Below are 72,089 nucleotides of genomic sequence, written 5' to 3' on the forward strand. Positions count from 1 at the left end.
AGCAGACCTCTGAGCTCTTCAGACTCAACCATCTGTGTTACCCCAAGCCATAGTGTATCTAGTTTCTTACAGTTAAAAAGGGGGGGGAGCGACCCAACCCACCTGGAATTGACGATGCCAACGTCACGTAAGACACAGCAAGGGGACTCCAAAAAGAGTCTCCATTTTTTCCCAAAATTGTGGCACAGACACCACTTAACCCTAGAACACATACCTGGGGCCTCGCAGGCCCGCCCTGTTAATTGTTTTCTATTTTCTGCAAGATTACTTTAGTTAGAATTTTGAAACTCTAGGTATTCTTCATGTATATAGTTGTTTGTCATTTGAGTTTGAGTTATTCCATGTTATTTGCACACGAGCCTAAAAGGCCCCAGGTATATGAAAGTGTAGATTTTTATGGTCATGCGTTCTAGGGTTAAGTGGCATCAATTGCCCCACAGTTGTTTAAAACGGTTGGTGAGGTGATTTTACCAAATCCTCAAGGTTTTAGTCTCCCAAGGATAACACAGGGGTAGAAAAGTCCTTGCGAATCCATGATTTGTTCATCTTTATGAACGTGAGTCTGTCTACATTCTCAGTGGACAGACGCGTGCGCTTATCTGTCAGCACACCACCAGCAGCGCTGAACACACGTTCAGAGAGAACACTGGCTGCAGGGCATGACAAGATCTCCAAGGCGTGAGTGGCGAGCTCCGGCCATTTTTCCAGATTGGAATACCAAAATGAGCAAGGGTCCAGTGACACAGTCATGGCTTCGATGTTCACTTGGAGATACTCCTGCACCATCCTCTCTAGGCGTTGACTATGTGTCAGACTACTTGTCTCCTGTGGCCTTGCAAAGGATGGTCTAAAAAAGTGGTGAAACGATTCCACAAAATTGCTGTTACCAGCAGATACTGTGTTACTGTTACGGTTTGAGTGATGAAGACTCGACAGTCCCACGGTTGGCAAGTTAGAACTGTGAGATTCACTACGTGCACCACTGGTGTTTTGTGAAAAAGCACATGTAAGATTCTGCAACAGCGTCTGCAGATACTCCTGCATGCGTCAATCCCTTTTTATGGCAGGAATTATTTCGGCAAATTTACTTTTGTACCGGGGATCTAAGAGTGTGGCAACCCAGTAGTCGGGATTACTTCGAATTCTGACAATCTGAGGGTCATGTTGCAGGTAGTGCAGCAAGAAGGCACTCATGAGTCTTGCGCATCCAGGAGGACCAAGTCCTTGTTGTGTTGGTAGCGAGGTAAGAATCATGCTTCCTTCCTCTGCCCTCTCCCCTCAACCTCGCACAACAGAAATGTGATCAAGGTCTCCCTCATCTGATGAGTCTTCCATGCCCATCGCCAGTTCGTCCTCCACTTCTTCCTCGGCTCCTGCACCTTCCTCAACAGTTTGGCTGCTACCATGCGCCCTGGTTAATCCCTCTCCCCCACCCTTCCATGCCTGCCGCCTTGGTGCTGCCAACCGTCTGGACCTTGGAGATGTTATCCCTTCCGCATACGACTCCTCCTCTACTTCCTCCACCTCCTCTTGTCCCACCACCTGACTCTGAATTCTGTTTAGTGTGTGCTCCAGCATGTAAATCACCGGAATAGTCATGCTGATAATGGCATCGTCGTCAGCACTAAACATCTTCGTCGCCATTTCAAAACTGTGCAGAAGGGTGTGTGGCGCCCCTGAGGGTTCAGTCGCCACAGATTTACTGCATCTCACCCAGAGGTGTGGTATCTCACCCTCAGGTAAGGAAGGCATATGGCTCGGGACCCTAACACCTGCATCCAACACATACCCGCAGTGGGGGTAGGGCAAGATTGCTCCTAAGGGAGAGCACAGTCCCAGGTCCCTAGCTGGTGGAAGGGTCCTATGTAGTGGGTGCTTAGGGGAGCAGCTTAGCGGAGCACATGACAGGGAGAGTATAAATAGGAAGCTATCTTAGAAAGAGCAAGCCAGTCAGAGGAGGAAAAGTGACAGAAGCAGAGGCTCGGCATGAGCTCTGCTCCAGAGGCGGGCCTAGCCTGGGAGGCCCAGGACTGAAGGAGAGAAGAGAGGAGTGGGAGCAGGAAGGCTCCAGGAACCGAAGGAACCCTAGGGCTATGGGCCGTGCAGAAGGCCACCCGTACTCCTGCTGCTACCAGGAGGTAGAGGGGTCAGACCAGATAAGGGGAACCGGTCCCTCAACTAGCGGAGAAACAGCAAGGCTCAACTAGAAACCGGAGGCTGCAGCATTTCATGTACTGCAGGTAAAAGTCCACACCAGTCTCACTAAGAAGGTAGCCACATAGGACCCAGGGGACGGAACACAAGTCGCCCGCCAAGGCCCGAGGATACCGGATAGAAGTGTCACTGGGTGTGAGGTGCAGGTAGAAGGCCAGAGAAAGGACACACAGAAGGGGGTCCTGCTAAGTACTCCGGAGCTATCTGGGGGTGGACTGAGCCCCTCACTGAGTACGCACAGCACGACGGGTGAGATTGCTCTGGTACCTGTAATCTGGACTGCAACAACTGTGAGTAAAGATCTTGGGACTGCATCACACGGACTCTGTGTTCATTACTGACTCCCTGCACTACAACCACCATCATCCACCCACACTGCCCTCAAGCTACACTCTTCCTGTGGTGAGTAATAATACCATTGCTGCAAAACCACCAGCTTCAGAGGACTGTTCCGCAGCGGCGGCCCCTTTTGCCCCACTCCAGAGGTGGCGTAGTCGGACATTATAAAACCCATGTATACAAATTACCCTTGGATTGACCGCCCTGGATCACGGACCGGGTCACCGCCACAGTGACTACAACCCCCAGCGTCTTCCTGCCCGGCTCAGGGTACCCCACGGCCCAGGGGGCGCGTCAACTTCATAGGTCCCTGATCTGAGACCACTCCTGCAGCGTGATTTGCCCCACCTCTGGATCTCGTTGGCCCAGGCTATACGTCAGAACGTATTGCACCAGGGCTTGTCGGTGCTGCCACAGTCGCTGCAACATGGTCAGAGTTGAATTCCACCGTGTCGGCACATCGCATTTCAGCCGGTGAACTGGCAGGCCCAACGACTTCTGTAGAGATGTAAGTCATTGAGCTGCGGGATGCGAACGGCGGAAGTGAGCACACAGCGACCGTGCCCCCTGCAGAAGGCCATCTAGTCCGGGATAGTGGGCTAACAATTTATGGACAACCAGGTTCAACACGTGAGCCATACAAGGCACGTGTGTGACATTGCCCCGGCGATGCAGCATTGTCGCACACGGCCTTCCCTGGTTGCAGGTCCAGTGGAGACAACCATTCATGAAACTGGGTCTCCAGAGCTGACCACAACTCCTCAGCTGTGTGACTCACATTTGCCAGACATTTCAAAGTAAACACTGATGCCTTGAGCCCTGCTGCCAGCATAGTAAGGAGGTGTGCAGGATTCCTTCTGCGCAGTTAGAATGCAGGTGGCATTACCAGACAGGCTTTGGGTGCAGGTGGAGGACCGAGAGGAGGTTGAGGAGGCAGAAGCAGTGGAGGAACTTCGAGATAAAGAGGATTGACGCACAACTCGTGGGGATGGTAAGACTTGGACAGCAGCCCCTTGTCCTGCTGTCACCATAGTTACCCAGTGCCCAGTCAGCGACACGTAACGCCCCTGTCCATGCCTACTCGTCCAAGTGTCTGTGGTGAAATGCACCCTGTCACACACAGAGTTTCTCAAAGAAGCGGTGATGTTGTGTGCGACATGCTGGTGGAGCGCAGGCACACCTTTCTTTGAGAAGTAGTGCCGACTGAGCATCTGGTACTGGGGCACTGAGACGGACATAAGATCTCAAAAATCCACTGTGTCCTCCAGGCGGAAAGGCAGCATTTCTGTAGCCAAGAGCTTGCAGATGGTGAAATTCAACCTCTTAGCTTTCTCATGGCTAGGAGGAAATGGTCTTTTACTTTTCCACATCTGAGGGACCGAGGGCTGGCTGTTGTGCTTAGACGGGGTTGAGTAGGATGTCCCCGGCAAACTGCCGGTCTGTGAGGAAGATGCAGGCGGACATGTTAGATTGCCTTGATCCAAAGCTGGTGCTCTCGATGTCAGAGAGCGCTCAACACCAGCAGGTGTTTCCACTTCCCAATGAACTGATGACCTGCCAATCACACTGGCTGTTGCAGGTAAAGAGGTGGCAGGTCTGCGTCCAAAAACATGTGTGACTGCTGTCCCCCCAGTCACAGAGGATGAAGAGGCCGCGGATGCACAAGATGGGGCAGACAGTGGTTGGCCCAGCCTGCTAGGCCGCATTGTAGCACAGTGAGCTTCCCACTGCAACTTATGCTTCATATCCATGTGCCGGTTCATGCATGAAGTACTCAAACTATGGATTTTTTGGCCTCTACTTATGTTTTGGTTACAAATATTACAGATAACACGAGTTGGGTCATCCTTATCATTCTGAATAAATGCCCAGGCTATGCAAGGCTTAGAGCCCATGCGACCTGAAGAGCCACTACGACTTGTGGTCAGAGGCAGAGTTGTGGTTGAGGATGCAGTTGTTGACGTGCTTCCAGTACTCCATCTGTGTCCAGGAAGGCGCAACCTAACCTCGTCGTCAATAGCATCTGTGACGCCCCGCTGTGCTTGGTATCACATATCCTAGAAGAGTGTATTGATGGAATCCTCCACAAGAGGCCCCCATAAACATTCACACATCTCCACCTTCCACCTCAGACCAGCAGAGGGAGCCCGTTAGGGATATAAATAGGGAAGGTGGAGCTAGGCAGTTCAGTTCCTCTGAAGAGTTCCTGCAGTAGAGAAGCCTAAGAGAGGTCAGTCTGCAGTGGAGCTCAGTCTAGTCTAGAGAACTCAGTTAATAGTTCAGCAGTGGAGCACGAGGCTCCTGCTAACTAGATTCAGTAAGGCATAACCGGAATCCCTGGAGAACTACAAGTCCCAGGATGGCTAAGGTGCTGATACGTAACAGAGCCAGGAGACGCTTAGGCCCCGCATAGTGGGAGCGTGAACTCCAAGAGAAGGCCCTACCACAAGGTCAGCCAGCGCAGGACAGAGACAAAGTTAGGCCTAGCTCCAGGCAGGTCAGAAACTTACTACGCAGAGGCAAGAAACAGGAGGCCCTACACCCGCTCATTGGGGAGGATCCTGATATTCACCCTTCACCCTACAGTGCTCCGGGATGTGCCTGAATTTCCTCCAGTAAAAGGTACTGAACTGACTACCGTGTCCGTTCCCGTTCTTGCTCTGACCCAGCTGGGTCTCGCCTGTCCTGCATTCCCCCTGCATACGCTGCCCTGAGACCTAGCTCCACCTGTGGGGAGCTATACCATCGAGCAGCCTTATCACGGGTCTCAGTGGACTGCTGCAGCGCTGGTGCTTCTCACCAGATACCACAGGTGGCGTCACAAACTCTTATAAAATTAACAATTATCCACTCTTTTAAAGAGTGACCCCAGGGTACGGGCCAGGGAGCCGACCACCGCGACATCCCCAAGGCCAGGCAAAGGCCCGGGTACCGAGTCATCCCCATCCCCTGGGCTAGTCACATCCTCCTCCACCTCCTCCGTTGACCTCATCGACTGGCTGACTGTGGGTTGACAGTAAGTGGGATGTCCAACCTCGTCATCATCACCCTGTGTGTTATCACACCCGTCGTCCTCAAAGCCAACCTCTTCCTGCCCTGACCGAAAAGTCAAGTTGTCGCTCCAATCAGGTATTTGAGTCTCATCATCGTCTTCATCATTGTCTCCACCAACAGGAGTGACAGTTTGGGAACGAGGGTCTACATTATGCTCAGAACCTTCTTCATCTGGTCCTGGATCCGACTTATAAAGATTCTGGGCATCAGTGCAGATCATTTCCTCGTCTGGATTAACAGAAGCTCTGGAGCAGACTTTACGTTTCCCATGCTATAGTATGAGTAAACAGCTCTGCAGACTCAACCATCTGTGTTACCCCATACTCAGACGGGCAGCTGGAGACTTGGGAGCTGTGAGGAAGCAAGTGCGATTGGGGTGACACCTCTGAGGACTGGAATATTTGTGATGTTGAAATTGAGGTGGAGGAGAGCCCACTTGAAGGAGCACTTGATATCCGCTGAAGCACCTGCTGTTTTTGTGCCTCATCTGGAATTTGTAGCGATGGGCGTGTCCGTAAGAAAGGGATCGTATCACATTGTCCACGAAAAGAAGTCGACATCTTAGCTTGGCTGGAAGATGGTCTTTCTTCTGCAGATGTTACCCCCCCCCCACTGCGGGGGGGCTCGACCCACCAGCGGACAGGCACCAGTATTGGGAGAGGGGGGCTGGCCGTCAGAGTCCACCGCGGCTCTGGCACAAACCCGGCGACACGGAGGTGGCACGGGCAGGAACGAACTGGCTGTGTCGGCTTCTCACTTTTTGGATTTTAGAAGGGCGTGACATGCCTATATCTGTGTCTCCCCCTCCTTTTACTCCTCCACCTCTTTTCTTTTCGCATGACTATATGTACTTGTCACTTTTCCATGTGTTAGTTATGTCTTCTGAGCAGTTTGTCAGCTTTTGGACACCTTTGAAGGTGTTTTCTATGTGTTTCTATGTGTTTTTGTTTGCCTGCCATTGGTTTTAATGGTGTTCGACGAACAGTTCGACGAACAGTTCGGCGAACACACGGGTGTTCGACGAACCGAACCGAACTCGAACACTACGGGGGTGGCTCAACACTAGTTCTGAATGGGGTAGAGGTCAGGGGAGCATGGGGGTCACACCATAAGTTTGTCCCCTTTTATGCCCATATCAGCCAGAGATGCAGATGTGTTATGTGCAGCATGAGACGGTGCATTATCATGCATAAAAATGATCTTGCTGTGGAATACACGGTTCTTCTTCTTGAACCATGGCAGGAAGTGCTGTTTGAGAAACTCCACATACATTATGGAGTTCATCTTTACCCCTTCAGTGATCCTAAAGGGGCCGACAATCTCTCTCCCCATGATTCCAGCCCAAAACATTACTCCACCTCCTCCTTGTTGGCGCTGTAGCCGTGTTTGCGTGGGGTGTCCATCAACCAGCCATCCTCCACTCCATCCATCTGGACCATCGAGCGTTGCACGGCACTCATCCGTGAACAAAACAGTTTTGAAATCAGTCTTCATGTAATGTTTGGCCCACTTGAGCCGTTTCTGCTTGTGTGAAGTGGATAGAGGAGGTCGACAGGATGGCGTACGCACAGCTGCAAACCTCTGAAGGACCCTGCATCTTGTTGTTCGGTGGACGTTGGAGGCACCAGCAGCTTCAAAAACTTGTCTGCTGCTATGACAAGGCTTTTATGCCGCTGCTCTTTTAACCTGACGTAATTGCCTGTAGGAAAGAGTCCTCAATTTGCCCTTATCAGCACGCACACGTGTGTACTGTGAATCAGCTACATACTTCTTGATTGCCAAGACACTTCATCCTGATCATCGCACAATGTTGATTGTAGTCATGCCTTGACCTAAACACTCCACAATTTGTTGCTTCTCAGCAGCCGACACATCCTTTTTCTTTCCCATTTTGGCAGAAAATGTAGGCTGCTTAATAATGTGGGACAGCTTTCTTAAGTAGTCTTGCCTTTCATTGGACACACCTGCCAAACTAATTAGCACAGGTGTCTGCAATTGCTTACAGTGATATAAAGAGTAGAGATGAGCGGTGTTCGACTAGAACTGTTCGCCAATCTCAAATTCGAGCTGTTTTGCGCGGTGTTCGAGTTGTTCGACGAACCCGAACGATTTGCAAAAAATTCGGCTGTTCAAGCTTATGTTCGATAACTGTTCGTGCACCAAAAGCGTGTCCTGCATGTCTGGCGCTATTTTGAGCACCAATCATGCAGGGATTGCCTGCCACTCACTGTAATGCCACAGCCATGGTGGTTGTGGCATTACAGTGATTGCCCAAATCGATGGGAACAGTGCCAACAGTGAAACATGAAAAGCGGCAATTCAGCAGCGGCATAGACCGGTACCCGACAATTTAGAAGAGAAAGAATAGAGCGTCACACATAGATTAGATAGATAGAAACATGTCAGTCACATATATATGAAGTACAGTGACAGTGTTGCTTACTGTACTTGTCATTTAGTGTAAAGGATTTATCAAAAAAAATAATAGTGTTTTCATGCACCGTCTCTTTAAAAAAGCCGTCCGGCAATTCAGCAGCGGTACCCGACAATTTAGAATAGAAAGAATAGAGAATCACACATAGATTAGATAGATAGAAACATGTCAGTCACATATATGAAGTACAGTGACAGTGTTGCTTACTGTACTTGTCATTTAGTGTAAAGGATTTATTAAAAAAAATAATAGTGTTTTCATGCACTGTCTCTTTAAAAAAGCCGGCCGGCAATTCAGCAGCGGTACCCGACAATTTAGAATAGAAAGAATAGAGAATCACACATAGATTAGATAGATAGAAACATGTCAGTCACATATATGAAGTACAGTGACAGTGTTGCTTACTGTACTTGTCATTTAGTGTAAAGGATTTATTAAAAAAAATAATAGTGTTTTCATGCACTGTCTCTTTAAAAAAGCCGGCCGGCAATTCAGCAGCGGTACCCGACAATTTAGAATAGAAGGAATAGAGAATCACACATAGATTAGATAGATAGAAACATGTCAGTCACATATATATGAAGTACAGTGACAGTGTTGCTTACTGTACTTGTCAGTGTTAAAATAAAGGATTTATTTAAAAAAAAATTGGCGTGGGGGTCCCCATAATTTTAGGCTCTAGCGGAGGTTAAGCAGACGGCTGGGGCAGATGTTTGAAGCCTGGGAGGGGGGTAATACCCATGGAGCTTCCCAGGCTACTAATATCAGCCCCCAGCTGAATACCTAGCCTTTACTAGCTATTAAAATGGGGGACCCCCCCAAAAAAAATGACGTGGGGTCCCCCCTATTTTAATAGCTAGCAAAGGCTAGGCAGACAGCTGGGGGCTGATATTAATAGCCCAGGAAGTGTGCCATGAATATTGGCCCCCTCCCAGGCTAGAAACACCAGCCGTCAGCCGCCCCAGAACTGGCGCATCCATAGGATGCGCTAATTCTGGCACTTAGCCTCGCTCTTCCCACTGCCCTGTAGCGGTGGCAGTGGGGTAATAGGGCTGGGGTTGATGTCAGCTTATAATGCCAGCTGACATCAAGCCCAGGTTAGTAATGGAGAGCCGTCTATAAGACACCCCCATTACTAATCCCATAGTCAAAGTTAAAAGAAAACACAAACAACCAGAATAAACTCCTTTAATTGAAATAAAGACACATTCCTTTATTGTTCTAAATTAAACCATACTTACCACCACGCCCATTCCAGCTGAAGCCAACGATCTCCTGCAATAAAAGTAAAATAATAAAGCAACATCATCCTTACCTTTCCATGGTTCCCATGACAGCTTCAGCTCTGCTACATCGAGATGACAGGCTGGATCGCAGCAGAACGCTGCCATCCAGCTTGCCATGCCGCGGACACTGAGAAGCGCAGGCATGCTTGCGCTCCTCAGTGTCTCGCTGTGACGGCATAAAGATGAGACGAGTTCATGTCCAATGAACTCAGCTCACCTCATGCACGTCACTGACAGCGTGGGAGAATTCTCCTGCACTCAGCGCTACAGCGTGAGAATTTTCCCACGCTGTCAGGGACGTGCATGAGGTGAGCTCATTCATGTCCAATGATCTCAGCTCACCTCATGCACGTCACTGACAGCGTTGGAGAATTCTCACGCTGTAGCGCTGAGTGCAGGAGAATTTTCCCACGCTGTCAGTGACGTGCATGAGGTGAGCTGAGATCATTGGACATGAACTCGTCTCATCTTTATGCCGTCACAGCGAGACACTGAGGAGCGCAAGCATGCCTGCCCTTCTCAGTGTCTGCGGGATGACAGGCTGGATGGCAGCGTTCTGCTGCGGTCCAGCCTCTCATCTCGATGTAGCAGAGCTGAAGCTGTCGTGGGAACCATGGAAAGGTAAGGATGAGGTTGCTTTATTATTTTACTTTTATTGCAGAAGACATTGGCTTCAGCTGGAATGGGCGTGACGGTAAGTATGGTTTAATTTAGAACAATAAAGAATTGTGTGTTTATTTCAATTAAAGGACTTTATTCTGGGTGTTGTGTTTTTTTTAAATACTTTACTAGAAATTCATGGCGGTCATGTCTAATATTGGCGTGACCCCATGAATTTCGGGCTTAGGGCCAGCTGATAATGCCAAGCTGGCCCTAACCCCTTTATTACCCAGTGAGCCACCGCACCAGGGCCCTGGATGAGTTGGGTACAGCGCCAGAAGATGGCGCTTCTATGAACGCGCCATTTTCCGGGGTGGCTGCGGACTGCAATTTGCAGAGGGGGGGACCCAGAAAGCTTCGGCCTCCCTGCGCTGCAGATTCCTGCCTAGTTGTACCTGGCTGGACACAAAAATAGGGCGAAGCCCCACATATTTTTTTTTTTAATTATTTCATGAAATTCATGAAATAATTAAGAAAAAAAGGGCTTCCCTATATTGTTGTGTCCAACCAGGTACAAATAGGCAGCTGGTGGTTGGGGGCAGCCCGTTCCTGCCTGCTGTACCTGGCTGGACACAAATATAGTGCGAAGCCCCACGTCAATTTTTTTTAAAATTATTTCATGAAACTAGATGGCGGCCCGATTCTAACGCATAGGGTATTCTAGAATATGTATGCGGCAGACCCGGCGCAATCAGCAGAGCGGTGTTTAAATTTGGCGCCAAAATCACTGACTGGTCGCGGCCAGCAACCGCGACCAATGAGCAATGCGGTGTTGAAATTTGGCGACTATATCGCTGATTGGTCACGGCCGGCGGTTGCGACTAATCAGCAGAGCGGGGTTTAAATTTTGCGCCAATAATGCTGATTGGTCGCGGTCGCGACCAATCAGCAAAGCGGTGATTAAATTTTGCGCCAATAATGCTGATTGGTTGCGGTTGCGACCAATCAGCAAAGCGGTGTTTAAAGTTGGCGCCAATAACGGTGATTGGTCACGACCGCGACCATTCAGTAGGGCGGTGTTTAAATTTGGCGGCAACAATGCTGATTAGTCGCGGCCGGCGGTCGCGACCAATCAGCAGAGCGGGGTTTAAATTTGGCGCCAATAATGCTGATTGGTCGCAATCGCCGGCCGCGACCAATCAGCAGAGCGGTGTTTCAATTTGGCGCCAAAATCGCTGATTGGTCGCAGCCGGCAACCGTGACCCATCAGCAGAGCGGGGTTTAAATTTGGCGCCAATACTGCTGATTGGTCGCGGCCGGCAACCGTGACCAATCAGCCGAGCAGGGTTTTAATTTGGCGCCAATACTGCTGATTGGTTGCGGACGGCGACCGCGATCAATCAGCAGAGCGGTGTTTAAATTTGGCGCCAATAATGCTGATTAGTCGCGGCCGGCATCCGCGACCAATTAGCAGAGCAGGGTTTAAATTTGGCGCCAATCTCGCTGATTGGTCGCGGCTGGAGTCCGCGACCAATCAGCAGAGCGTTGTTTAAATTTGGCGCCAATCTCACTGATTGGTCGCGGCCGCTATTTAAATGTGGCGCCCAAATCGGTGATTGGTCGCGGGCAGTTTCCGCGACCAATCAGCAGAGCGGTGTTTAACTTTAGCACCAAGATCACTGATTGGTCGCGTGCGGAGAGCGCGACCAATCAGCGAATCGTATTGGTGAGGACCGGGGAGCGCCGCTGCCTGGTCGGATACTTCCGCTGCGAGAAGCCGGGAGATGAGCGACTGCTCGCAGCAGATGTATCCCGACCCGCAGCTCCGCTCCCCGGTCCTCCCTTGACACCCTAGCCGCTGATCTCCCCATAGTATCCGCATGGTGTTACAAAGATCTGGACATTTGTGTTAAAAATCACTGATTGGTCGCTGGCGCTGCGCGCGACCAATCACCGATTTGGGCGCCAAATTTAAATATCGGCCGCAACCAATCACCGATCTTGGCTCCACATTTAAACACCGCTGTGCTGATTGGTCGCCGACGCTGGGCGCGACCAATCACCGATTTTGGCGCCACATTTAAATAGCGTCCGCGACCAATCAGTACAGCGGTGTTTAAATGTGGAGCCAAGATGGGTGATTGGTCGCGGCTGATATTTAAATTTGGCGCCCAAATGGGTGATTGGTCGCGGGCAGCGCCAGCGACCAATCAGCGATTTTTAACACAAATGTCCGGACCTTTGTAACACCATGCGGATACTGTGGGGACATCAGCGGCTAGGGTGTGAAGGGAGGACGGGGGAGCGGCGCTGCGGGTCGGGATACTTCTGCTCCGAGCGCCCGCTCATGTCCCGGGTTCTCGGAGCGGAAGTACCCGCACAGGCAGCGCCGCTGACATCCATGCGGCTAGGGCGTGAAGGGAGGACCGGGGAGCGGCGCTGACATCCAATTGGTCGCGGCCGCTATTTAAATGTGCCGCACAAATCGGTGATTGGTCGCCGTCTTGACCGCGACCAATCACTGATCTTGCCGCCAAAGTTAAACACTACTGTGCTGATTGGTCGCGGACGCTGCCCGCGACCAATCACCGATTTGTGCGCCAATTTAAATATCAGCCTCATGCACGTCACTGACAGCGTGGGAAAATTCTCCTGCACTCAGCGCTTCAGCGTGAGAATTCTCCCACGCTGTCAGTGACGTGCATGAAGTGAGCTGAGTTCATTGGACATGACCTCGGCTCATCTTTATGCCGTCACAGCCAGACACTGAGGAGCGCAAGCAAGCCTGCGCTTCTCAGTGTCTGCGGGATGACAGGCTGAATGGCAGCGTTCTGCTGCGGTCCAGCCTGTCATCTCGATGTAGCAGAGCTGAAGCTGTCGTGGGAACCATGGAAAGGTAAGGATGATGTTGGTTTATTATTTTACTTTTATTGCAGGAGATCGTTGGCTTCAGCTGGAATGGGCGTGATGGTAAGTATGGTTTAATTTAGAACAATAAAGAATTGTGTGTTTATTTCAATTAAAGGACTTTATTCTGGGTGTTTGTGTTTTCTTTTAACTTTGACTATGGGGTTAGTAATGGGGGTGTCTTATAGATGCCTCTCCATTACTAACCTGGGCTTGATGTCAGCTGGCATTATAAGCTGACATCAACCCCAGCCCTATTACCCCACTGCCACCGCTACAGGGCAGTGGGAAGAGCGAGGCTAAGTGCCAGAATTGGCGCATCCTATGGATGCGCCATTTCTGGGACAGCTGACGGCTGGTGTTTCTAGCAAGGGAGGGGGCCAATATTCATGGCACCCTTCCTGGGCTATTAATATCAGCCCCCAGCTGTCTGCTTAGCCTTTGCTAGCTATTAATATAGGGGGGACCCCATGTCATTTTTTTGGGGGGTCCCCCATTTTAATAGCTAGTAAAGGCTAGGTATTCAGCTGGGGGCTGATATTAGTAGCCTGGGAAGCTCCGTGGGTATTACCCCCTTCCCAGGCTTCAAACATCTGCCCCAGCCGTCTGCTTAACCTCCGCTAGAGACTAAAATTACGGGGAACCTAAATGACAAGTACAGTGATCAACACTATCACTGTACTTCTTATATATGTGACTGACATGTTTCTATCTATCTAATCTATGTGTGATGCTCTATCTTTCTGTTCTAAATTGTCGGGTACCGAGGCTGAATTGCCGGCCGGCTTTTTTAAAGAGACGGTGCATGAAAACACTATTATTTTTTTAAATAAATCCTTTACACTAAATGACAAGTACAGTAACCAACACTGTCACTGTACTTATTATATATGTGATTGGCATGTTTATATCTATCTATGTGTGATGCTCTATTCTTTCTGTTATAAATTGTCGGGTACCGCTGCTGAATTGCCGGCCGGCTTTTTTAAAGAGACGGTGCACGAAAACACTATTATTTTTTTTTATAAATCCTTTACACTAAATGACAAGTACAGTAAGCAACACTGTCACTGTGCTTCTTATATGTGTGACTGACATGTTTCTATCTATCTAATCTATGTGTGATGCTCTATTCCTTCTTGTCTAAATTGTCGGGTACCGGTGTATGCCGCTGCTGAATTGCCGGCCGGCTTTTTTAAAGAGAGCGTGTTCTGAGCAGTTTGTCAGCTTTTGGACACATTTGAAGGTGTTTTCTATGTGTTTCTATGTGTTTTTGTTTGCCTGCCATTGGTTTTAACGGTGTTCGACGGTGTTCTAAGGTGTTCGACGAACAGTTCGACGAACAGTTACTCGAACATCCCGGTGTTCGACGAACCGAACCGAACCCGAACACTACGGGGGTGGCTCAACACTAATAAAGAGCCCTGACACACATCACCATCAATGAGTTTAACTGACAAACAAACAAATTCTTCCCTTATCACTCCTAAACACTTTTTGCATAATAATTTGGAACACAGTGTACATGTGCTTTTCCACAAAACACCAGTGGTTCACGTAGTGAATCTTACAGTTCTAACTTGCCAACCGTGGTCTGTATGGAGTTGTTCAATAAAGGGCCCAAAATTAAGATTACATAGACGGGAGAGGTCTCTATGAATAGGAATTCCTAAGTATTTGATACCCTGTGAGGGCCAGGCAAAGGGAAAGTTGGACTGGATGGAATCCTGTATGGATTTGGGGAGGGAGACATCGAGGGCCTCAGACTTCGCTGCATTGATTTTAAAATTTGACCATGTAACAAAGTGATCTATTTCAGCCATAACAGCAGGGATGAATATATGTGATTGAGTGATATATACTAGGACATCATCAGCAAATAGAGAGCACTTGTACTCGGTGCCTCCCACCTCAATCCACCTAATATTGGGGTTATGGCGAATTGATGAGAGCAGGTGCTCCGTCACTAGGATGTATAAGAGAGGGGACAGAGGACATCCCTGCCTTGTCCCATTGGTGATTATAAAAGGTGATGAAAATGTTCTGACGCGCCCCCTGGGCCTTGGGACACCTGGAGCCGGACCCTTTTGGTGGATGCTGGTGGTTGTAGTCTCCGTGGCGGCGACCCGGTTCCGTGGCTCAGGGCGGTCAAACCAGTGGCGGAACTATTTATGTGGTTTTGATGTTTAAATGTCCGACTACGCCACCGTGGATTGCGGTCAGAGTGAACCGCCGCTGCAGGGCAGACCGCTGAGGCTGGTGTTGTGGGTGCAGCAGAGCGTAGCATAACTCCCCACGGGAGGAGTATAGCCTCAGGGCAGTGTATGCGGAGGATGGGGGTGATGGTGCAGGGTAGCAGCAGTAACGATACGGAGTCAGTGATGCAGTCCAGGGCCTTTACTCACAGTTCTTATTATCCAGACCACTTCTGCACGTAACGGCTGCCCACGTCGTACTGTGCTCACCAGGTGAGGGGCTCAGACAACTCCCAGATAACTTTGGAGCGCTTCACAGGACCCCCTTTGTGTGTCCTTTGTCTGGCCTTTCTTACCAACCCTTCTGTCCGGCTGCCTCGGGCCTCCTCTTGGTAAACTTGGTGCCAGTTTCCCTGACCCTATGTGGTGCCTTCCTAGCGGGTGTAGCGAGGGGCTGCACCACATAAAATGTCACAGCCTCCGGTTTCTAGCTGAGGGTCGTTTCCCGCCTCCACTAGTTTCGGGGACCGGTCTCCCCCTTTGGCCTGACCCCTCCACGCAGGTGGATTCGGGCGTGCGGTGGCGACTCGCCCGTCCGCACCCCTGGGATCCCTTCATTCCTCGTTCCTGGAGCCTTCTCCGCTCCTCTTCTTTCCTTCTCCCTCTTCCAGGCCTGGGCCTCTGTTACTACGCCCGCCTCCGGAGCAGAGCTCATGCAGAGCCCCTGCTCCCTGTCACTTCTGCTCAGACGTCTCTGCACTGAACTAAGATGGTGCCCACCTTTTATAATCCCTTCTCAATGCACCCAAGAACTGCTTCCTCCCTGCTCCTGCACTACAGGGTTCCCCTTCCTCAGTGTTCCCTCCCCCCACTCCAGCCAGGGACAGGAACTGTCGTGCCCATCTCAGGGGCATATTGGTCGCCCTGCCCCACGGCAATGTGGTGTAATGCATGCAGGTGTCGGGTCCTGATCCACACTCCATCCTTACCTGAGAGTGAGATATCACACCTCTGGGTGAGGTGCAATACCTCTGTAGCAACCGAGCCCTCAGGGTGCTACAGTTCCATTTATCTTCAGCCTAGGTGACGTATTGCGATACAGGGCCGTGATTTTGGCTATAAAAGGGTCCCCTAGACCCCTACCCCAAGCTTTTTAAGAGAATAATACATGGCGTGCCAGGAGACTCTATGGAATGCTTTCTCAGCATCCACCGAGAGTATCTAATTACAAATTTTTAACTGCATCTAGCCCAGGAAATACTTTGTGCCTAGTAGCAGTGTCTGCTAGTCAGCGGATTATCCCGGCTGTTAAGCAAGCTACACCACCTGTAGTTTGGACACTTAATTTTTTCAAAGGAAATGCTTCGGGACCACGGGATACTCAGTGAAGAGCATCAGGAGGCACCCCAAGGCATAGGGGCTGGGACTGGCAGTAGGATGCCTTGCGGTGGACAGCCAAGCTCGATCCTTATAAAAGCTTTTTAACTGCAGCAGCTTTAGTGGACGCTACTGGAGCTGGAATTACGTGGCTGCTGGCATGAGACTTGCCCTCCAATAGATCCTTGTAAAAGGATTTAAAGTGTATTCATTCAAATTAGAGAGACAATTTAAATTAAAAAGCTTAGAGCTGCCTCCACCACAGGGGGGCTCGCTCAACCCACCAGCAGACAGGCACCAGTATTGGGAGAGGGGGGCTGGCCATCAGGGTCCACCGCGGCTCTGGCACAAACCCGGCGACACGGAGGAGGCACGGGCAGGAACGGACTGGCCGTGTCGGCTTCTCACTTTTTGGATTTTAGAAGGGCATGACATGCCTATATCTGTGTCTCCCCCTCCTTTTACTCCTCCACCTCTTTTCTTTTCGCATGACTATATGTACTTGTCACTTTTCCATGTGTTAGTTATGTCTTCTGAGCAGTTTGTCAGCTTTTGGATACCTTTGAAGGTGTTTTCTATGTGTTTCTATGTGTTTTTGTTTGCCTGCCATTGGTTTTAACGGTGTTCGAAGGTGTTCGACGAACAGTTCGGCGAACACACGGGTGTTCGACGAACCGAACTCGAACACTACGGGGGTGGCTCAACACTACTGCCCATATAATTGACCTGTTAAGCGCTAAGAAAGAGGAGGAAGAGGAGAAGAAAGAAGAAGAGAAGTGCAGAGCAGTGTCTCTGATTGCTGTAAACTCTGTTTCACGACTTTGTGGTCTGCATTATATTCCCTTGTGGACATCCAAAGGTTCACTCGGTCGGGCCCTATCCTTTTTATTATCTGTGTCCCCATCTTAAGGTTCCTACAGCACTCAGTGGCTGTTACTGTGCAGAACAGAAAAGTCATACTACCAATTAGTCATACACATCTCTTCTATTCTTCTGCAAAATGCAGTCTTCAGATCTAGCGGGCATTGCAAACCATAAGTGGAGTCATATCAGGAAAGATTGGACACTCATAAAACTAAATAGAAAATGCAGCCTGTCCTGTGAAAACCAGGATATTTGCTCGGTATTAAATTAGACTAGAACAACAGTGATTTCTGTCGAGAATTACAATGAATTACATTTAATTAAATGTAACATTTTCCTCAATTATAAAACAATTGTCAGAGTAATAACTAAGCACAAAATGTAACCCCAATGACTGCTGTGCTAGAATGATATACCAAGATAAAGCAGCACATTGCTGGAGATGATTAACATAATGATTCTTATTGTGAAGAATAGGAGAATTTTACAGGATTCGAAGAAAACAGCTTAGTAAGAAAGTTATGAAATGAATAAAAATAAAATATTTTTACAACTAATCATGTCAAATGAGACATCACGATTGTGTCCCTGAATATAATTTCTCAATCAAATATTTTATACTTTTAACCTGACAATGACAAATGAACATTGATATAAATCTTGCATTCCTTTCTCACCTTAGATGTCAACTCCACAGGTACCTCCTCACAAAATCCATTATATATGATATTTAAATAGTTATTTCCAATTGGGAACATTTTTACCTATCCTCAAGACAGATGATAATTTGCTGATCACTGAGTGATGGAATCCCCAACAAAATATTCTCCATTACAATAGAATGGTGGGCACTCATTTGCACCACCACTCTATTAATTGTTTATACTGCAATCTCTTCAGTAGCACTTAGCTATCTCCAGTAGCACTTGGCTCTGCATGGCCATCATTACATTCTAATGGGACATTTCAGAGCCCTGTTCTCCGGATTGGAGGGGATCCCAGCAGTTGGACCCAGAGAGCTCAGTAAGCTATATCCTATTTTTCAGACAGGTGATAATTTGCCAAGTTGGTAATAACTCTTTAACTCTTTCCACATTAATATAACAATATACCTTAGAATTGATTAGTGGCAGCTACTTTCATTCCGGCTTATTTGTATTCTAAATTAAATTAATTTAACTTCAGAGTTTTCAACAAAATGTCTAAAAGTGACCATAGACTTTTAAAAACTTGTTCAGCCAAAATCTATTCCCCTGGACTCCCTCATACACATATGCTTAATTTGGCTGAGTTGAGTGTCCTCAATAGGGAGAGAGAAATAAGCAGCTGCCAAACATCTCTGGTGGTCACTTATCTACCTTGAGAACAAAGGATACAACATGTTTAATGTGTATGGGGTCGTCAGCCGACTGATGGTTGGGGGAGAAGTTGATTGGGCATGTCTGATTTTGGATTGCCTATTGTTTTGTTGATGTGGAAAAATGCCAGGGGTTCGACGTGTCAGTCGGCAGTTTTCTTGGAAAAGCTGAGCATGCATGTGTATAAAGGAACAGCTACACACTGGTCAAAATTGTTGGTACCCCTCGTTTAATGAAAGATAAACCCACAATGGTCACAGAAATAACTCGAATCTGACAAAAGTAATAATAAATTATAATATTTGAAAATGAACAAATGAAACTCAGACATTGCTTTTCAACCCTGCTTCCACAGAATTTAAAAAAAAATTAAACTCATGAAATAGGCCTGGACTGAAATGATGGTACTCTTAACGATTCCTGTAACTGTCAATGAGACTTCTGCACCTCTCGACAGGTATTTTGGCCCACTCCTCATGAGCAAACTGCTCCAGTTGTCTCGTGTTTGAAGATTGCCTTTTCCAGACAGCATGTTTCAGCTGTTTCCAAAGATACTCAATAGGATTTAGGTCAGGGCTCATAGAAGGCCACTTCAGAATAGTCCAATGCTTTCCTCTTAGCCATTCTTGGGTGTTTTTAGCTGTATGTTTTGGGTCATTATCCTGTTGCAAGACCCATGACCTGCGACTGAGACCAAGCTTTCTGACACTGGGCAGCACATTTCTCTCTAGAATCCCTTTATAGTCTCGAGATTTCATTGTATCCTGCACAGATTCAAGACACCCTGTGCCAGATGCAGCGAAGCAGTCCCAGAACATAACAGAGCCTCCGCCATGTTTCACCTGAGACAACTCTTTCCTTTGCTTCCTCTGGTCCATGTTGAGTGTGGTACACACCATGTCACGAAAACAGCACAGTGAGTATCTGTAGCCCTATATACAGGCCCACTGACTGCTTACAATATTGTAGACAACTGTGATGCTAATTAGTGCACACAACTTGATTTAACATGTCCCTTTTGTCACATTATTTTCAGGGGAACCATCATTTCTGTCCAGGCCTATTTCATGAGTTTAATTTTTTTTTAAATTCTGTGGAAGCAGGGTTGAAAAGCAATGACTGACTTTCATTTGTTCATTTTCATAGATTTTTAATTTATTATTACTTTTGTCAGATTCAAGTTATTTCTGTGACCATTGTGGGTTTTTCTTTCATTAAACGAGGGGTACCAACAATTTTGACCACGTGTGTATATGAGCATTCAGCCATCAACTATCTAAATATGGCAAACAGCAAGTACCAAATCTACTTCTTACTCGTTATGGGGATTCAAAGTATTCAGGTTTTGGTGCTTATAGAGAGGGTGAAATAAGTATTGAACACGTCACCAATTTTCTAAGTAAATACATTTTTAAAGGTGCTATCGACATGAAATTCCCAGCAGATATCGGTAACAACCCATCCAATCCACACATGCAAAGAAATCAAACCATAGATGATCATAAATTAAGTTATGTCTAACAATGAGAAGTGACATAGGGAAAATGTATTGAACACGCTTACTGAAATTAATTTCATAATTAGTTCAAATTCCTTTATTGGTGATGATGGCTTCAAGACGCCTCCTGTATGGAAAAACTAGTCGCATGCATTGCTCAGGTGTGATTTTGGGTAATTCTTCCACACAAACACTCTTGAAATCCTGAAGGTTCCGTGGGCTCCTTCTTTGAACTCTGAGCTCCCAGAAATTTTCTATTGGATTTAGGTCAGGTGATTGGCTGGGCCATTCTAGCAGCTTTATTTTCTTTCTCTGAAAACAATTGAGAGTTTGCTTGGCTGTGTGTTTGGGATCATTGTCTTGCTGAAATGTCCACCCTCGGTTCATCTTCATTATCCTAGTAGATGGCAGCAGATTTTCATCAAGAATGTCTTGGTATATTTGTCCATTCATCTTTCCTTCAATTATATGATGTTTGCCAGTGCCATATGCTGAAAAACTGCCCTACACCATGATGTTCCCACCTCCAGGCTTCACTGTTGGTATGGTGTTTTGGGGTGCCATGCAGTGCCTTTTGGCCTCCAAACATGGTATGTACTATAGCATCCAAAAAGTTCAATTTTGGTCTCCTCTGACCAGACTATTTTCTCCCAGTATTTCACAGACTTGTCTAAATGTGGTTGAGCAAACTTTAATTGCACTTGAAAATTCTTTTTGTTCAGCAATGGAGTCTTGCGTTGTAATTGTACATACAGGCAGTGGAGGTTGAATGCATTACTTATAGTTTTCTTTGAAACAATTGTACCTGCTGATTCCAGGTCTTTCAGTAGCTTTACACATGTGGCCCTTGGCTCTTGGACAACTCTTCTGATAATTATTATAATTTTTTTCACTCGTCTGTCTGAAATTTTGCAGAGAGCACCTGGTCGTGGCCGGTTTATGGTGAAATGATGTTCTTTCCACTTTTGGGTTATGACCTAAACAGTGCTCACTAGAACCTTCAGTACTTTAGAAATTCTTCTGTAACCAATGCCATCAGTATGTTTTGCAACAATAAGGTTGTGAAGGTCTTGAGACAGCTCAGTGGTTTTATCCGTCATGAGATGTTTCTTGTGTGGCACCTTGGTAAAGAGACACCTTTTTATAGGCCATCAGTTGAACCAGCTGATATTATTTTTCACTATGTGGCAGGATTGCTTTCTAATTACTGATAGATTTCAGCTGGAGTCATGACTCTCCGTGGCTTTTTGCACCTCTCTTTCTTCATGTGTTCAATACTTTTTCCCTGTATCATTTCTCATTGTTACACATAACTTAATTTATGGACATCTATGGTTTGATTTGTTTGCCTGTGTGGATTGGATAAGTTGTTACCGACATCTGGTGAGAAATATATTTACTTAGAAAATTGGTGACATGTTCAATACTTATTTCACCTGATCAAAGAAAATGAGATGTTTCTTGAGAATTCTGCATGTATTCCACATATCATATGCCCACCATACATAACATCCACCTAAGTAAATCTGGACCCAGTGAATATAGGTGCATAACAGAGAAGAATTATCTGGGAAGAGAGGCAAAATGAGCAATTGTAAGTACACAGCGCTATATAATATGATGACTACAATATATTAAGAGGATAAAAACTTTGATGGGAGTGCTTTTTAAAGTCATTTTAACTTTCTCTTTTTATAGCAGTTGTATGTTGCATGATTGTTATCAGTTGGAGTTTATTATGTTGTATATTATGTATATTATGTTGATACAGTAACATACATTAAATAGTTAAATGTTAAAAACCTGCTTTAGCATGACAATTTTTTATTGGCAGACATGAGTGGAATGAATTAATGTCATGTAAGATGGAGGAATGACTGAGTTCAACATGAAGGGAAGAGGGGGAGGAAGCTCAAACACTAGGGAAAGGGGGAGTAGAGACCCCTAGGCAGATCTAATAACACCTTGCCTACCCTACCATCCCTATATAGGTTCCACACCTATCGCCGAGCAGGACCCTAAACCCTGTATATCCCTAGAGCTTGGCCCTAGATAGGGAGGGGGAGGGGTAAGCACTGGTCAGGCCCCACTACAAACAAAAAACAACAATGTAGACAAACAAAGGGGATTAACTTAGCTTGAGCAAACACCAGAGGAGTAACGCCAACTGTCCTCTAAGGGCACCAGAGAAGAAGCCAGTCAACAGCTAGTGCTCCAAGCATGCACAAAGGTACATAGAAGTATCACCTGTGATTGCCTGGAGCAAACTGAGGGTTCTTAACTCCCATGAAAGGGTGTGTCAATCAGCAGCAGGAGGAAGGTCGCAGCTGGGTCTTAAAGGAAGAAGGATTAAGAAGGTCTGCAATGCCAAGCGCAGTGATCTTCTACAGCCAGATCCAGAGCGACTGTCTAATACACCTGACACACCCATGACAATACCCCCCTTCTACAAGTGGCCTCCGGACACTGAGGACCAGGTTTATCAGGATAAGAGGTGTGAAATGCATTAACCAACCTGGGGGCACTCACCTCTGATGCTGAAACCCACATCCTGTTCTCTGGACCATAACCCTTCCAGTGCACCACGTACTGTAGGGAACGATGCTGGAGACGAGAATCTACAATCCTCGAAATCTGAAACTCCAAATTACCATCAACCATGACTGGGGGCAGTGGTAGGGGAGAGGACTCAAAAGGTTCTACATATTTCTTGAGCAGAGACCTGTGAAAGACATTGTGGATCTTAAGGGCCTGAGGTAGCTCAAGACGAAACACTGCTGGGTTAATGATGGCGGTTATTTTATAGGGACCAATAAATCTAGGTCCCAGCTTCCAGGAAGGAACCTTCAAGTTGATATTCCTGGTAGACAACCACACAAAGTCATTCACACTCATGTCCAGACCTGGTGAGCGTTTCCTGTCAGCCATACAACTGTACCTGTCTCCATGATCTTAAAATTACTCAGAATCCCCCGCCACACAGAGGAGAGCGACGAAGTAAAAGTTCCTCCTCAGGAACTCCTGAAGCCCCTCCCCCACTAAAAGTACCAAACTGTGGATGGAAACCGTATGCACCAAAGAATGGTGACCTGCCGGTAAATTCTTGACAATGATTATTAATAGCAAATTCTGCCAGCGGTAAATAAGATGCCCAATCTTCCTGGTTTTCGGAGACAAAACACCTGAGGTAAGTCTCCAAAATCGAATTAATGCGCTCGGTCTGCCCATTTGACTGAGTATGGAACAGCTGCACCCCCAGTCGAGAACAGAATGCTCTCCAGAACTTGGAAACAAACAGGGTCCCCAGATCTGACACCACATCGAAGGGAACCCTGTGAAGCTTCATGATCTCATTTATAAACACCTGAGCAAGAGTCTTGGCATTCGGAAGTGCCGGTAATGTGACCAAGTGAACCATTTTACTGAACCTATCTACAACCACCAAAACCACAGTTTTGCCTGCAGATACCGGTAGGTCAGTAATAAAATCCATGGACAAGTGTGTGACAAGTGTGTCCATGGCCTGCTAGGAATAGGTATCGGAAGAAGAGTACCAGACGGACGGGTATGCGATACTTTAGAGAACGTGCGCAAATACTACAAGCAGACACGTGTTCAACCACATCCCGATGCAACATCGGGCACCAAAAACGACAAGAAAGGAGGTCCGTAGTTGCCTTACCACCAGAAAGCACAGAGTTGTGATGTTCCCTAATTACTTTGCGGTGCAGATTAGATGGTACAAATAATCTTGCAAACAAAGGTTTCTGTACCAAATATTAAGTTCTGTTTTTGTATTGTATCAAATACTTATTTCATGCAATAAAAGGTAAATTAATTATGTACAAATCATACAATGGGATTTTCTGGATTTTTTTTTAAGATTCTGTCTGTTTTATTGAAGTGTACCTACGATAAAAATCACAGACCTCTCCATTCTTTTTGGTGGGAAAACTTGCAAAATCATCAGTGTATCAAATACTTATTTCCCCCACTGTAGCATAAGATGGCAAAAAATGTTTCAGGAACTAGTATTAAAGCATTCATGTGACATCCACTTTTACATTGTCACTTTTCAAAAGTGGTGAACGTGATTAAAAACAGGAAAACGTTTTTACACAAAAACAGCTTATGACATAATTTGTGATTTTGTAACAGAAAACTAATGAAACAGTGCAGCTACTGGATGAAAATTAAGTTTATTCCCTCCAGGAACCGGCGGTTTTCAGTCATAGAGGCTTGCCCGGAGCGGCTACAGTCAACGCCCAGCATCTATGCAGAGCGAACTGCAATCAAAGAGTCAGGGAGAGCTTACAGCTGTGGCTCACTGTGTAATGAGCGATGACTTTAATCTCTCTGGGGAAACATAACTAATAATTAATGAATAACTGAAAGCAGGCGGCATTGTAATGCTATTAACCTGCAGAATAACCCCATAACTGCATGATAATGGTATTTGTAGACAGGGTCCCTTGAAATAAAAATCCACAGCATGCCCTGAATTCCTTACAGAGTTTTTTCAGCTTTTGTGGATGAATCTTGAAAATCGCGTTGAAATGTATTAAGCTGAAATTTGCTGCAGATTTAAGGATTTAACACTGTGTCACATCTTAAATGTTGCAAGCTAATAAATATGTATATTTATTATGCAAATATGTAAATAAGTGATAAATACATTTAGGACCCAATAACCGAGTTTGAAGAAACTTTTTGCTGTTCCATTTTTTGCATGAGAATAGAATCACAGTCAGGGCCTCATTATCTGCAAATAAATCGAACGATTCTACAGAATTCACAAATATTTGTAAATATTAATACAGCAGATACATAATAAATCCACTGGAAATAAATGATATTCCCATTGAGTGAGAGGAAGCAGAAATGTTAAAGATCTGATATTGAAATTCTATTGTAAAAGCGATAAAGAAGTGAAGCGAAGACTGTCAAAAATGGAGTAGAAAGAAGGATAACTAGGACAAAGGAAAGACAGAAGGTAGGAATCCGAGGAGAATAAAGGGAAGGACAACAGGATTAGAAAGCTAGAAGGACGACTTGCTCCAGCATATATTAGGAAAGCAATTCTTGCATTAGTTTCCTATGGTTTCTCTACAATTATTCATTCAAAGCAGATTTTGAGCTGTGAACAAAGTCTTTGTGATTTTTTTTTTTTTAATTTTATTGTTGTGTATTGATTTTTGATCGAATAGTTAATTGTACAATGATCGACATCTTCTGTAAAGTAGATACAATTTACTATTAAAATGAAAAAGATTTATTACCAAAGAAAGCAGCCTTATATTTATCGATTCCTACAGTGGTGGCCAAAAGTATTGGCACCCCAGTAATTCTGTCAGATAATACTCAGTTTCTTCCTGAAAATGATTGCAATCACAAATTCTTTGGTATTATTATCTTCATTTAATTTGCTTGCAAGGAAAAAACACAAAAGAGAATGAAGCAAAATTCAAATCATTGATCATTTCACACAAAACTCCAAAAATGGGCCAGACAAAAGTATTGCCACCCTCAGCCTAATACTTGGTTGCACAACCTTTAGCCAAAATAACTGCGAACAACCGCTTCCGGTAACCATCAATGAGTTTCTTACAATGCTCTGCTGGAATTGTAGACCATTCTTCTTTGGCAAACTGCTCCAGGTCCCTGATATTTGAAGGGTGCCTTCTCCAAACTGCCATTTTGAGATCTCTCCACAGGTGTTTTATGAGATTCAGGTCTGGACTCATTGCTGGCCACCTTAGAAGTCTCCAGTGCTTTCTCTCAAACCATTTTATAGTGCTTTTGGAAGTGCGTTTTGGGTCATTGTCCTGCTGGAAGACCCATGACCTCGGAGGGAGACCCAGCTTTCTCACACTGGGCCCTACATTATGCTGCAAAATTTGTTGGTAGTCTTCAGACTTCATAATGCCATGCACATGGTCAAGCAGTCCAGTGCCAGAGGCAGCAAAGCAACCCCAAAACATCAGGGAACCTCCCCATGTTTGACTGTAGGGACCGTGTTCCTTTCTTTGAATGCCTCTTTTTTTTTTCCTCTACACTCTATGTTGATGCTTTTTCCCAAAAAGCTCTACTTTTGTCTCATCTGACCAGAGAACATTCTTCCAAAACATTTTCGGCTTTCTCATGTAAGTTTTGGCAAACTCCAGCCTGGCTTTTTTATGTCTCGGGGTAAGAAGTGGGGTCTTCCTGGGTATCCTACCATACAGTCTCTTTTCATTCAGACGACGACGGATAGTACGGGTTGACACTGTTGTACTCTCGGACTGCAGGGCAGCTTGAACTTGTTTGGATGTTAGTCGAGGTTCTTTATCCACCATCCGCACAATCTTGCGTTGAAATCTCTCGTCAATTTTTCTTTTCCGTCGACATCTAGGGAGGTTAGCCACAGTGCCATGGGCTTTAAACTTCTTGATGACAATGCGCACGGAAGACACAGGAACATTCAGGTCTTTGGAGATGGACTTGTAGCCTTGAGATTGCTCATGCTTCCTCACAATTTGGTTTCTCAAGTCCTCAGACAGTTCTTTGGTCTTCTTTCTTTTCTCCATGCTCAATGTGGTACACACAAGGACACAGGACAGAGGTTGAGTCAACTTTAATCCATGTTAACTGGCTGCAAGTGTGATTTAGTTATTGCCAACACCTGTTAGGTGCCACAGGTAAGTTACAGGTGCTGTTAATTACACGAATTAGAGAAGCATCACATGATTTTTCAAACAGTGCCAATACTTTTGTCCACCCCCTTTTTTAGGTTTGGTGTGGAATTATATCCAATTTGGCTTTAGGACAATTCTTTTTGTGTTTTTTCATTGAAGACAAATTAAATGAAGATAATAACACCAAAGAATTTGTGATTGCAATCATTTTCAGGAAGAAACTGAGTATTATCTGACAGAATTGCAGGGGTGCCAATACTTTTGGCCACCACTGTATGTTTTAGTACTTCTGGATGCTGATTTACATATATTCTTTTAAGTGTTTGCGTTTTCTGACTACAATTGTTATTTCAGTGAATAATCACTGAATGTACAGACAGTATTTCCTTTCTCCACATTCAACTTATAGAAGACCTTGGTGTCTCAGTTTCCACATGCACATGTGTTTGTACAATTACACAGCAAGGGGGCGTCATATACAATTTTTGTTTTTTTTAGTTTTGTGACAAACGATTATTGTTTAGCGCCGAGGGACTCACTAAACTCTAAACATCCTATTAATACACGGGTGATTTAGCCTGAAGCTGAACATTTCTCTCTTTCACAACTTGAAGTAGACGTTTCCTATAGGCACACATCTACATTCTGTCAAACATCTGTTATTAGAGTAAATTATGTGTCTAATACATAGGCCAATGCACTTGGGCAATTCATCATGACACAGAGCCATAGGTGGATTTAGTTGCACAATGAAGTTTTTTATGTGTTCTCCATTAATGATTACTTCATAGGTACAGTACTTTTAATCTTGATATTATACAACCTTTATTTCTTTTTAAGACAAAACTAATTAATGTAGTAATTTAGAACCTACTGCCATCTACCACCAACTGGAACCCTTCAGAAGTGTAATTATGAGACAGTGACCCTTTATTTTAAAGCATCTATATCATGTCTATGTGTAGTGAGGCCAGAAAGCTCAGATTTCCTACATAGATCCTCTTAAAAAGAGTTGCAAGTGCCATTTGTAGAACCCTGACCATCAACGACTCCAATGTTCCAGCTTTCCTTGCTGCTCATAGCTATCCTATAGTCAACTGTAGTGAACGTAACTTGTAATTATTCAGATATTCTGTGTATGGGATTCTCTCTGTATGAGCATGGAGCTTAGCTGCAGAGAGGCTAAAACAGGGAAAGTCCAGTACACAGACTCTTTGAATGGAGTGTACAAATCTTCGCTGAGCAGCAGTGGTAAGCAGCTTCTATATGAGCATGAAAAATGGACCTGGAAACAGCACATACCACATTCACATATGGATAAAGAGAGTAAGGAAGACTAACTATAGAGAGAAGCCGCACTTACACCCAACTGGTCCCTGTACAGACTAGTCAATCTCTAGCCACACGACTAAAAACACCACCTCGGACCTGACTCCCTAAAAGGTCGTTCAGGGGTTTCTAGTGACTCCTGAGGAACCAGAGGGGAGGCCACAACACACTGCTAACACAGCGAGAGGAAGGTCTGCAGCTGGACACGAAGACCCAGGGTGAGGAACTTAAAGCACATTCATAAAAGGTGAGGGAGGGAATTGTAAAGAGAACCAAAAAATAAATTATATATAATAACCTCCTAGAAACCTAATAGTAGTAAAAGGAAAAGGTGCTGGGAAGGTAGACAAGGGATAATATATAAAGCCCCACCCAGAACGTGATAGGGCAAACCAAAACGAGAAAATGGAAAACACCTGGAAAGGAGCAAACCAAGAAGGAAGAATAGGAACAATCAGCATTTGGACAGGGAAGGAAAAGAGCAATAGCTCAAGGGACAGAATAACCGAGCATGAAGCAACAGGTCACCGGATTCATGACACATTGTGTTTGGAAACTATGGAAGCAAAATAAGGTAGTGAAGTATGTTGCAAAAGTTTTGTTGCTCTTCAAATTATTACTTTATAATGGTAGTGGTACTGTAAGAAAATTTGCAAAAGATACATAATATGTGATTCATGATCTGTCCTTGGCCTCCATTGATCATTCTTTTTTCCATGGAAACCAGGAGTGGCTATGTGTATGAATAATCAAAACTTTCTACAAAAAGGGGTAGTCTTGTTTAAAAACTCATTTTATATATTGTTTTAAGTAATTATGAACAGAGTTGGTTTTAGAGAAATTGGGGCCCTGGGCAAAAGTTAAAAGTGGGCCCCAAACACTAAAATATTGTACCATTCCACAGAAATATTTAGGTTGCATTTACAGGAGCTGATTTCAGACCTTTTAACGAGCACTGTCGACTATATTAAAGTCATCCGGCACTTGTATATCGGCCTCTGTACTCAGGCTGACATAGATTGATGGGGTAGAACAATCAGTAAGGTTCATTCTGACCCCATTCATATCACGTTATCAGCAGCACACCTCTTGTTTACACTAGAAGGGCCGTATTTGGAGTTTCTGCTGCTCTAGGTACTGTCAGTGGTCGCCGCCTCCCCCCCGGTCATGCCCACCCTCACCCCCCGTCACGTCCCCCACACGTCGTGCCCCCCTCGCATCCAATATCTCTCCCCCCCCCCCCCGTCGCGGCTGTTTCCCAAAGTTTCATATAGCTCCCCCCCCCCCATTCCATGTAGCACATGTAAAAGGTTGGGGTGGGGGGGGATGGGAGCGGCCCACACAGAACTGGGCTGCAGCAGGCACTGCAGCATTGCATATGGCCCATATGCAATGCTGCAGTGCCTGATGCAGCCCATGTCTGGGATTCAGACCCCACTGTGTACCTCCCTGCTGCTGCCTGCCATCATGTCTGACCAGTGACAACAGTCACAGACTAGTCAGACTCCTCAGAGTCTGAGACTAGTCTGAGACTCAGGCAGTCTGGGCTCTGTCAGGCTGGCATTGCTGCCCGCTGGCTGTAATGTCTGTGCACAGCACAGAACACAGTACCGGCGGCAGCTGCTGACTGCGCGTCTGCGCCTAAACTATGATCTCGCCGCCCGCCTCGCCGCCTGCCGCCCGCCATCATCAATTATGCTGGAGAGCAGACTGTCTGCAGAAGCGGCAGCTCCTCAGCCAGCATTATGCACCGGCACCACGGCCCGAGTGGCAGTGTCGGCGCAATGGCACATCACAACAGGACACAATTACCGGCGCTGCCTGCTGAGATGAGCCGCCGCCAGCGATGTGCTGCCCGGGCCTCCACGGGAACTTCAAGTGCCCGGGCTCCTCCTCTTCTTTCCAGATCGCAGCAGCAGAGCAGACTAGGGAGGTGAGGTGGGTGGGCGTGACCGGAGGGCGAGAGGGCGGTATCAGGGGTGGATTAAGAGTAGCAAGGGCCCCGGGCAGTTTAGAAGGCGCGGGCTTCCCCCCCACACACACACATCTAATGTATCACATGTCACATGATCCCCTGTGATAGATCATGTGATAGTTCACGTGAAATTAATTTGGCACAATATTAATTATACACTGTGTTCCAAATTATTATGCAAATAATATTTTCTCAGATTTTCCCAAATTACCTAGATGAATTGCAATCATTGTAATTTTCCAGTCAAATAACTATATGAGTACAATTGAAAGGTTTTTGTACAAACTGCCTATGATAACAGTATATTTTTAAAAAATAAAACACTCAAACTGCACTCAAAATGCATGTTCCAAATTATTATGCACAGCAGAGTTTTCAACCTTTTCATTTTAATAAAGAACAAAAAAATGGTCATTTTTGAAATTATAAGCATTAGCAGGTTATTACAAACTGAAATCAAACAGTTTTCAACACAAAACTTTATTCTAGGTGACGTAACATTTGCACATAGGACCCCTTGTTCGAAAGGGGCTTCTGAACTCTCTCATTCATTGAATTTGTCAGGTTTTGGATGGTTTCTGCTTCAATTGTTTTGCATGAGGACAGAATACCCTCCCAGAGCTGTTGCTTAGATGTGAACTGCCTCCCGCCATCATAGACACTCCTTTTGATGATGCTCCAGAGGTTCTCAATGGGGTTGAGGTCAGGGGCGCATGGGGGCCACACCATAAGTTTGTCCCCTTTCTATACACAGCAGGAGGCGGCACGGCGCCATCTACACACAGCAGGAGGCAGCACGGCTCCATCTACACACAGCAGGAGGCCACACGTAGCCATCTATACACAGCAGGAGGCCGCACGTAGCCATCTATACACAGCAGGAGGCCGCACGTAGCCATCTGTACACAGCGGGAGGCCGCACATAGCCATCTATACACAGCGGGAGGCCGCACGTAGCCATTTATACACAGCAGGAGGCCGCACGTAGCCATCTATACCCAGCATGAGGCCGCACGCAACCATCTATACACAGCGGGAGGCCGCACGTAGCCATCTATATACAGCGGGAGGCCGCACAGCGCCATCTATACACAGTGGGAGGCCGCACGTAGCCATCTATACACAGTAGAAGGCCGCACGTAGCCATCTATACACAGCGGGAGGCAGCACGTAGCCATCTGTATAGAGCGGGAGGCCGCACGTAGCCATCTATACACAGTGGGAGGCCGCATGTAGCCATCTATACACAGTAGGAGGCCGCACGTAGCCATCTATACACAGCGGGAGGCTGCACGTAGCCATCTGTATACAGCGGGAGGCCGCACGTAGCCATCTATACACAGCGGGAGGCCGCACGTAGCCATCTATACACAGCAGGAGGCCACACATAGCCATCTATAGACAGCAGGAGGCCGCACTGCGCCATCTATACACAGCAGGAGGCCGCACTGCGCCATCTATACACAGCGGGAGGCCGCACTGCGCCATCTATACACAGCGGGAGGCCGCACGTAGCCATCTATATACAGCGGGAGGCCGCACGTTGCCATCTATACACAGCGGGAGGCCGCACGTAGCCATCTATTCACAGTAGGAGGCCGCACGTAGCCATTTATACACAGCGGGAGGCCGCACGTAGCCATCTATACACAGCAGGAGGCTGCACGTAGCCATCTATACACAGCAGGAGGCCACACGTAGCCATCTATGCACAGCAGGAGGCCGCACGTAGCCATCTATACACAGCAGGAGGCCGCACTGCGCCATCTATACACAGCGGGAGGCCGAGCGTAGCCATCTATACACAGCAGGAGGCCACATGTAGCCATCTATACACAGTGGGAGGCCCTACGTAGCCATCTATACACAGCAGGAGACCGCACAGCGCCATCTATACACAGCAGGAGGCCACACAGCGCCATCTATACACAGCAGAAGGCCGCACAGCGCCATCTATACACAGCAGGAGGCCGCACAGCTCCATCTATACACAGCAGGAGGCCGCACAGCGCCATCTATACACAGCAGGAGGCCACACAGCGCCATCTATACACAGCAGGAGGCCGCACAGTGCCATCTATACACAGCAGGAGGCCGCACAGCGCCATCTATACACAGCAGGAGGTTGCACAGCGCCATCTATACACAGCAGGAGGCAGCACAGCGCCATCTATACACAGCAGGAGGCCGCACAGCACCATCCATACACAGCAGGAGGCCACACAGCGCTATCTATACACAGCGGGAGGCCGCACGGCACCCCCCCATAGACAGCGGGAGGCCGCACACAGTCACGCACACACAAACATATACAGACATATACATACACGCATGAACACATTTGAGGCCGCACAGCGCCATCTATACACAGTGGGAGGCCCTACGTAGCCATCTATACACAGCAGGAGACCGCACAGCGCCATCTATACACAGCAGGAGGCCACACAGCGCCATCTATACACAGCAGAAGGCCGCACAGCGCCATCTATACACAGCAGGAGGCCGCACAGCTCCATCTATACACAGCAGGAGGCCGCACAGCGCCATCTATACACAGCAGGAGGCCGCACAGTGCCATCTATACGGGCGGTAGCCAGGATTGCCCTCATTATAATCTGCCTATGGGCACGAGGACTGGGGGGGTGGAGCCACCTGGCCGGCTTGGGGCACGAACCCCCCAAACCCCCCCCCAAAAAAAAAAACATGCTCAGGCGCTGCCCTCCCCGAATTCCGGCGCCCTAGGCACGTGCCTACAAGTGCCTAAGGGCAAAAAAGGCCCTGTACACTAGTTGATGTGCTAACGAGACCAATGGGCAGGCCAGTCTTAATGAACAAGGCAGCTGGATTAAAAGGCATCTAATTCATTAAAAGGAGCATACCACTTAATGAATTCAGAATCTAAGAAGGCCATGCGCCTCCGGCAGAAATGTACTCCAGTATAGGACTGGAGTACATTTTTTGAGGAAGTATTGCTACTAAAGTGGTGTAACTTCTATGAGTTTGACAGGTGGGCATAGAAATGCACCACCCATGCTCTGTCCATATTGGCATAGCTGGCCAGGATTGACATGAAAATGCCAAAAGTCCCAATTAGTGATGAGCGAGCACTAAAATGCTCGGGTACTCGTTGCTCGGGTCGAGCAAATTGGAATACTCGGGTGCTCGACCCCAATGTAAGTCTATCGGAAACTCGAGCATTTTTCAGGGTGCTCTCCCCGGCGGTCTGCAGAGGGCCTAAAAATTGCCCAAATCGATGGGAACAATGCTCAACTGACATGGGAACAGCATGGGGAAGACGCCTGGAAGCATCTCTGACTCTAAGATCACTGCTGTCAGCAACGTAGTCATTACACCACTTTTACGGACTCACAATAAAACGGTTATAGGAAGTTTCGCCCCCATCTGCTCGCCCCCAGGTAAATTTCGCCCCTATAATTTCGCCCCCAGGAAGATTTGCCCGCGCACATGGGGGTGAGATGTGCGGGGGCAAAACATCCTGGTGGCCAAATGCTGGGGACGAAATGTGCTGAGGTGAATTGCTGGGGGCGAACTGCTGGGGGCGAAACATCCAATTCCCCAATAAAACATACAAAAACGAAACCAAAATGGATTTTCCTGGGAAATATGTTAAGGAACATCCTTTCCAGGGTAATGACTTGTATATAAGGCAAAATAAATAAACAAAAACAAAAATACTCTTCCACAACTTGGGCTATGTTCACATGTAGCGTGTTTGATGCGTTTTTGCACTTTTGAATTGCTTTCAACCAAGACAAATGCATTCACCAGGAAATGTCATTTTAACATTTTACAACCTGATCTGGCCATGTGGTGTGTGACACATCATCAGACATATGCATACAGTGCTGAAAAGACATGGGAACAGCATGGGGAAGACCTCTGGAAGCATCTCTGACTCCCAGGTCACTGCCTAAAAGTGTGCCCATCATAAGGATCATGATAAGTGATCCTTGGCGCATGCAAAGATGCCTCCCATCATGCACCTGTCGTTGAGACTTGCAACAATCACCGTCCACGTCCTTGTCCCACTGCAGCGTTCAGTTGTCCCTACCCCATTCCTTGAAATGCAAGCGCAAGTATGCAGGCAGCCACCTACCCACTCACAGGCTGCAATACTATACTGCCAAATTTTTGACAGCTGCTTGCATTTGAAATGTGGCCTTTTAGGCTCATGGGGGTGGAAGCTTTTCACAACCTCATGCCGGCGGCGGCCGGGTGTCCATACTCGGTCCCCAGCCGCCACTATATTTCCTGATATCGCCTCCGCCTTCCACAAGCACGGGTCCCACAACATTACCCATGCCTTCCCCAGTGCATTTACTGGGAAGGACCGCCTAACCACAAACACGTGGACAGGTGAATGTGGCCAGGGATGGTACGGAGCCAGTCCACAACTTTTTTTGCTAAGAGTTGTATTTAGCTCGGTGAAAGGACTGGCATAGAGGGAAACCGTACCTACCCTGCCTGTCATTTCTCCCAGGAAGTCCTCTAAAGCTGCTTGCACTTGAAATGTGGCCTGAATATTACTGCTGGTACTTTTCTGTGGGAATTTGCTTGCCTCCTACCAGCCTGGAATATTTCCAGCAAACTATGGTACGACGCCATGGTATTAGCACTGCCCCCAGTACCAGTAGCGAAGCCATCCCCAATTTCCTTCTCAGGATTTTTATTTTGTAGACTGAGAGGCTGCCCAAATACATTTTCTCACAAAGGAGCTGAAGATAGAGTGGCAGTAGGTGCAAGTTTCTCCAGCCTGTTAGATATTAGAGGGTGAACAGCAGCACATTGGATCAGTGGTTAGCACTGAAGCCTTGCAGTGCTGGGTTCAAATCCCAGCAAAGACAACATCTGCAAGGACTTTGTATGTTCTCCCCGTGTTTGCGTGTGTTTCCTCCTCAGTAAAAAAGCAGCCATAGAGTGTCCGGGAACCTTCCCACACACTTTTCTTAGCCAGGACTGCTTCTCAGCAGGGTTGGATGGTCCCACCAGAGAATCCTCTGGTGTGCCTTGGCTTCTACCTCAGGAGAGTTCATGATAGCGTTAACTTTGCAGCTGCTATGGGGCTCTTGAGCGGGTGAGAAAGGTTAGCCCTCAGAATCAAATACTCTGGTGGGCACAATGTTTTTCAATTTGAAACAGCTTCTCAGTGGGAGTTGTATTTCACCACAGCCATATTCTTTAGCTCGGTGAAAGGGCTGACAAAGAGGGAAACCGTATCTACCCCGGCTGTCATTTCTCCGTCACCAGGTTCCGCCCATTTTCACACATGACCATGCCTGGCTGTATGTTCAGCAGTGAGAGCCACAGATCAGGCTGCTGTGTTACAGCTTTCAACAACTCTGCAGTGCTGGACAGTTTGTCAATTAAGCATTATGCATGATATCTTCAGCACAGCCTGTTGCCGCTTGGCCAAGGCCGTGCTGCAGTGCTGTCAGCTTGTGACTGATGTGGTCATTTTGGAGATGGAGGAGGAGGTGCATGAGCTGAACAATGTGATTACATTGAGGTTAAATTGGTGACGCTGTTTTTTATACTAAAGAAAGATCCTATTGTTTTGGGGTTTTTTACGCTATTTTTTAAGACAAATGCATTCGCCTGGAAATGTCATTTTAACATTTTACAACCTTATCTGGCAATGTGGTGTGTGACACATCATCAGACACATCCTTTTTTATTTATGATGGAGGGACTCTGAAAGTCCTAAAGCCAATTTTTACAGGGACATCAGCCGGCCCTTGCTATTCTTATAAGGCCAGCAGTCGGCCCTAGCTATTGTTAGAGAGCCATCAGCCGGCTATGCTTTGTTATTCCCATTATTAACAAGTGGGTCTCCTATACTGTTATTGCATATCCAGTGACTGCAAGGGCCGCCAAAAATTTGGACGCAACCCAATACCCCTTTGAGGAGACATAGAGGAGGGTCTCAGTAAAAAAATGTTCCCATTATAAAGGAGCAGGTCTCCTATAATGGTAATGCCCATGCTGTGACTGCAAGGGCTGCCAAAATTTGAGAAAAACCCCACTAAGAATTGAAAGACACACAGAGCAGGGCCACAGTAACGACAAATTCCCATTAGAAAGGAGAGAGTCTCCCATAGTGTTGGCCTATGCAGTGAATGCAAGGGCTGCCAAAAATTTGGAGGCACTTCAATGCCCCTTGGAAGAGACGTGGAGGAGGGCCTCATATAAAAATGTTCCCATTAGAAAGGAGAGGGCCTCCTATACTTGTAATGCCCATGCACTAAGTGTATGGGATGACAAACATTTACCCCTGGGGGGGTATACATGAATATACTGTATAAAAAATTCATAAACACCCTTTAAAAAAATTATGTGGGTGTTGCATCACGGACCACGGTCACCCTGGTGATATGGTGGTGGAGGATGAAGAGAAGGAAGAGGACAAGAGCAAATAGACAAAATCAGAAAGCGTATACCCAGGTGTGGGTGTGAAAAGGAGCATGGGAATACACCTCCCAAGAAAAGACACTGGATTTGGCTTTATGTTACGCTGCTATCATTCGGTGGTGTTGAGAAGTCTGGCCCAATCCAGCCCTTGTTAATTTTTATAAGAGTCAGCCTGTCAGCATTTTCAGTTGACAGGCGGATGCGCTTATCAGTTATAACTCCACCAGCGGCACTAAAAACCCGCTCTGATAAAACGCTGGCGGCAGGGCAGGCCAGGACCTCCAAGGCATAGAGAGCCAGTTCATTCCACATATCCAGCTTGGATACCCAATAATTATAAGGCACAGAGGAATCACAGAGGACGTTGGTTTGGTCGGCAAGGTACTCCCTCAGCATCTTCCCAAACTTTGCACTCCTTGTGAGAGTACCCCGCGCCTCAGGACCCGTGCGATGGGAGGGTCTGAGAAAACTCTCCCAGTACTTTTACAGTGTTCCCCTGCCTCTGCTGGATTGAAGTTGTTTCTCTCTCGCCTGTACTCCTTGTTTGTCCAACGAAGTGTGCCGCCAGCGTTTTCAGATGGTAATTTTTTAAATAGTTCCGCAACAAGGGCCTTCTGCTACTGCCCGATTTTTGTAGACCTGTAAGCCTCAGGAATAAGAGATATAAAGTTATCCTTGTAGCGTGGGTCTAGAAGTGTCACCAACCAGTAATGACTGTCACCCAAAATTTTGAGAACGCGAGGGTCATGGGAAAGGCAGTGTAACATAAACTCAGCCATGCGTGCCAGACTACTAACAGGCAAGACTTCCGTGTCCTCAACAAGAGGATGACTGACCTCCTCCTTCTCCTCCTCCTCTCTGTCCTCTGGCCATCCACGCTGAACAGACGGTATGACAGCAGTGCAGGTAGTACCGTCTATAGTGCATGAAACTAGCTCCTGTCCTTCCTCCTCCTCCTCCTCTTCCTCATTGTCACCCAATCCACATTGGGATGAGATGAGGCTTGGCTCTGTGTAATCACCCTGTATGGTTCCTTGCTCCATCTCATCGTGCTCCGCCTGCAATGCATCCTCTTTGATTGTGAGCAGAGAGCGTTTCAGAAGATAGAGAAGCAGGATGGTGACGCTAATTATGGCGTCATCGCCGCTCACCATCTTGGTGGAGTCCTCAAAGTTTTGGAGAATGGTACATATGTCTGACATCCATGTCCACTCCTGAGGTCTTATGCGTGGAGTCTGAACTGAATACCGACGGCCTTGTTGATGCTGGTACTTAACAACTGCCCTCTTCTGCTCACAAATCCTTCCCAACATCTGCAGTGTAGAGTTCCAAGGCGTGGGAACATCACACACCAGTCTGTGAGACGGAATCTGCAAACGCTGCAGAAACACTGCAAGGGCGGCGGAAGCTGTAGCTGACTTTCTAAAATGGGCACACAGGCGGCGTACTTTAACAAGCAGATCCGGCAGCTCTGGATAGGATTTGAGAAACCGCTGAACCACGAGGTTAAGCACATGAGCCAGGCATGGTACGTGTGTGAGCTCTCCTCGCCTCAGAGCCGCCACCAGGTTCCGGCCATTGTCACACACGACCATGCCTGGCTGTAGGTTCAGCGGTGTGAGCCACAGATCTGCCTGCTCTTTCAGAGCTGTTCACAACTCTTCAGCATTGCGCGGATTTTCACCTAAGCATATTAGCTTCAGCACAGCCTGTTGCCGCTTGGACGAGGCAGTGTTGCAGTGCTTCCAGCTTGTGACTGATGTGGTCATTTTGGAGATGGAGGCTGAAGAGGAGGAGGAGGCTGAGGTGCAGGAGCTGTAGACCGTGGGGGCAACCATGATTGACTTAGGGCCCGCAATCCTTGGCATCGGGAGGACGTGTTCCAGCCCAAGGTCCGACTGGGTCCCGGCTTCCACTATGTTAACCCAGTGTGCCGTCAGCGAGATGTACCGTCCCTGCCCACAAGCACTTGTCCACGTGTCCGTGGTTAGGTAGACTTTACCGGTAACTACGTTGTTGAGAGCACGGCTAATGTTTTGGGACATGTGCTTGTGTAATGCGGGGATGGAACACCGGGAGAAATAGTGGCGGCTGGGGACTGAGTACCGATGGACGGCCGCCGCCATCAGGTTGCGAAATGCTTCCGTCTCCACGAGCCTAAAAGGCAAAATTTCGAGTGCAGCAGTCGTGAAATGTGAGAATTTAGTAGCGTGGCCTGTGGGGCGTTGGCTGCATATTTGCGTTTGCGTTCCAAGGACTGGGTTTTGGACAACTGAACGCTGTGCTGGGACAAGGACATGGACGTGCTTCCTGATGCTGCTACTTGAGAGTGTGCAATGACAGGTGCAGGGCAGGAGGCATCTTCGCATGCACCATGGACAGGGGATTGGCTTGCATGCACAACAGCGGAAGAAGCAATGGTGCCACCTGCAGACACTGTATCTGGACACTGGGATGCGGCCCAAAAAGTCAGGTGCTTTGCTGCCATGTGCCTGATCATGCTGGTGGTGGTCAGGCTGGTAGTTTTGCCACCCCTGCTTATGCTGGCCTGGCAGGTGGTGCAAATGGCCTTTTTGGGGTTATCGGCAGAGTCTTTAAAAAACAACCAGACTCGGGAAGACCTAACAGTTGTACTGGCAACTTCCTTCGTGTTGGTGTTACGGGGACCGGTTGCCTGCCTTCTGTCTGCGGCCACCACACTGCTTCTTCCTGCCTGTTGGGGTGCTCTGCCTCCCTCCCCCTGTGTGCTGCTGTCCTCGCTCTGCATGTCCTCCTGCCAGGTTGGGTCAGTTACTATATCATCCACCACCTCGTCTTCCACTTCCGCACCCTGGTCCTCCTCCTGACTTTCTGGCAATTGTGTCTCATCATCGTCCACCTCTTTTGACACTTTCCCACCGTCGCCTTCGTGTGACCTTGGCTGCTCAAATATTTGGGCATCGCTCCACGCAATCTCCTCTTGCCCGGCTTCAAGTGGATCGGGCGAGGGGCCCGAATCTATAAATGGAAAAGTGAACAGCTCTTCAGAGTGTCCAAGTGTGGGATCAGTTGTCTCTGGGTATTCGGCATGGTGGGAGGAAGAAGGATCAGGGTGAGGAATATGCGGTTCAGACTCACGGCTACTGAGACTTGACCGTGTGGAAGACAGGGTGGTGGTAGTGGTGGCTAAAAGACTGGAAGCATTATCCGTTATCCAACCAACAACCTTTTGACACTGCTCTGGGTTCAATAGAGGTGTGCTACGGTCCCCTAGAAATTGGGACAGGAAGGTCAGGCGAGAAGATGTGGCACAATTTCGGCTTGCCCACGGCCTTGTCCTCGGCCTCTGCATGCACCATTACCATCACGTCCAGTTCCCCGACCCTTGTCACGTGCATTGCCCATTTTAAATGGAGGACAGTATCTTCCACGCTCACTACAAATGACTGAGTTTGGAGTGAACTTATATGTGATCTGTGTGATAGAGAAAACAGAGTTTTAAATACCTGGCCTGTAGGTAACTAGTTTGAACAGCAAACTGCGGTGAATTGCTTCAATGACACACTAAAGGAAATTTTTAATGGAGGCCAGAAATGGCAGTATTTTCTGACAACGTATATGTGAACCGTTTGACGGAGAAGACACGGTTTTAAATAGCTGGATTTCCAGTGCTCTAATATGGTAAGGCTGTATTCTGCAGTGCCAACAAGCAAATGGCGCAGAAAAAATGGTGTTCTCTGGATTGCTTTTTAAGCAAATAATGAGGATTAAGATCCAAAGAAATGTATTCCTGGCCCCAGAGACCTGGGCCTTTGTATTGAAATATCTAACAGCAGCAGAAGGCAGAATTGGAATGGAACCTCTTGTGCTATATGCACTGCAGTCTGCTATATACACTGCCTGCCTATACACCCTGCCTGCTTGATATCTCTGCAGATGGATTAGTCCTCAGAAGGACTGTTTGTTAAGATGGATGTGTGTAATGTACGGTTTTTCTCCCTACACTACCTAATACACGATCAAATCTCTCCCTGACACAGCAGCAGCTCTCCCTACACTGTCTGATCCGGAGTAAATGTGACGAGCATGGCGGCGCCAGGTCTTATATAGACCTGATGACGCTGTGCAGCCAGCCAAACACTGTAATTCCCACAACCAACATGGCTACGGCATTACAGTGCATGGCAGGCAATCCCTGCATGTTCATTGGCTCTCTAAAGAGCGCCAAACATGTAGGAAGGGGACCCGAGTTCCTGCCCGAGCAACCCGGAAATACTCGGCGAGCGCCGAGCATCTCGAGCAGTGAGATGCTCGGGCGAGCACTGAGCAGTGAGATGCTCGGGCAAGCACCGAGCAGTAGCGAGCATGCTCGCTCATCACTAGTCCCAATATGTTTGCGCAACTTCCGAGCTGTGTAAAAAATTTGTGACTTATTAAGGTGTTTTACACTAGAATTCTGGCATAAACTTCTTAATAAATTGGGCCCAATCATTTTTATTCGGGTGCTCGCCGAGTATCTTCAGCGTGCTCATGTGTTATGTTTGAGTTGCGCTGTGTCCATGATTTGCGACTGTTTGACAGCTTTAATACATGATGATCCCTCTACAATGTGACATACCTACAGATATTTGTAGACAGACATTAAGTCTCCTCTCGCCCTACTTTTTTGCAAGCTAAACAATCCCAGATCCTTTAACCGTTCACAGTAGAACATAGTTTACAGTCCGCTCATCATCCTATAGCTTTTCTCTGAAATTGCTCCAGTTTTTCGATGTATTTTTTTAAAATGTGGTGCCCAGAACTGGACACAGTATTCCAGATGAGGCCTGACCAGGTGGAGTAGAGGGGCGATAATGATAATGACTTCACGTGATCTAGACTCCATACTTCTCTTAATACATCCCAGAACTGTGTTTTCCTTTTTTTGCTGCTGCATCACACTGTTGATGACGCGCCCCCTGGGCCGTGGGGTACTTGGTGCCGGGCCGGTCGTTGCTAGGGGTGATGTCACAGTGGAGGTGACCCGGTCCGTGACCCAGGGCGGTCAGTAAAAATGGGATTTCATAGTTTTTATGTACAAAGTTCGTGACGCCACCTGTGGTAGGCGGCTAAAGGGAGCCCCAGCTGCGGAGCAGGTCCTCTGGAGCTGATGCTAGTGCAGCAAAGCTGGTGTGGCTCTCCACAGATAGAGCTTAGCTCCAGGGCAGTGTAGATGTTATATTTGATGCTGGGCGTTGTAGTGCAGGGTTTGATGGCGCAGCAATAATCAGTCCACAACATAATGGCGGTTTCCTCTTATCTTTACTGGAGGTGATTAGGCAAACCGGGACTAGGGTACTGGCTAGAAGTGGAAGTCCGGGCAGCCTGGAAGCAAGAAAGGAATCCACCTCACCAGGTGAAGTTGGAGGCCTTCCCTTTCCACTACTCTCTTTGGCCCTGCTGCTTGTAGCTGTGCGGTGGTCCTCGTCCCTGAGTGCAACGTCTATGTGCTCACCCGTATGGCAGGCAGCTCGGGCCTTGCTCATGCGTCGCTCCCACGTGGCGGTGCTGGGCCCTGCGGTGCTGCTGAGCCTCCGGGCGTCTGATGGGGCCAGGAGACCTGCAGTCTCCTGCCCTCCGGTTTCTGCTGCTGGGTCTTCAGTGCCCCACAACCTCGGACTCCCGTGTCCGGTTCCTCTGTGTTAGTTTCTTCTGGGGTGAACTGCCGTGCAGCTCCACTCCCCAGCTCCTCTCTCGTCGATTTCCTCACTTCAACTCCTCACACTAAGTCTAACTAATCCCGCCCCCAGATCCCAGTTGCCAAGGGGAGGGACTCCCCTTGCTGGTCTGGAGCCAGGACAGTGTTGCATGATTAGCAAAACCTAATTAGGGGACCGCTGCTTGCTTCCAGGCATGGCATCACCTCTTGTGAGGGAGGTAATGCCACTGTGGCAACCGGACCCCTGGGGTGCCACATTGACTTATGTGCAGTCTGTGATCTATTACTATACCCAAGTATTTTCACGCATGCTGTTGCTTAGTTCTATTCCTCTAACTCAGTGATTGGCGTCATGTTTACAGTACCAACTCTCATATTTATGATTGTAACAAGTACACACAGACATCAGTATAAAGCACACATACTGTATGTTACACACAAATGTATACACATACTCACATACAGTATATACATATATACACAAAGCACATACACATAAATGTCTATAAACACAGAATATACACACACATGTATATACACACACTCCATGTTACACATATTTATATGTACATAGTGCGAATCGAGGAGTAGCCACGAAGAAGATTTTCCAAGAAAAAAGAAACAGCATCATCCAGCTCATCGATAGCGGTCTCTCGACCAAGAAAATTGGCAAACTGCATTATGTGAGTGCCATGACACACAACACATACATATACATGTATGTACACATAGCACATACACACATCACATACACATGTATATACATACAGCACATACACACATATGTATATACACAGCAGGTACACACGTATATACATACAGTAAGTACATACACGTGTATTTACACAGCACATATATTTATATCCATAAAGCACATACATACTCATTAATATACACACACACATACACACTACAGAGGACTTCGCAGCCTGTCTCCTGTGTTCATCTAGACTCCTGCAGAGTAAAGGACCTTTGGTGACATCATGGTTACATGACCATGCTATCACCAAAGGTCCTGCTGTAGTGTTTCCCTTTGAAACCATATTGATAATACATAACTTATATTATCATTGCAGCTTCTGCTTGAAATGCTGGAGTGGTAATTGTCTTCTTTGTTTCGCTTTTAACATTGCCATGATTCTGAATTAATCTGGGGGCCCATTTTTGTCCAGGATCCTCATCTTTTGACCAAAGTGGAAAATGTTTGACAATAGTGTATTTTTTTTTGCTCTGGAGGCCTTTTCTGCAATAAACAGACAATCCACTGATATGAATAGTCTTTGTATAATGCTTAGTTTATACTGTGGTGGCACTGTATGGAAATTGAGCACTGTCAGCTATTTAAAAGCTGTTCACTGGGGGTCCTATTGCAGAATCTCCAGGTTGCATGTTTTTATTTTGGATTGTAAGTGATTTTCATGTTTTGTGTGCATATTTGCTATAAATGTAGGTAAGAAATATAAGACTTCCCTATGCACTTACATACTCTATTGCAATCAACTCGAAAAAAAGGGTCAATGAACAGCAGAAGAAGTAACTAATCACTATGTGGAATTGGCATGCATGATTTGCTTTCATATAAATCCAGAATATTGAAATGTACCCTCTGGGATAACAAAGTCATCCTCCTCCCAAGCAACGGTTGCTTTGTGTGTATCCTACACCTTCTCAAAGTACGATTACAACCTTGTTTGGTCAAGAATTTAATTAACGTCCCTTGTTTAAATCTTCTGGGAACTAATTTATTGTCCCCCTCCATGACTTCAAAATTTCAGCAAAATTGAAATTCACAGATTCGGCAACCCAGATAAATTGCTTAACTGAGCTCTTGTGAATTCTTGGGCAGCATCAGTTTTCAGTTGTGTGAGACTTTTTTTGAGGTTTTGTATATTTTTATGCTTTAGTAAAACTGTCTTGAAACTTCCTTTTAACCCTGTTTGTATTACTCTGGGGGTCTGGAACATATCAGACAGGAAAGTCATTTAATATGGAGATAATTGCTCTATAGGCACTGTAGGATTTCCCCTGAATGAACTTGATTGAGTAACTGTTATGTTCAAAGTGTCTGTAAGATGAAAGATGAAAACTCACTTCTGCTGGGTATATTTACTCTGTATTTTACGGGATTTCCTTCCAACGACAACAAACCTGAGCATTAGTTGTGCAATTAATAAGCTCTATAGTTACTGTAACAGCCGGACACAAATTGTTTGATCCTCTAATTTTCCCATAAACTTCAATTCCATCAAGAAATGAGAAAGAGAAGGTAGCGAAACAGCAAGGATCTGGGTAGGAAGCTGTTTTCAGACAGTGCATGGTAGATTTCAGGCTAGTTAAGAGACATGAGGAAACAATGTCTCCCCCAGCAGCAGGACATGGATTGTAACAAAACGCACGACTAATTTATTTTGCAGTTTTAAATCTGGAAATGTAATTCTTTGGATTTTCACATCACTGTAAAAATCATCACTACACATGAACAATATTTCACGCCAAGTTTACATTTGCAAAACCTTGTCTTAAAGCAGTTTATCGAAATGTGTTTGTTTGTCTTAAACAATAAATGTTTAGTTTAGTTGAATTTGCTCTTTTGCAATGACTGGTAGAGTTTCCCCGTCATCTGTTTGCCAGGACCATTTTACCTGGTGGCATTGGGTGAAACTGTGCAGAAGAATGCGTTATCTGGATGGAGTTTGCATGCCTGGCTTGTACTTGCTTCTGCCACATTCAAGAAAGCGGCTTAGGTCAGGTCCACACAGCGCCGTTTTGATACAGCGCTCCAAATCTCCCCACAAACACATTTGTTTAAATCATACATGTCAAACTCTGGCCGGCAGGGTGGTTTTATTTGACCCATGATACCAGAATCACCACCCCTATGTGGGTCCATTATTTTATATGGAGGACTATCTGGGGCCCATTATTCTGTATGGAGGACTATGTGAGGCCCATTATTCTATAAGGAGGACTTTGTGTGGCCCATTATACTATATACTGGTTGCCACGCGACTTTGTCCAAGTTTTTCATTTTGGCCCTCTGTATGTTTAAGTTTGACATCCCTGGTTTAAAGGGAAACTGAAAGCTGATATGTTACCTGATCCTCAGGCAAAACATAGTGTGTGTATTGGGACAGAACTATCACTCCAGGGGAGCGGGCGGGGAGAAGCCGCTGGGGACCTACCTGTCCAATTAATCTCCCATGCATCTCAGTCACTGACGGCTATTAAACTATGTTTTTCTCTGAAATGCCACATCATATCAGACTTAAACATACCTGGCTGAAATAGTGCAGCTAGCGTCTGATGCGTCTGTGGATCAGGCAGCATGTATCAGCTGTCAGTTTCCCTTTCAAAGATAATATACTTGCCACCTGCAGTCACCACTAGAGGGAGCATGGGAGCTTACAGCATGTTGTCTTGATATTGAGTCCAATGTATATACAGTATAGAGGAAGCTTCCTCTAGGGGCGGCCAGACCATTGGTGCAACCTGAGCAGCTACACAGGGGCCCAAGAGGTAAGGAGGCCCATTTACACTGGCAAAACAGGTGGAGTGGTACATTATGATGAGCTATTGGACTGAAAAGGGACCAAATACTGTTTTTGCACAGGAGCCCTCATCTGTCTGTGTCCACCACTATTCCCTATGATGGGGTGGATGTTCACTTTAAAAGTGGTTTTCCATTAAAAAAAATAAGGAGGTTATTCTCAGAATTAAATTGTATTACTTATCCACTTTATAGATGAAAAGTATTTGAACACTTAGTGTCTCATTGCTGGATCCTCTATGATCACAAAAATTGTGTCTCATGTGCCCAATTGAATTGAATGTCAGTAAAGTATTTTTAATGATGGAAATAGACATGAGTCAATGTATCTGTTAAGAAAATCACAAATAGGAACCCTTTCCTTTCACATTAGGCATGCCAAGAATTATTGCTTGGAGCCCCCATACTCTAGTACTCTAATAATGGGTGATAAATAAATACTATATTACTGGAGTAATAATACTGGAATCGAGATTACAATATACTTCAATCCTTAAAGGGAACCTGTCGCCTACAAAATACTTTTTCCCTGCAAGTATATCGATAATCTGAAGGTAAAAAGTGTTTGAATTATGTTTGGCTGCATTACTGGAGCAGCGGCTACAGGTAGAAATGAAATATATTCTCCATGTACCGCTTGCTTCCAATCATCAGGGCAGTGCAGATTGCTGTTACAGTCACCGCTCACAACATATTGACTTACAGCCTGTACACATGCAGCACACATACGCTGAAGAACAGGCTGTTAGTCAAGGTGCAGGGAGCGACAACAGCACGATCACTGTATAGATAGCGGTGACTGTAATATGTGCTCACTATACCGCCCTGATGACTGGAAGTGAGCGGCTGCAGGGAGAATATAACTTCACTAGATGGTGGCCCGATTCTAACGCATCGGGTATTCTAGAATATGTATGTGGCCAACCGGGCGCAATCAGCAGAACTTTGTTTAAATTTGGCGCCAATCTCGCTGATTGGTCGCGGCCGCCAGCCATGACCAATCAGCAGAGCGGTGTTTAAATTTGGCGCCAAAATCGCTGATTGGTCGCGTCCGGCTGGCGGCTGCGATCAATCAGCAGAGCATTGTTTAAATTTGGCGCCAATCTCGCTGATTGGTCGCGGCTGGCGGCCGCAACCAATCAGCAGAGCGGTGTTTAAATTTGGCTGCAAAATCGCTGATTGGTCGCGGACGGCCGGCGGCCGCGACCAATCAGCAGAGCGTTGTTTAAATTTGGCGCCAATCTCGCTGATTGGTCGCGGCCGGCGGCTGCGACCAATCAGCATTTTATTAGCGAGCAGCGCTGCCTGTGCGGGTACTTCCGCTGCGAGCAGCTGGGAGATGAGCGGCTGCTCGCAGCAGAAGCATCCCGACCGGCGGCGCCGCTCCCCGGTCCTCCGTTCACACTTGCCGTCGGGAGATCAGCGGTCCTAGCTGCTGATCTCCCGACGTTAGCCGCATGGAGGTCAGCGGCGCCGCCGGTCGGGGTAGTTCTGCTGCTAGCGCCGCTCGTCTCCCGGCTGCATCGCCGCTGACCTCCGTCCGGCAGATGAGCCGCTAACGGCCGCCATCTTTTTTCTGAAATCCCGCATCCCTGATTGGCCGTGGCCGGACCAATGAGCGATGCGGGATTTCCTGGACAGGCAGCGGCTGGACCAATGAGCGACGCGGGATTTCCTGGACAGACAGACAGAGAGACAGACAGACGGGATAAGACAATTATATATATAGATTATCTCCTTGTAAGGTTTAAATGAAAGAGCCTGGGTTTAAATGATGAAAACACAGGTTATACAAACTCTTTTCTCAAAATTTTTTATTGTTCTACTCAGCTTCCTCTCCTCTATAATATGGTGCCTGCAGATTGAGCTGTATTTTCATGGTAACAGCTTCCCTTTAATGATTTGTCTGGGACCTTAGGCAAAGACAAGACAAGTCTAGTGTCAGTCATGGCCGGCTTCTCCCCACCATTCTCCAGGCGATTGACAGGTCTTTTCCATGTGTGTATTGTCAATCAACTGCAGCAGAGGCGGGGAAAGTCTTCACACTGTTTTCCCTGAAGTGTGTCAGAAAAAATATACCTAGCTACAATCGTGCAGCCAGGCTCTGATTTGTCCTGCCTGCGGTTTGGGCAGCATAAATTGAGTAATAGGTTCTGTTTAAAACCTAAATTGACTCAAAATGTGAATATCCAGGTTTCAGTCCACCTAGCCCCAGCCTCTCAATATCCCAGTGTCATACTTACTGAAGTCCATGGTTCTGTTAGGGAATGTTACCATGTTCAGGTTTTTCGATTAGGTTTTTGAAGCCGAAGCCAAGAGGAGATCATAGTCAGCAGGCACCTATAGAGATTAGACTGAAGCTTCTCCTTTTATCCTCCTTACTATGTTGGAAGTCTGTGGTATCTAATAACCTCCAACAAAGATGTCTGGAGAAACTGTAAAGAAGTTAGGTTGTCGTTATGGAAATATTCGCTTTCTTAGGGTTCTATGGAGGCTTCAGCAATTGGACCAACACAGATCTAAAATCAATCTTTTGGGTGGATAAGTAATAAATGTTATGGGGGTCCTCCACCTATATATGAATTGCATATGAACCTCATAGAGGGGGTCCCTTTTCAGAGCACAGAACTGCTGACAAGTCATCTATACAGTCAGCAAAGTCCCTTGAATGGCTGCCATTTCCCCTCCATTTTCCCCACAGTGGAACAGATAGCCAGCTAGCCTCAGCAGTTTTCTGGGGATTTAGGGAGTCCAGCAACAATTGGCTTAGCCTACTCTTAGTTGAAAATATTCGCATTGAGACAACTTCACAAAGGCTTTCCCACAGTAAACACTTATGAAGCATCTGTCCAATACAGGTTAGTGCTCCAGAAAATGCGATGCCCAGTATCATATTTCTTGTTGGACAGCGCCTGCTGCTTGTGTGGTCAAATTAGGTCTATTGTGGGAAAGCATCTTTAAATTTAATTTTCTAAATCGAAAATTAATGACTTAATGACTTTTGGCTTTCTTCTCTGAAATTTTCTCAGTTTATGTTATTTTTGCCTAAAATGAGTAGAGAAAGAGTAGAACAGTAATAATATGAAGTGTAATCATTTTCTGAATAATTCTGAAGCAAAATAAAAATAAAACAATTATAGGATCATCATACAGTATATGGCAGGCTCTTTTTATACAATTGTATGTTGGGAGCCTAATTGATGGCCCCAAAATGATTTTTATGATCTCAAACTGGATGGAAAGAACCTATCGCATTTCACAAAATTGTCCTTTAACTTAAAGGGAATCTGTCAGCAGGTTTTTGCTATGAACTGCGCGCTTGAAATCCCCCCAGAGTGGCTCAATGATATTGAGGTCAGGAGACTGAGATGGCCACTCCAGAACCTTCACTTTGTTCTGCTGTAGCCAATGATAGGTCGACTTGGCCTTGTGCTTTGGATCGTTGTCATGTTGGAACGTCCAAGTACGTGTCATGCACAACTTACGGGCTGATGAGTGCAAATTTGCCTCCAGTATTTGCTGATAACGTGCTGCATTCATCTTTCCTTCAAATTTTACCAAGTTTCCTGTGCATTTGTAGCTCACACATCCCCAAAACATCAGCAATCCACCTCCATGCTTTACTGTAGGAATGGTGTTCCTTTCATCATAGGCCTTGTTGACCTCTTCTCCAAATGTAACATTTATGGTTCTGGCCAAAACGTTTAATTTTGGTCTCATCACGTTTTGAGGCTTGTCTCTGTGTTGTTTGGCATATTGTAGGTGAGATATTTTGTGGCATTTGCGCAGTAATGGCTTTCTTCTGGCAACTCAACCATGCAGCCTATTTTTCTTCAAGTGCCTCCTTATTGTACTTCTTGAAACAGCCACACCGCTAGTTTTTAGAGTCCTGAATTTCAGCTGATGTTATTTGTGAGTTTTTCTTTGCATCCCAAACAATTTTCCTGCCAGTTGTGGCCGACATTTTTGTTGGTCTACCTGACTGTAGTTTGTTTATTACAGAGCCCGATTTTTCATTTGTTAATCACAGTTTGAACGCTGCTGACTGGCATTATCAATTCCTTGGATATTTTTTTGTATCCCTTTCCTGTGTTATAAAGTTCAACTACCTTTTCCCGTAGATCCGTTGACAATTATTTTGCTTTCCCCATGACTCACAATCCAGAAATATCAGTGGCTGGATAAAAGATGCAAGAGTCTGTCTGGATCCCAGAAACTCACTCAGCTTTTATGCACACACACTGATTACAAGCAAACAGGTCACAGGTGAGGATGTTACCTTTAGTAGCCATTCAAACCCATTTGTTCTGTGCATGTTATCAGGTCAAAATTACCAGGTTATGTGAACTTTTGATCAGGGTCATTTGGATGTTTTGGTTGTCAATAAGATTTAAAAAGAGAAAACACAGTAGTTTGACAATAAATGGATTCACCCAACCAATAACCATGAGTGGAAAAAAAGTTTTTTGTTATCATTCATATTCTCTGAAACAAGGCCAAAAAAGGAAAAATTCTGCCGGAGAAGGTAAACTTTTGAGCACAACTGTATATATGCAGTGGGTACGGAAGTATTCAGACCCCTTTAAATGTTTCACTCTTTGTTTCATTGCAGCCATTTGGTAAATTCTAAAATGTTCATTTTTTTCTCATTAAAGTACACTCTGCACCCCATCTTGACTGAAGAAAAACAGAAATGTAGAAATTTTTGCAAATTTATTTAAAAATAAAAACTGAAATATCACATGGTCATAAGTATTCAGACACTTTGCTCAGTATTGAGTAGAAGCACCCTTTTGAGCTAGTACAGCCATGAGTCTGCAACAAGTTTTTCACACTTGGATTTGGGGATCCTCTGCCATTCTTCCTTGCCGATTCTCTCCAGTTCCGTCAGGTTGGATGGTGAACGTTGATGGACAGCCATTTTCAGGTCTCTCCAGAGATGCTCAATTGGGTTTAGGTTAGGGCTCTGGCTGTGCTAGTCAAGAATGGTCACAGAGTTGTTCTGAAGCCACTCCTTTGTTATTTTAACAGTGTGCTTAGGGTCATTGTCTTGTTGGAAGGTGAACCTTCGGCCAAGTCTGAGGTCCAGAGCACTCTGGAAGAGGTTTTCATCCAGAATATCGCTGTATTTGGCCGCATTCATGTTTCCTTCAATTGCAACCAGTCGTCCTGTCCCTGCAGCTGAAAAACACCCCCATAGCATGATGCTGCCACCACCATGTTTCACTGTTGGGATTGTATTGGGCAGGTGATGAGCAGTGCCTGGTTTTCTCCACACATACAGCTTAGAATTATCACCAAAAAGTTCTATCTTCGTCTCATCAGACCAGAGAATCTTATTTCTCATAGTTTGGGAGTCCTTCATGTGTTTTTGAGCAAACTCTATGCGGGTTTTCATATGTCTTGCACTGAGGAGAGGCTTCCGTCGGGCCACTCTGCCATAAAAGCCCAACTGGTGGAGGGCTGCAGTGATAGTTGACTTTGTAGAAATTCCTCCCTTCTCCCTACTGCATCTCTGGAGCTCAACCACAGTGATCTTGGAGTTTTTCTTTACCTCTCTCACCAAGGCTCTTCTCCCACGATTGCTCAGTTTGGCTGGACAGCCAGGTCTAGGAAGACTTCTGGTACTCCCAAACTTCTCCCATTTAAGGATTATGGAGGCCACTGTGCTCTTAGGAAGCTTGAGTAATGCATAAATTATTTTATAACCTTGGCCAGATCTGTGCCTTCCACAATTCTGTCTCTGATCTCCTTGGGCAGTTCCTTTAAGATCATGATTCTCATTCGGTCTGACATGCACTGTGAGCTGCGAGGTCTTATATAGACAGGTGTGTGCCTTTCCAAATCAAGTCCTATCAGTTTAATTAAACACAGCTGGACTCCAATGAAGGAGTAGAACCATTTCAAGGAGGATGACAAGGAAATAGACAGCATGTGACTTAAATACAGTTATATGAAAAAGTTTGGGCACCCCTATTAATCTTAAGCTTAATGTTTTATAAAAATTGGTGTTTTTGCAACAGCTATTTCAGTTTGATATATGTAATAACTGTTGGACACAGTAATGTTTCTGCCTTGAAATGAGGTTTATTGTACTAACAGAAAATGTGCAATCTGCATTCAAACAAAATTTGACAGGTGCATAAGTATGGGCACCCTTATCATTTTCTTGTTTTAAATACCCCCAACTACTTTTTACTGACTTACTAAAGCACTTTTTTTGGTTTTGTAACCTCATTGAGCTTTGAACTTCATAGCCAGGTGTATGCAATCATGAGAAAAGCTGCTTAAAGTGGCCACTTGCAAGTTGTTCTCCTGTTTGAATCTCCTCTGAAGAGTGGCATCATGGGCTCCTCAAAACAACTGTCAAATGATCTGAAAACAAAGATTATTCAACATAGTTGTTCAGGGGAAGGATACAAAAAGCTGTCTCAGAGATTTAACCTGTCAGTTTCCACTGTGAGGAACATAGTCAGGAAATGGAAGAACACAGGGACAGTTCTTGTTAAGGCCAGAAGTGGCAGGCCAAGAAAAACGTCAGAAAGGCAGAGAAGAAGAATGGTGAGATCAGTCAAGGACAATCCTCAGACCACCTCCAGAGAGCTGCAGCATCAACTTGCTGCAGATGGTGTCACTGTGCATCGGTCAACTATACAACGCACTTTGCACAAGGAGAAGCTGTATGGGAGAGTGATGCGAAAGAAGCCGTTTCTGCAAGCATGCCACAAACAGAGTCGGCTGAGGTATGCAAAGCACATTTGGAGAAGCCAATTTCTTTTTGGAAGAAGGTCCTGTGGACTGATGAAACCAAGATTGAGTTGTTTGGTCATACAAAAAGGCGTTATGCATGGCGGCAAAAAAACACAGCACTCCAAGAAAAACACTTGCTACCCACAGTAAAATTTGGTGGAGGTTCCATCATGCTTTGGGGCTGTGTGGCCAATGCCGGCACTGGGAATCTTGTTAAAGTTGAGGGACGCATGGATTCCACTCAGTATCAGCAGATTCTTGACAATAATGTTCAAGAATCAGTGATAAAGTTGAAGTTACGCAGGGGATGGATCTTTCAGCAAGACAATGATCCAAAACACCGCTCCAAATCTACTCAGGCATTCATGCAGAGGAACAATTACAATGTTCTGGAATGGCCATCCCAGTCCCCAGACCTGAATATCATTGAACATCTGTGGGATCATTTGAAGAGGGCTGTCCATGCTCAGAGACCATCAAACCTAACTGAACTGGAATTGTTTTGTAAAGAGGAATGGTCAAAAATACCTTCATCCAGGATCCAGGAACTCATTAAAAGCTACAGAAAGCGACTAGATGCTGTTATTTTTGCAAAAGGAGGATCTACTAAATATTAATGTCACTTTTCTGGTGAGGTGCCCATACTTATGCACCTGTCAAATTTTGTTTGAATGCAGATTGCACATTTTCTGTTAGTACAATAAACCTCATTTCAAGGCAGACACATTACTGTGTCCAACAGTTATTACATATATCAAACTGAAATAGCTGTTGCAAAAACACCAATTTTTATAAAACAATAAGCTTAAGATTAATAGGGGTGCCCAAACTTTTGCATATAACTGTATGAGTGTCTGAGCAAAGGGTCTGAATACTTATGACCATGTGATATTTCAGTTTTTCTTTTTTAATAAATTTGCAAAAATTTCTACATTTCTGTATTTTTCAGTCAAGATGGGGTGCAGAGTGGCCAGATCTGTGCCTTGCCACAATTCTTGTCTCTGAGCTCCTTGGGCAGTTCCTTTGAGCTCATGATTCTCATTTGGTCTGACATGCACTGTGAGCTGTGAGGTCTTATATAGACAGGTGTGTGCCTTTCCAAATCAAGTCCTATCAGTTTAATTAAACACAGCTGGACTCCAATGAAGGAGTAGAACCATGTCAAGGAGGATCACAAGGAGATGCACAGCATGTGACTTAAATATGAGTGTCTGAGCAAAGAGTCTGAATACTTATGACCATGTGATATTTCAGTTTTTCTTTAATAAATTTGCAAAAATTTCTACATTTCTGTTTCAGTCAAGATGGGGTGCAGCGTGTACTTTAATGAGAAAAAAATGAACTTTTTAGAATTTACCAAATGGCTGCAATGAAACAAAGAGTGAAAAATTTAAAGGGGTCGGAATACTTTCCATACCCACTGTATATATACATACTGTATGTGTATATATGTAAACATATACAGTACAGACCAAAAGTTTGGACACACCTTCTCATTTAAAGATTTTTCTGTATTTTCATGACTATGAAAATTGTACATTCACACTGAAGGCATCAAAACTATGAATTAACACATGTGGAATTATATACTTATCAAAAAAGTGTGAAACAACTGAAAATATGTCTTATATTCTAGGTTCTTCAAAGTAGCCACCTTTTGCTTTGATGACTGCTTTGCACACTCTTGGCATTCTCTTGTTGAGCTTCAAGAGGTAGTCACCGGAAATGGTTTTCACTTCACAGGTGTGCCCTGTCAGGTTTAATAAGTGGGATTTCTTGCCTTATAGATGAGGTTCGGACCATCAGTTGTGAGAAGGTGTGTCCAAACTTTTGGTCTGTATTGTATATATATGTATATATTTGTGCATATCTATAATGTATAATTTTTTTCTAAAGTTTCATTATTGATTTTTGTTTAACATCGCCAGATTGTTGTACTGTTGTCCAGTACATGGAGTCACTCATTATCTACTTATCTATTATCCACCCTCCAGATTATTTGGTTAACCAGGGTAACCTGTAGTAAACAATGTAGAGAGCAATTGAACATGTGTTCCTTCATGAATTCATTAATTTAATGTTTATGTAGTTTAGAGATTAATATGGTAACCAACTACCCATCCACACCCATGGACACACATACATTCAAGTATCATACATTCATCTGCAGGGCATCTAGAGCTCTGCAGGGAATTTTCTTAGTTTTGAAGAAATATAAAAACAAGGTAGAAATACGTGTTGTGTACATTGGTGCAATATTTTTCTTAATTCCTATTTCAGAGTCACTTCATGCTTCTTTTCTTTGCAATGCGTGAAACAGGGGCGGAACTACCGCCCGTGCAGCCCGTTCATTGAACGGGGGCCCCGAGGGAGAGGGGGCCCCTCCAGCCTCCAGCAGGGCCGCCATCAGGGCATGACTGTCCTGACTCCAGTATGGGGCCCGGCCGGTAGGGGCCCCCTCTGAGCCCCGTTGGGGGCCCCCCTCTTGTGCATCTCTCTCCTCATGGGGCCCCCGGCCCCATGCTAAGCGCCGGGTCCAGGACATCTCAGCGCTGCGCTGCTGCGGCAGCGCCTTCATGATTCCCCTGACTTCCGGTCATGTGACGGCGCCGTCACATGGCCGGAAGTCAGGAGAACCTGGTGTCAGCGATTTGGACGAGTGCCAGGATTCTGCAGGGATCGCATGGGGGTAAGTATAACAAGTTTTATTTTTTTTTAAATACAATTAACTAGGAGTGGGGGGAATGGGAGATGCACATGTGGGGGGGGGAGATGAGAGATGCACATGTGGTGGGGGAGATGAGAGATGCACATGTGGGGGGGGGAGATGAGAGATGCACATGTGGGGGGGATGAGAGATTCACGTGGGGGGGGAGATGAGAGATGCACATGTGGGGGGGGAGATGAGAGATGCACATGTGGGGGGGGGAGATGAGAGATGCACATGGGGGGGATGAGAGATGCACATGTGGGGGGGAGATGAGAGATGCACATGTGGTGGAGGGGGATGAGAGAGGTGCACATGTGGTGGAGGGGGATGAGAGAGGTGCACATGTGGGGGAGGGGGATGAGAGAGGTGCACATGTGGGGGAGGGGGGTGAGAGAGGTGCACATGTGGGGGAGGGGGATGAGAGAGGTGCACATGTGGGGGAGGGGGATGAGAGATGTGCACATGGGGGTGAGGGGGATGAGAGATGTGCACATGGGGGGGTGGTGAGAGCTGCACATGTGGGGGAGGGGGATGAGAGATGTGCACATGGGGGGGATGAGAGATGTGCACATGGGGGGATGAGAGATGTGCACATGGGGGGGATGAGAGATGTGCACATGGGGGGGTGGGTGAGAGCTGTGCACATGGGGGGGATGAGAGCTGTGCACATGGGGGGGGATGAGAGCTGCACATGGGGGGGGTTTGAGAGCTGCACATGGGGGGGGTTTCAGAGCTCACCATGGGGGGGTTTGAGAGCTGCACATGGGGGGGGTGAGAGCTGCACATGGGGGGGATAAGAGCTGCACATGGGGGAATTGGGAGTAGGGGGATAATGAGCTGCACATAGTGAATGTGGGGTGGGGGAGAGTAAATGATGATGGGGTGGGGAGAGCACGGACATGATATAATGAATTGGGGCAGGGGGTTGCATGTAAATAATGAATGCGGGGAGCAGGAAGTATAGAGTAGGGGGCGTTGCGGATGCAGGAGTGTAACTGGTAACAAATTGGCGGAAAGAGTAGAGGTTCTAATTAAATTATATATTAAGTGCCTATTTACAGTTAATGGGGGCACCGTGGTGGATTACAATTATATTTGGAATGGTAGGTTGCATAATAACTAACCATATATTGATGGTGGATGCACGTCTGTATTCAGCTGCGTAATGTAGAAGTTGGAGAATGTGCTCTAGATAACTGTGTTATTTTATGCAGAGACGAGTCCTGGCTGGAAGACGTGATGGCGGTCTGTGCTGGATGAAGGAGAAAAGCGTAGCTGAAGGACTTCACCTAGAGACGTCACCAGTGAGTCAGTGTATTACATGTACACTTACACTATATACTATGTACTGGGCTCCTGTGTATAATGTCACTGGTGATCACTGTATTACCTGTACACTATATACAGAGCTCCTGTGTATAATGTCACTGGTGATCACTAGATTACCTGGACACTTACATTATACATACCATGTATAGAGCTCCCGTGTATAATGACACTTATGGTAATATTAGTAATGTGGTGGTAATATTAGTAATGTGGTGGTAATATGTGGTCTGGTCATGGTGTGGCAGTTTTTCTCCCTTCTGTGTGGTATTATTCGGTCACTATGTTGTGGTAATATGTGGTCTGGTCATGATGTGGCGGTATTCCCTGTATGTGGTATTATTGATCATTTTAAAAAAAAATGTATATGACACATTCCCTTAAAGAAAACTAAATAAAAATATATCTAAAAAGAGTATTGGATATTTTAAGAAAATTTTAAAAGGTTAGAGTAGGGCCCGGCCAGAAGAGTCTACCTTATCGTGGTGGCGGCTTTAAAAATCTTTTGGCCAAAATAAAAGCTGCTGTCTATGTATGTGGCGCCGTCACATGGCCGAACGTCAGGAGAACCTGGTGGCAGCGACGTGGACGAGCGCCAGGATTCTGCAGGGATCGCATGGGGGTAAGTATAACAAGTTTTATTTTTTTTAAATACAATTAATTAACTAGGAGTGGGGGGAATCAGATGCACGGGGGGGGGTGAGATGCACATGGGGGGATGAGAGATGCACATGGGGGGGATGAGAGATGCACATGGGGGGGATGAGAGATGCACGGGGGGGGCATTAGAGATGCACGGGGGGGTGAGCTGCACATGGGGGGGATGAGAGCTGCACATGGGGGGGTGAGAGATGCACATGGGGGGGTTATGTTTACATAACTTTGTTGCCTTATGAAGGGAGGGGGGGGGGCCCAAAAAATTTCTTGCACAGGGGCCCACTACAGTCTGTGTCCGCCCCTGGCGTGAAACCTAACAACCCCAAACACTTCATAACAGATTCATTTTATTAGACCATCTAGATTTGCAGTGAAGCGCTTTTGTCAGTTAAGTCAAATACTCCATGCATTGTAAAGCTATTTAATTTGCACAAAACCATTTACAGTGTTGCTGTGCCAAGGAATATTGTATATATCAGTCCTTCAGGAAATGAATTCATTGAGTTCTTGTAACTTTGTGTATTATCCTCAAACTTCAGGAGTTCTTTTTTCAAGAAAAAAAGCAAATTGCTACAATTTAACCAAATAGTGTGTTTGTGTGTGTAAGCAGACTGCAACCTTAGGATATGTAGCAGACAAATATTATAGCTGCCAACAGTATGGGGGACAGTATTGGGGGACCCCAAAACATGTGGTCCTTAAAAAAAAAATGCTACTAGCTATCTACCTATGATAAACTTGGACAGGAAAATAGAAGTGTGATTGCTTGCAGCATTAGAAACTGAGACCCCATTCATCAAGACTGGCGTTGTTCAACCATGGCTTGATGAGGGGGCATGTTGGAGTCATACCTCTTAATGAATCAGGAACATCTTGAAAGTGGCACACGCCTCCATGTGCCTTGCTCAAATCTTACTGCAGTCAGTGACTAGAGTAATATTTGTGGCATAAGTTAAGCCATAACTCTCATGGCTTAAGCCACAACCAATTATGAATTAGACAAGCAGTTGTCGCCATGCCCCATCCCTCCCCAGTTCTGCCCATTTTGGCAGAGCTTGCCAAAACTGGTGGAAAAATGCTAATAGTTGTGGTATTGTGCAAAATGTTGTGACTTTTCAAGGTGTTTAACAGCAAGAAAATTTTAGTAAACACTTTGATGAATGAGCCTCTTAATTTATGAACAGAAGTTAAACACTGGAAAGCAATGAGTGAAATTTGACGTTGTCCGTCATTCTTTTTCCTGTACCCATGCTGGCATGTGGTATGTGTGTATTAGATGAAGGCACCATTATTGTCAGTGCAGGCCGGACTGGTAGTCACAGGCATTAATAATTGGCCATGCCGCGCACCGCTCCCCCTCCAATATATAATTGGCGATAATGTGGCCCAGCTATAAATAAGAAATCACGTAACTTCTGATCAAACTTCCTGCATCATCTTCCAGCTGATGTCTTAGCTCTTCTGATCAGGCTCCCCTTTAAGGATGCAGGCGGTGGATATTCCAGGAGGGTTGGCATGTATAGCATATTCTGGCTGACCTGTAATGACAGAGCTGAAAGAGTTGAGAAGTTGAAAATCCAAGATGGGAATAAAAGTGAAATAACATTCAGTGTAAGTTTAAATTTACATTGTTACCGGTGCTTCCATCAGAGCTCAGTCTAGTGATACAGCAATGGAATGAGGACCCGTGCTAGTCCAGTGGGAGTGCAGGGCATTGTGCTATAGCAACTTTATCTCTAGTGACAATCCGGCTATGACTAAGAATCATGATAAGTTAAAGGTCCTACCCCAAATGGACAACGCCAGCATATGCACGCTATATTCCAGAGTTGTCACTCCCTTGAGGTAGAGATTCAGTTCACTTCACTAGTGCTTTAACTAAATACACTTGGACAGGCAATGTGGCTTATTGGAACCCCTACTGGTGCCCGGCACCTAAATTACATGTCGGGCTGAACCCCCTCTAGTATAACTGCTGTTGATCATAGCCCCTCTCTATAACACATTCCATGTAATCTTTATGTTTTTTGGTGCGCTGAATCTGAAAATGACCTCCGTTTTGTCATAGACCATCACGTTTCCTGACAATTTAGGTAACTACGTTAAATAAGGCGATACCGCGAAATAAATGAAAATAGATTTATAAAATTAATTTTTTATTACAAATTTTTCATGAAAATCATTTTTTGAACTGAAATGAGCTCACTAACACTCACTAAATTTGATTTTTTTTCCCTGTGAGGCTCCTCTTGGTACATTTACACTTGTGAATAGCATCAGGAATGTCTCTCTGAAGCATCCAACAGTAGTCTGCGATCATTGTAATGCTCCATTTTCCCTGGTATCTTCTTTCCATCTCTTTAATGTCCTGGTGGAATCGTTCACCTTGCTCTTCACTCACAGCTCCCAAATTTTCAGGAAAGTAGTCAAGGTGGGAATGGAGGAAACGCACTTTAACACTCATCAGACAACCTAAAGCTTGAAATTCTTTCAGCATTCGTCTGACGATCTTTTTGTAGTCAGGATCTTTTTTATTGCCTAAAAAATTTTCTACGACCTCTTTAAATGCAATCTACCCTTCTTTTTGAGGATCCGTCATGGTATTGACAAACTCTTTACCAGCTATAAGTCTTCTAATGTCTGGTCCGTCGAACACACCTTCCTTCAATTTTGCCTCAGAGAGACTTGGAAACTTGGTGACCAAGTATTTGAAGCATTCCCCATCTCTTGGAAGTGATTTTACGAATTGCTTCATCAAGCCCAATTTTATGTGGAGAGGTGGTAGAAAAACTTTATAGGGAGGTACCAAAGTTTCTCAGAGGACATTTTTTTCACCGACTGTGAGCAACCTCGGCTTTCCCATAACGGGAAGCTTTTTTCTTACCCTTGAACCAATTTCGGAGGTCCTCAGCACACAGTTTGCACACTTTATGAGGTGCCCAAACTTTATCTTAATCTCCAAATTTTAGCCTGAAGTATGCGAAGTATACTTTTTTCACAAAGTCTGTAATATTCAGCTGTTGATTCAACATTGTATATTCACCACAAATGAAACAGAAACGGTCAGGCGCATGAATACACTTCCGCAAAGCCATAACGCTAATTTGGGGAAACACGATTGATGAATGAAATTCCAATGCAAGTTTCTTGAAAGCATAAGGACCTTTCATTATGCCACTAACCCCTGACTGCCACCAGCCAATCATGCAATTCCTATTGATGTTAATGGGGAAAGAAAATAAGCTGCCTGCCGATGATTCACACCAGAGTTTGCAGAAGAACCTATAGGTTTGTGGCAAGTCCTCACCTTTAGGATTTTTTTTCAATATTTTTTTTGTCATCAAAACACCAAAATACATGGAAATTATATGAAAATAATCAAACAGCTTTTTAGTCGCAGACCTGTGTAATCATAGAAAAGAGCAGCTGGGAATAATGCATCAGATCAACAACTGATAAAAAGTATCAGAGAAAACGCTGAGCCTTGGGCACTACTAGAATGCAAGGAGGATCCAGCAGAGTGGATCTACTGGATCCTCCTTCTATTCCTGAAGTGATGTCTCCAACCAGCAGTGCCCGAGGCCCAGCATTTTCTCTGATACTTGCTATGGATTGTTTTGCATGGATGCTTTGACATTACAGTAATTCTGAGTGGTTGCTATGACTGGTCCCGCCTGAACACAGATTTGCGTATTTGCTCATCATTTCCATTAGCCAAATAGTGCGATTTTTTTTGTGCTGTTTTGGCTAATATAAAAGTGGACTTGTCCCAATGCTATGCAGTCTTTACATAGGGCAGCATAGTCTGATAACCGTTTTGCTTTAATGAACTCAGTCCATTTACAACCACTTTGCTAATTATTTGCTTAACTAATTCGTTTATTATCATAAGGCAGCATAAAATTGTGTTTTTGCTAAATTGTCTGTATTGCAATTAATTTTTGCACCATCCAGACAGAAAGATATTAGCAAATGTCCTACCCATTTCCCCATGTTTAAAACTAGGAGAAAGTTGGCTCGATGTCTCCTCAATCCAGATATAGGGTTTCATGGTCATCACTATAGTTAATCATCATTCGTGGTAACAACAAACACAGGGGTTACTCTTGTTTTTGTAATCCACTATAATGTTGCTTAATGTAGAAAGACTTATATACTCCGGGAAACAAATCCACGGGACTCGGGCAGGATTAACTAATTGCTTCTATATTTAATCACCTTGTTCAGGATAGGTATTTGCAAGGGAGGATCCACTACAGTATTCAGCCAAGAGGAGGCATCTAATGTGAAATGGCCGTTGGTCGCATACTGTAGTGGATCCTGACAAATACATGTCATGCACACTATCATGAAATAACAAAGCAATCGATTCAACCTTGGAGAGTGGTGTGGATTTGTCGGAGTACATTAGATGTCTCAGAAACATGTTGAAAATTTATTATGCGGCTTATCCAGAATTCTGGCATACTAAAGTTTCAAATTTTGGTGATAATGTGGTTCATATGAGATTTTTTTCATAGTTCTAGATAATTATTATTTTTTAAATAGACTTGACTTAGTGTAGGTGCATTGGTCTCCCATGAACGGACATATTTACTATAATTTATGCCAGAAACTTTTGTAAACTATGCCTATGTCACTCCATAGTTCTGCTGTGCTGGCATATGGACAAGAAAAGATGGGACAAATTTGTTAAAAGACCTGTGCCTCATTACATTTTTTGCATTTCACATTTTACTCTAGTAGACTAGTGGAGTAGAAATGCTGGTCTTAAGGAAGTATGCACCATGGCTCCTTCCTTCCTCCCTCCCTCCATCCTTTCCTTCCTTCCTTCCTTCCTCCCATTCTTTTCTTTCTTTCTTTCTTTCTTTCTTTCTTTCTTTCTTTCTTCCTTTCTGTACAGAACAGGATTAAGTAAAATAGGGGTAAATATACAGTACAGACCAAAAGTTTGGACACACCTTCTCATTTAAAGATTTTTCTGTATTTTCATGACTATGAAAATTATACATTCACACTGAAGGCATCAAAACTATTAATTTATTATGATCTGCTACAGGGACTAAGGAAAGACAGGAGAACTGTCCCTACAATAGAACTAAACTAGATCCCTACGATGTAACGGGGAACCTGATCCTGCGATCAGACCCGCTAAAGTCCTCGGCTAGTCTGAACGAAGACCTATAGATGTGAGGGAGGGATCCCTACAAGAACTAGGGACTGGGATAAGTTGGACACCTCCTAGCAGAAATAGTAGCAGTCAAAGACAAACACACAACAAAAAGCATAGAGGTCAGAAGACCTAGCAAAACTAACAGAGAACGGCAACAGAGCACCAAGCTAGCTCAAGAGTAGTAAATACAATGAAGTCCAGCAAGACCAGGAGGGCGGAGCCGGATTAAATAGGCAAAAATGGTCATGTGACCAGCAAACTAAAAAAAACCTAACAGGAGAGTTCTAACAGTACCCCCTCTTCTAAGAGGATCCTCCGGATCCCCTAGGCCCAGGCTTACCAGGAAACCTCCTGTGAAACACTCTGACAAGTCTGGAAGCAGAAACATCATCCGCCCTCACCCATGAGTTATCTTCAGGTCCGAAACCCTTCCAAGCGACGAGATACTGCAAACTCCCTCTATACCGTCTAGAATTTAGGATGCGGGAAATTTCAAATTCCCCGTCCTCCACCACCGGAGGAACAGTGGCAGAGGCGTCACCATCAGACACATCAGCTTTTTTCAACAGAGAAACATGAAACACCGGGTTAATCTTCCAGGACGTAGGAACCTCCAACCTAACAGCAGATTGGTTAACTATCTGAAGCACCTTAAAGGGCCCTACGAACTTGGGACCCAATTTTTTAGAAGGAATCCTCAATCGCAGATTCTTAGAGGACAACCAAACCATGTCACCAACAGCAAACAAAACCTCTTGCCGTTTCCTATCAAAGTACTTCTTAGATTTTTTGTTAGCCTCCTGAAGATTACCACGCACATCTGTCCAAACTCTCTCCAAATCACCGGAAAAACTCTCCTCCTCAGGCACAGCCGAAACCAATTTGGAGAATGACCCAAAAGACGGATGTCTCCCAGAACAACAAAAAAAAGGCGAACACCCAGCAGAAGAGGATGTATGGTTGTTAAGAGCAAATTCAGCAAGTGGCAGAAACTCAGACCACCCCTCTTGATTGTCTGCCACAAAACAACGCAAGAACTGCTCAACATCCTGGTTCTTCCTTTCTGTCTGGCCATTAGACTCAGGATGATATCCAGATGAAAACGACAAATGAACTCCCAACCTGTCACAAAAGGCACGCCAAAAACGAGCCACGAACTGAGGTCCCCTATCAGAAACAATGTCAGTAGGAACACCATGTAGTCTGACAATTTCCTTGACAAAGGCCTTAGCGAGTGTCTTAGCGCAAGGCAGTTTGATGAAGGGAACCAAGTGACACATCTTGCTAAAACGGTCCACGACCACCCAGATGACCGTGAAACCTTCAGAGGGGGGAAGGTCAGTAATAAAGTCCATAGCCAGATGTGTCCAAGGTGCACTAGGAACCTCCAGAGGGCAAAGCAACCCCGCAGCAGGAGCATGCGAAGACTTGGATCTAGCACACACAGTACATTGGCGCACCTACTTAATGACTTCCTTCTGCCATCCAGGCCACCAAAAACTGCGACCCACAAGTCTCTTGGTCTCAGAAATTCCTGGATGACCTGCCAACCGAGACTCATGACACTCAACAAACAAATCTCTCCTAAAGGTCCTAGGCACAAACAACCTCCCATGGGGAGTGTTAGATGGGGCATTCTCCTGAGCTTTAAGAATCTCATCCTCCAAAACGGAGTCCAAAGCAGCAATCACAACACCTTCTTGTAAAATGCTCTCCTCTTCCTCCTCAACACCGACCATGGGAGAAAAGCTGCGAGACAAAGCATCCGCTTTAACATTCTTGGTACCCGGGATGTAAGTAACGGAAAAATTAAACCGCGAGAAAAAAAGTGCCCACCTAGCCTGACGGGCATTCAAGCGCTTGGCAGCATCAAGATAGATCAGATTTTTATGATCAGTGAAAACCTGAATGGGAAATTCAGCACCTTCCAAGAGGTGACGCCAGTGTTCAAATGCGAGTTTAATCGCCAGCAATTCCCGATTACCAATATCGTAATTAAGTTCAGTCTCAGAAAATTTTTTTGAAAAAAAGGCACAGGGATGTACTCCATTCTTGTTTTCCTGAGACAACACCGCACCGACCCCCACCGAAGAAGCATCAACCTCAACCAAAAACGGCTTAGTCACATCAGGCTGCATAAGGATGGGAGCAGAGGTGAACCTCTCCTTTAGAAACACAAAAGCTTCAATGGCCTCAGAAGTCCACTGAACAGCATTAGCACCTTTCCTGGTGAGATCGGTCAGCGGTTTGACAATAATAGAAAATTTTTTATGAATTTTCTGTAATAATTGGCGAAACCCAAAAACCTCTGTATCGATTTCAAACCAATAGGCCTAGGCCATTCCTGCACAGCTTGAACTTTAACCGGGTCCATCTCAAAACCTTCACTGGAGATAATGTAGCCCAAAAAACTAATTCTCTGTACAGCGAACTCACATTTCTCCAGCTTAGCAAAAAGCGAATTGTCCATTAATAACTGTAATACCTCACGTACGCTCCGCCAATGAGACTCCAAATCAGGCGAATAAATCAGAATGTCATCCAAATACACAACCACATTTTTGCCGATTAAAGGTCTAAGGATGTCATTAATAAGATTCTGAAAAAATGCTGGAGCATTGGTAAGACCAAAAGGCATAACCAGATTCTCAAAATGACCCACAGGAGTGTTAAAAGCAGTTTTCCATTCATCACCCTCCTTCATGCGCAACAAATTGTATGCCCCCCGGAGATCAATTTTAGAGAACCACTTGGCCCCCACTAACTGGTTAAATAAATCAGGAATCAATGGCAGTGGGTAAGGATTGCGTACAGTAATTTTATTAATCTCACGAAAGTCCAGACAAGGACGTAAACCGCCATCTTTTTTTTTTACAAAAAAAAATCCAACAGCCACAGGAAACTTGGAAGGCCTAATGTGACCGGCGGCCAAGCTTGTCTGTATGTATTCCTCCAAAGCCTTTCTCTCAGGAATAGTAAGATTAAATAAACGACTTTTAGGAAGAGTCGCTCCAGGGACAAATTCAATGGTACAATCATAGTCTCTATGGGGAGGCAAAATTTGTGACTCCTCCTCAGAAAAAACTCTCCAAAAATCCTGAATAGGTACAGGCAATTCCCCTTTATCCACAGCAGCAATACTTCCGTTACAACACTTGTCATAACACTTAGGGCTCCAGGACTTAATTTCATTGGTAGGCCAATCCAGTACAGGATTGTGCAATTTTAACCAGGGTAACCCCAATATTACTGGAGAAGGCAAATTATCCAATACCACCAAATCCAAATTTTCTTGGTGAATACCATTAATAGTGAGGGGAAATTCACAGACCTTATGAGTAACACTCTTCAAGGGAGAGCCATCAACAGAAACCACAGCAATAGGGGATGACAAAGTTTTAGGTTCTAATCTAAGTTTTTCCAAGATGGGGGCATCAATCACATTCAGAGTAGAACCACAATCCACAAATACCCGAAATTCAATTAATTCATCCTGAGCAGCAGTAGTGGCAGATAGGAATACTCCCTTAGAATGTAAACAGGCAATACGGGCATAACTGACCATTTTTTTTTTCTTTCTTCAAACGAAGCACACAGTTCTTAATAAAATGACCAGAATTTCCGCAATAGAAGCACAAGCCTTCAGAAAGCCTGCGATCTTTTTCCTGAGAGCGGGGTGCCATCGCCCCAATCTCCATCGGCTCTCCATTGTCAGCACAGACCCTCTCAAGACTCGGAGCTGACATAGCAGAGGATTTGCTCTCATTAACCCTTGCACGCAGTCTCCTGTCCACCCGTATAGCTAATTGCATTGCCTCCTGCAAGTTTCCAGGTGTGGGATAAGCAATCAGTAAATCCTTAACCCTTTCACCTAGCCCTGCAAGAAACAAGCTTTTCAAAGCTGAATCGTTCCACCCCACCTGGGCAGACCACCGACGGAAGTGAAAACAATATTTTTCCACATTACCTGATCCCTGCCTCAAACGTCTCAATTCAGACTCAGCAGATGAGACACGATCAGGATCATCAAACAACAAACCCAAAGCAGAAAAAAAACTATCCACTGATCTAAAGCACGGATCACTAGGTTGGAGAGAGAAGGCCCATCCCTGAGGATCTTTGCGCAAAAGTGACATTATGAACCCTATGCGCTGTGATTCATCACCAGAGGATCCGGGTCTCAAACGAAAATACAATAAACAAGCATTTTTAAAAGAAAAAAAATCTTGTTGTTCGCCAAAAAATAAATCAGGCAGACGTACCTTTGGTTCCACAAAATGTGCTCCAGAACAGCTACTCACGTGTTGTTGGAGCTTGGCCACCTCCAGAGAGAGTCCGTGCAAGCGTTGAGCCAAATCTTGAACCGAGACCATGATGGAAAACTGGAGGTCTTTCCTTAGAGAAATTTTTTTTTTTTTTTTTTTTTTTTTAGGGCTGGACTTACTATTATGATCTGCTACAGGGACTAAGGAAAGACAGGAGAACTGTCCCTACAATAGAACTAAACTAGATCCCTACGATGTAATGGGGAACCTGATCCTGCGATCAGACCCACTAAAGTCCTCGGCTAGTCTGAACGAAGACCTATAGATGTGAGGGAGGGATCCCTACAAGAACTAGGGACTGGGATAAGTTGGCACCTCCTAGCAGAAATAGTAGCAAAGACAAACACTCAACAAAAACATAGAGGTCAGAAGACCTAGCAAAACTAACAGAGAACGGCAACAGAGCACCAAGCTAGCTCAAGAGTAGTAAATACAATGAAGTCCAGCAAGACCAGGAGGGCGGAGCCGGATTAAATAGGCAAAAATGGTCATGTGACCAGCAAACTAAAAAAAACCTAACAGGAGAGTTCTAACAGAATTAACACATGTGGAATTATATACTTAACAAAAAAGTGCGAAACAACTGAAAATATGTCTTATATTCTAAGTTCTTCAAAGTAGCCACCTTTTGCTTTGATGACTGCTTTGCACACTCTTGGCATTCTCTTGATGAGCTTCAAGAGGTAGTTACCGGAAATGGTCTTCCAACAATCTTGAAGGAGTTTCCAGAGATGCTTAGCACTTGTTGGCCCATCTCGATTGGGTTCAGGTCTGGTAGCTGTGGAGGCCAGGTCATCTGGCATAGCACCCCATCACTCTCCGTCTTGGTCAAATAGCCCTTACACAGCCTGGAGGTGTGTTTCGGGTCATTGTCCTGTTGAAAAATAAATGATGGTCCAACTAAATGCAAACCGGATGGAATAGCATGCCGCTGCAAGATGCTGTGGTAGCCATGCTGGTTCAGTATGCCTTCAATTTTGAATAAATCCCCAACAGTGTCACCAGCAAAGCACCCACACACCATCACACCTCCTCCTCCATGCTTCACGGTGGGAACCAGGCATGTAGAGTCCATCCGTTCACCTTTTCTGCGTCGCACAAAGACATGGTGGTTGGAACCAAAGATCTCAAATTTGGACTCATCAGACCAAAGCACAGATTTCCACTGGTCTAATGTCCATTCCTTGTGTTCTTTAGCCCAAACAAGTCTCTTCTTCTTGTTGCCTGTCCTTAGCAGTGGTTTCCTAGCAGCTATTTTACCATGAAGGCCTGCTGCACAAAGTCTCCTCTTAACAGTTGTTGTAGAGATGTGTCTGCTGCTAGAACTGTGTGTGGCATTGACCTGGTCTTTAATCAGAGCTGCTGTTAACCTGCGATTTCTGAGGCTGGTGACTCGGATAAACTTATCCTCAGAAGCAGAGGTGACTCTTGGTCTTCCTTTCCTGGGGCGGTCCTCATGTGAGCCAGTTTCTTTGTAGCGCTTGATGGTCTTTGCAACTGCACTTGGGGACACTTTCAAAGTTTGCCCAATTTTTTGGACTGACTGACCTTCATTTCTTAAAGTAATGATGGCCACTCGTTTTTCTTTACTTAGCTGCTTTTTTCTTGCCATAATACAAATTCTAACAGTCTATTCAGTAGGACTATCAGCTGTGTATCCACCTGACTTCTGCACAGCACAACTGATGGTCCCAACCCCATTTATAAGGCAAGAAATCGCACTTATTAAACCTGACAGAGCACACCTGTGAGATGTAATAAACTGCTGGACTGTGAATTACCGAAAAACGTTGCATGTGTGCTTTAATTGCGAGTGCCCCTCAACATGATGAATAGCGCTACCTTACATGTGGTTTGAGAATGTGGGCAACTGCAGCCTGGTTGCTAGGGGTAACGGCACAGGACGACGATTGTGGATGCAAGCATCTTGCTGTGGCTCGGCGGAGTCACGAAGATTAAAGCATCTGGCTGTAACTCGGCGGGGTTGCGAAAATTGTCGTCGCACTCAAACCTGGTTTGCTGTGGCTCGGCGGGGTCACAAAGATTAAAAAATCTTGCTGTAACTCGGTGGGGTTACGAAAATTGTCGTTGCACTCAAACCTGGTTTGCTGTGGCTTGGTGGGGCCACGAAAATTTTCTGGGGAGAGCTGTGTGAAGTATCTAGTGTAAACAGTGTACCGCGATGGCTATGAATAGAGCAGTATCCCCAGATGGAATGGAGAAGTGGTTGGATGACCGGGTGCAATCGCTCTTCGGCATAATGGAGTGTCCTGAAGAAATGCAGGAGCTGATAAAGATGGCTGTGAAAGGAGCAGCAAATGAGACTGAAGCTATTGAGCGATTAAAATGCCTGTCAAAAGTGCAGCAGCAGGCATTTGAGAAACAGCAACTGGACTCGCAGCAAGCATTTTAGAAACGACATCAGGAATTTCTGCGGGAACGGCAGGAGCTGTTGGACAGAATGGCGGCAGAGGACCATTCTGTGAGTTCTCCTGGGGCGCCGGTATTGTCCCAGAGTGCCAGGGGAGGTGGTAAGAGATGTTGTGAACTGGGTCCTAAGACTTTTGCTGTTTTTTGTTGTAAAAATTCCCCTACAAGTGTGGGTGTCCAAAAGGGGGCGGAGTCTCAAAAGGGGGCAGAGTTTCAAAAGAGCGTAGAGTATAGAAAACCAAAATTGGTTACTGGTTGTGGGTTGGTACCGCCTAAAAATGACAATTGGACCGTTGATAACGGGGTAGCTCCAGTAGAAGGGGTTGACGTCAAAGTGGGAGGTGACTTGTTGGTCCACAACACCATGGGGAGTGACACAGACCCTATAGCTGATGGTGACACTACGAAAGTAGAAAGAGAGTTCAGTCAGGAGGAGCTAGACGAGGTGAGAAAGTCCCCCTCTCGTCGTCGATGGCGCAAGGGCCATAAAAAAGCTGCTCCTGTGGCCTTTGCTGAAAGGGCAAATAAAGAAAGTGCAACGCTGTGTGCTTTTATTCTGAGTGTGGATCCTCCTTTAGAAGCAGAAGAGGAGGTGAAGTTGCCAGTGGTAACCTCCGGTACAGTACTGAGACAGAAGGATCAGGATCCGACAGCCTTGAAAGAGGAGGCGGCCAGTCATGACCAAGAGCTGGAGCCTGGAGTCTGAATGGCAGAAAATAAACCAGGTTGTGAGGAACTTACAGCGAGAACTGGAGGAAAGCAGCAAGGAAGTCGACAATTGGAATGAAAAGTTCCAGAAAAATAAAGAGGAGGTTTTTCAGTTGGAGCTTGACAAAGCGGAGTTTGAAGATGAGCTGTGCGAGTTGAAAGATCGGTTCTCCCTGGTACACTTGGAGCTGATGCAGGTGAAGCAAAAGCTGGATGAGGGACTACACCAGAGGGATAGGGAGCTGTCTGCCTTAAAAGAGGCGCTGCAGGATGAAGTTTCTGGACGTGACCAAAACCTACTACGACTGCGCGAACAGTTCAACTGTGAGCTGTGTGACTCCAAGAATGAGTTTGGTGAACTCATGAGGGAGCTGCAGCAATTCCAAGACCAAGTAAAGCCTATAATGCAGGAGAAGGAGCGGCTGGTGGACTCTCTGTACCAGCGAGACTGGGAGCTATCCGCCCTGAAAGAGGTAATAAAAGATGAAGTGTCTGGTCACAACCGTGAGGCAGAAAAGAGGCATGAAAAGTTCAATAGGGAACTGCAACAAATCAAGAGAGACTATGAGGATCTCCTCAAGGTTAAGGAAAAACTAGAGGATGATAAAACTGATGCAGAGCACATGCGCCAAGTAATTGAGACTACTCTACAGGACACCAGTGCTGAGAATGATGATCTCCGCAGAAAGATCCCAGGTCTGGAAGCTCAGGTGAAGGAGCTGCAGACATTCTGTGGTGATCTCCTGAGGGCAGAGACGTGCCTTAAGGATAGAATCTGCAGGATGGAGGAGTCCATTGAAGAAGGAAGGTATGAAGCAAATGTCTCTTCAGATAATGCGAGCTTGGGTGATTCGGTGGATGTGAGAGCCGAGATCAAGGAGTTTAAGGAGTCGCTACAAGCCCATTTGAAGCAAGTGAAGCTTGAGAGACTGGCTGTCGAGAGTCGAGTGGGCGCATTGGAGACAGAGAGCTCTGAGAAAATTCTGCTGATAAAGGAGCAGTTGAAGCCGGAAGAGCTTAAGAGATGGGCTGCTGAGAGGCGAATAGCTGAGCTAGAGAAAGAAGTTGTCGAGCTCAAAGGTCACCTGGCAGAGTACCAATCAGTGAACGAGGCCCCCTTGGAGAAGGGCAAACAAGTTGCGCTCAGTCCTTTGGGCCATGAGAGGGTGGACCTGAGGAGAGCTGAGAGAGTGTTGAAAGAAAATAAGTATGAAATGGGAGTGGTCAAGATGAGAATTCTTGAGTTCATAGCTGTGGGTCAGCTCAGGGGAAGCATACAGGGTGAAGAAGCTGAAAGTCAGTTGTCCCTGAAACCTGAGCCAGATGATCATTTGGAGACCACTGGTGAGAGAGAAATGTCTCGATACAAGTGTCTTATAGATGTACCTGAAGATTTGAGAGAAGAATGCACCAGAGAGTCAGTGCATGAAGGGTTTAAGAAGGCCGTGGGAGCCTGTAAGGTGTACTCGACCTCAGAAGCTAAACAGCTGGTGGTCCTGTCCACAACCGATGTCACAGTGAAGAGGGTGACTATCCTAAGTGACATGCACTGGCGATGTGTTCGCATGAAGCGGTTTGTCCGGTTGAAGACGGAACAAGCCATTAGACAACTGAAGCTTATGAGAAAAGCTCAAAGTCTGCGGGAAGAAGTCATCCGGGTGCCTCATGCTCTGGTAAGAAAGCTCATTGGGAGAAATGGCCAAGCCATGCAAATGATGGTAAAGAAGTCTGGTGTGATGAAAGTAAGCAGTCCACGTGATCATCAGGACTGGATACCAGATGAAGACGGCATAGTGTCATTCTCCGCTGTAGGAAAGGAAGAAAATCTTGCATATATACGCATGCTGATGGAGTACCGAGTGACCTACCTGCGAGAGGTAGAACAGTTGAATCTAGAAAGACTGGGAATGGAAAGACTGCATCGTCTGAGCAGCAGAAGATAGCAGCCGTCTATAAATTGTGAGACCAGACAGAGAAAGGGCCCTTCAAATAATAGGATGGCTACAGTAGAAGTTAGAGACCTTTCAAGATGTCCTGAGGATAGTGGGCGTGGATTTAGAGGTAGTGAGACCTCCATTAACTCAGGTCTGAGAGGCGCATACAAACGACCTAATAGAGTACGGGACAGCACGAAGTCAGACCTGACCGTAGATACAAGGGTAAGTAAGTCACACTGCTGTATTGACCGCTGGGAGCGAGGGAGGTCTGACAAGGTTACTACTCGGAAATGTGACTTGACGAAGTTAGTGACAA

This window comes from Phyllobates terribilis, unplaced genomic scaffold (assembly GCF_046119375.1).
Source record: "Phyllobates terribilis strain yellow unplaced genomic scaffold, ASM4611937v1 Scaffold_1__5_contigs__length_1240528914, whole genome shotgun sequence".
NCBI classification, from domain to species: Eukaryota; Metazoa; Chordata; class Amphibia; order Anura; family Dendrobatidae; genus Phyllobates; species Phyllobates terribilis.